The sequence below is a fragment of the Arvicanthis niloticus genome, chromosome 30, assembly GCF_011762505.2.
Source record: "Arvicanthis niloticus isolate mArvNil1 chromosome 30, mArvNil1.pat.X, whole genome shotgun sequence".
Classification (NCBI taxonomy): Eukaryota; Metazoa; Chordata; class Mammalia; order Rodentia; family Muridae; genus Arvicanthis; species Arvicanthis niloticus.
Window position 1 is genome coordinate 8873968 of NC_133438.1, and position 64747 is coordinate 8938714.

The following is a 64747-nucleotide window of genomic DNA, read 5'->3' on the forward strand; positions in this document are numbered from 1 at the left end:
TCATAATTCTAAGTAAAACATGTAAGTGATTCTTAGCAAGAGAACTCACATGATGCAATGGAACCCTTTTTTTACTCCCCTGGTGGGCCTTCAAAGAAAGAAGATTTTCTAACAATGAAGATTTTCCCAGGCCATCTAGTCCTGGGAGATGACCATTGTGCTTTCTGTTGTTTGGGCTTCTGAGGGGATCTGTCAGTGAAATAGAACACTATCATCTGCCTTCCCTACTGCACAAGTGAAGTTGTTGCTCTTACTTAAGTTCCTCACAGAAAGCTCGATGCATTCCATCTTTGAATCCACTCATCCATACCTAGAACCATTAATTGTAGCTCTTTATATTTTCTTGTCATGCCTAGGTCTCACTGAAAATCAAACATGAGTTTTTCACAAAAGCATCCAGTACAACATGCAAACTGCAGGGGACATAACTCAAGCCCTTCTTCCATTGTTATAAAAATAGAAATTTTATTGTTGAAGTAAAGAATAGCCTTGCTTTTGGAATCAAGAATTTCTTTTCAATTTGTAACATTCAACTGGTCTCCAATATTATTTTCTATAATATGACATAATTATGTCTGTGTTTAACCTTCAGAATCCATTTTACTCAGAAAATCGCTTTCTGAACCAGCAAGCTCATCCTTCATCTCTTTCTGACTTACTCTACTGCATGCTATGACACTTTTCTCATTGTAAAAAGAAGACATAGTTCACTTTTAATTACAAACTGTTGATTATCAAAAACATCTTAATTTTGTGTGAAGGTGTTATATATCATATGAGGATCTGTACACATCTGATTCAAAGTATCAAGTTGACAACTAGGGTTGGTTTGCATTTAAATATTGACTGTCAGTGGGACAGAGCACTCTGAAAGAGTCTGCTTTGGAACTTTGGAAAACCTATAACTTGATAGATTGACAGGGCTGGCTTCAAACTCACAAAAATCTACCTATGTCTGCCTTTTGATTGGTGAAGACACAGGCAAGTACCATCATGCTAGGTTGCATGTATCATTAAAAGAAATAACTAATTCAAAGTAAGACAAGGTATCATAAAGAGCCCTGGCATGAATTGAATCAAAAACACTCCTGTCTCAACATTTTCCTTTTATCATTATTTCATTTACTGCTTGCCTGGATAAGATGCTTCATTATAAATCATCATGACTTCATTGTTGGTGACATTATAAAACTACATTCATATTCACAACGTGACCCTTTCTAAATAGAACCACAAATGTTAGGAGATACTGAGTATCAAAGAAAGCAAATTTTATGCATTTCCTATAAGAAGGATACTGTGTTTAATCCTACCTGTACACAGAGCCATGTAAATTTCATTTTCCCAAATGAAATTCAGCCTATGTCATCCCTTCTGATCCTTGAATCTAAATCCTTGCAGTATGCTCATTTTGTGGACATTTTCACTTTATTTTATTTTTGTGTTCAGCATGGCATGGGCAGAAAATTTGAAAGCTGCCACATACAACAGATGGAACTGAAATTCTATCATATGCAAATAACACAAAGCAGACACAGCCTCTATGACAGTGTGATGACAGATACAGGAAGCACTGCAATCTACTTGAATGAGGTGGGAAAATGAGCATTAGCTGAGATCTCTGATTTTGATGAGAACAAAAGGAAAACCAGGGATTGCCCCACCTAGGGATCAATGCCATCTGCAGTCACCAAACTCCCACACTATTACTGAGGCCAAGAAGTGCTCGCTGATAGGAACCTGCTATAGCTTTTCCCTGAGAAGTTCTACCAGCACCTGAGCAATACACATCCATATACTCACATTCACCAATTGGACTGAGCCTGGAGACACCAATAGAAGAGCCAAGGGAAGAACAGAAGGAGATGAAGGGGTTGGAACCCCATAGGAAGAACAATATCAATTAACTGGATCCAGAGCTCCAAGGGATTACACCACCATCCAAATGGTATACATGGAGGAAGCCATGGCTCCGGATAAATTTATAGAAGAGAATCACCTCATCTGACATCAGTGGGATGGGAGGCCCTTGGTCTTGTGAAGACTTGATGCCACAGCATATGGGGATGCTAGAGCAGTGAGATGGGAGTGGTTGAATGGGTAGGAAAACACCCTTGTAGAGGCAAAATTGAGGGTCAGAGGAAGGATGGGACTGCGATTTGTGCAGTGGTAAGCAGGAAGGGGATATCTTTTAAAATGCAAATGAATAAAATGATTAATAAAAAGAGAAAAAAGAAAAGCCCACTGTAAGATCTATAAAAGCAAGGCATCTGAGGCAGTTTCTGGTATAGACCATTCATTTGTAATATCCTAAAACTAGTACAGGAATCCTGATTCAGAGTCTGTAACTCATGTAGAAAAGACAATATTCTGCATGTGTCCATGAAGTTTATATAGAGCAGTGTGCTGTCCTCAGCAGCCTTGTTGACCAATGTCATTTATTTCTTTTTCTGTTATTTCTAACTGCTTTGTTCATTCTGTGAATGTAGCAAATTTATTTGGCAAGGGATTTTGATAGCATTGTTTCTGTGTGCTGGGCCTTTATGTCACTTTGTTATCACTTCTTTAATGTCATCAGGGTCCACCTCATTTCCTGGATTCAAATGTAATATTTTCATCTTTACACACTGAAAGGTTACAATCAGGTCCAATGGTGCTGGGGTCTGCAATCAACCTTTCTTTTCAGGAGTTAGGTATGGACTTTTTGATTGTGAGAGGAGATCATATCTATCTGGCTGAAGAGAATAATCAACTGGTACACACTGTCTAGCATCATTGAGGTATCTCTGCACCTGCAAAAATTAATTCCTGGGGAGCATAAAAACCACAATTTTCTAACATGTCAAGGGCCCTAAGTCCCAGGCTTAGAAAGGATAAATAGGAAATTAGATGGTGATGGACTGGGTTAAAATGCCTTTCAGTCTGACAGATCATAGCATGGTGGTCAATACCAGCATATAATCATTGAAAAGCTGATGATTACTTTTTAGAAATAATTTATTTTATGTTTATGTATTATAACAAGTCATTTTTCTTTTATTTTCTCCCTCTATACATTTGCAAATGCCCAAACTTGCTCTCTGTCAAATGCATTAGTTATTTTTCATTAAGTACTATTACATATTTGATTTCTTTTTTTTTCATTAATTTTTGATTGGATATTTCATTTACATTTCAGATGTTATTCCCTTTCTCCATTTCCTCTCACCCAGAAACCTATTCCATCCCCCTAATCCTGCTTCTATAAGGATGTGCCCACACCCATTCACATACTGCTACCTCCCTGCCTTCAAATTCCCCCACACTGGAGAATCCAACATTCATGGGAACAAGGACTTCAACCTATTCTCCAACCTATTCTGGACAGGGCCATACTCCCCTACATAAACAGTTGGAGACATGGTTTCCTCTCTGTGTGCTCCCAGACTGGTGACTTAGACCCTCAGAGCTCTGGTTGGTTGGTATTGTTGCTTTCCCCATGGGGTTGCAAACCCCCTCAACTCTTTAAGTCTTCTCTCTAACTCTTCCATTGGGAACCCCATGATCAGTTCAGTGGTTAGCTGTGAGAATCCTCCTCTGTATATGTCAGGCTCTGGCATTTGATTTCTAATGAGTGACATAAAAAACTTGATATAGAGAGAAAGTGATGAACTCAGAGAAGCCAAGGGTGAGGACACCATAACCAAAATATATTATGTGAAAACATTTTTTTACCATTTTTATTGGGTATTTTATATGTTTACATTTCAAATGTTATTCCATTTCCTGGTTTCCCCCATGGAAACCCATCTCCCCACTCCCTGCTTCTATTACAGTGCTCCCCCCATCCACCCACTCACTCTCAGAACCCAGCCCTGGCATTCTCCTATGCCAGGGCTGTGGAAGGATATCCTGGTTCTTGAGTTAAGTGCTCAGCCACGCCCCCAGAACCCAGGCTTCTGACATGAGGTCTGATCTGAGCCCTTCAGTCACATAGTACACAGGTAGCAGGCGTAATTGACAGGTCTCCACCTCCAGAGATTAAAATATTAATGAGTAATCTAAAGGCTGGTGGCATAGCTAATTAAGTTATTTCCTCCCCCTTTTCCCCTCCCTATAAACATCAGGCTCCCCTGGCTTTTGGGTGGGAGCACGAACCATCTATACTTATCCACCATGCCATGAACAATAAAAGCTTTGGAAAACTCCTGGACTCCACGTGTCTCCTGGACTTGCACCTTCCAGAAACAGCCACTGGCCCACCCACAGTGGCTGCGTGAATGTGGGATCCTCCGCTAGTGGTGTGGAAAGCTGGAGCAGACCCTGCTGGCAGACCACTGTGGGACCCCGCTCTGGGTTCCCCCACCCCAAACCCCTCCCCCACATGAGGTTTTTTTCCCACACTCCTACACTGGAGAATCGAGCCTTCACAGGACCAAGACTCTCTCCTCCCACTGATATACCACAAGAACATCCTCTGCTATATATGTGACTTGAGCCATGGGTTGCTCCATGTGTACTCTTTGGTCATTTAGTCCCTGGGAGTTCTGGGATGTCTGGTTTTTGGATATTGTGGTTCTTCCTACAGGATTGCAATCAAACTACTTTCAATAAAATTAAAAATCATTAAGAATGTTTTCATGATATAATTACTCATTTTTATTCACTAGTTATTTGCAAAATGCTTTTGAAGAAACAACAAAAACAAAGAACATCATAGAGTTTCAGATTAACATATATTATTATGTGTATATATATTATATGTATATTATCAATATATTAACAGACTACCAAGAAGACACAATTTTATGGAACAAAATTTACAGCGGCTGTTATAAATTGTGCTCGCAGTAATTATGGACACTATAGGTCCATCAAGTGTAAAATTTCAATAAAATATTGAAATTTCTTTTCTTTTGTTCTATAGTAGTATGGTTCATGATATCAGACTTATTGTCCTATGGCAATAAAGGACTCATTAATACAAAGTGGGCTTTATGGTTTGGAGGTTTTATGGGAAAAACTTGGAAAACTTATTACCAACAAACCTACTTTGCTGTGTGATATTCATGTTACTGAAGTAATATATCATGCCAGTTATGACACAATACATGAAAAATTCTATGTGTATATTCATAACAGCTTTCATTTGTTGGTTTTTTTGTTTGTTTTTGTTTTTTGTTTTTTGAGACAGGGTTTCTCTGTGTAGCCCTGGCTGTCCTGGAACTCACTCTGTAGACCAGGCTGGCCTTGAACTCAGAAATCCTCCTGCGTCTGCCTCCCAAGTGCTGGGATTAAAGTCATGCACCGCCACGGCCCGGCTTCATAACTGCTTTCAATGCTTTGAATATATCTTGCCTCTCTGCTGTATCAAACTAAGTTTCAAGTGATTGAAGAAACAATAAACAACATCCAACTAATGAGAAACAAGGAGGGCAAGTTTTCCCTAATGAATGTTATCTAACATTTAATGAAAATATACCACCAATTCTTCTAATATTGTTCTTTGAACTACTAAGGGGACAGAAACTATCACATGTTCCACATAGCCCAATATTGTATCAGATTTCTGATAACAACAAGAAATAAAGATATAAGGAATCATAGGGAATCTCTAGAATAATATTTGCTAAATATAGAAGCAAATTTTTATTATAAATATTCTTCAAGTGTTACAGTGAGTGCCTTGAAATTGCCAGCCAACAGAATAACCTATGAAGAAAAAAACCCAAAGATTTTCTTTGCTACATCAGTAAGGACATTGTAGTGTGTGGTATGTATTAAATTCACTATGTCCAGTCAATAAGATGAGCTTTAGGCAAAAAGAGAAACAAAGTGCAAGTAAAACTACTAGTGTCTGAAGGAACATGATGTATGTCCCTGTAGAAAACAACGTGGAAGCTCACCTCTCAGTCTGGGCAAAAGCAAATTCACTATTATTGAAAGATGTGAATGTTTGACATATAGGCTTCTTGGATCCTAGTCCAACGTTTATGAACACCAAATGACATCCCAAAATACTGCCTTAGCTCAGGATGTTATTTTAATAGCTGCTATAAGGGATGATGCTGTCACAATGCTGTGAAGAGTCAGCTGTCTTGGAGAGGATGCACATTCCCAATTCATTCACAATGCATCACCTTCCAGAATACAAAAAGGATAGAAAATCACAAGCATCAAGACAATTAACTCATCTATCAGTAAATATACAAAAGTACTAAAAAAATTGAACTAACAAAGGCATAATTCAACCAATGTATAAAACAAAAATTTTTAGTTCTAAGAAAATTCAATGAACTCCATAGCAATATTCTACTATAATCCAATGAAGTACCAGCCATCCTAAAAATGTATCCAGTGATGATGGTAGATGGGGTTAAAGACTCCACTTGATTTCTAGTAGAACTATAACTCAGTGTGGCCATTATGCACATCAGTAGAATGTAGTTCAAAAATTACAAATCAAATTCAATGCCCCGTATGTGTCACACATTGTATTCTAACCTACTTACATAAATTAGTATATCAGACATACATTTGTAATGTTGCAAAGTTCTACGAGTCAGTACTATATTAAAACAAATAAGAACTAGTTTTGAATGAAAAATATAAGTATATATACTATCAGGAATAAAATACTCTCATTTCATTTGAGTACAATATATGAAATTATTCTCAGTCACCTTAGTGAGGTGTGAATAAACCTCAACCAAAGAAATGTTTTATCAAAAGGCAGTCATCAACAGGGACTGAAGATTGCGCAATAGAGCAGTATTATAACACAGACTGAGAGTGAATGTATACCACATACTGATAGTGGACAGGATGAGTGTTAGACCTGTATAATTCCAGGTGCTATTGAATTTTTACATAATGACAGGTTGTCCAGATAACAAGAATCTTAGTAAGTTTGAGGAGATTTGGCAAACATGACTAGCATACAATAGTATATGAACAACAAAATGCATTCTCAACTCCTGCCTCAATGTTGCATATGAGACTGCCCTTCCAGACACTACACAATGGAAGTCATAAAGTCCCATGATTCAAATCAAAGTCTGACTGACATGGAACCTTTATGACCTTCTCAACCCTTGTCTTACTACGAAAGTTCTGATGAAACTCATTATCATGATTGCCAATTGTGTTTATACTTACAGCGGTTCACACATGGTCTAGCCCAAGTGGCTGAGGAAAATATTGTCATTGGAACTTTTACCATAAATATGAATGAAGTCATGGCACCTGAGTACGGAAAACATGATCTTCACAACATGTTTTCAAAATATGTTGATCAAGATTTTCAGACCTCAGATGCAGAGCCTGAGGCCCTAATTTTCCAGATGTATCCAGGGAGCAAGTCATAGAATGAGTGGAAAGGAAATATACAGAGAATATAATGAAATGGATCTCCAGACTGTAACAGTATTAAAACAGATGCATAGGTGTATGTGTGTGTGTCATGTTTGTCTTCATGAGAGATACATTTAAAAACTGCTCCATCTAATATCCTAGCAGACATGAAGAAGCTGTTTGCTTTCACTATTTCCTTCTTGATCCTGAAGTTTTCTCTCGACTTTTGCAGTTTGACCGAACCTGGTTGCTTTTGGCGGATAAAGAATAATGAAGATGATGATGGAGATTTGCGAAATGACTGTGGATTTGTTCTTCTAGTAGATGACCTACCCACAGAAAAATCACATTATAATAACACCATTTTTGAGTAAGTCATCAACTTAATTACCATGTTCAATGTCATGAATTAGCAATATGTAGCTGTGCATGCAAACTGTGATTTTTCTGTCCTGTTCTTCCCACAGTAACATTTGTAACTACTGAAAATTAACTCTCATGTTACTTACAGTGTGCTACTTTCAAATGTGTCACAGTTTAGTTTGGATTTAGTACAGTGAGCTCCAATTCACAAAGCTGGACAGTGAGAAAATATAAATTCTATAATTTGCCTTCTTGTAGATTTCATATGTTGAAAGATGTCATTGCACAAGGTGTCTTTATCTGCCTTGAATTCACGATTGACACCACTATCATGAGCTCAATGTGAAGAGGCTGTATCACTGCCTATTTTCAATTGTCTGTGAAAGATTCCTATATCAGCATGCATTCTAAAGGCCTTCATAAAAAATATTGAATATTGGTCTCTATCATTTGGGCATACATTCATACATTGAAATATGTATGTGTGTAGTAAACATGATGAAATGTATAGTATTACAAATATAATTGTGAATATACATATGGAAAACCTGCCATGTTTGAGATTCTGTTACTAGAGTATTATTTTGGTCCACTTGTGCATATGTACAATCACAGACTAGTTTATGATCAGTGTTGGATAGCTGGTCAATATTGCTATTAATTAGTGAATAAATACAATACTAGAGAAGGTCTAGGAGGAGTATTGTACTTCCTGTGGATAACAATATGTTCTCAGATTCCAAGCATGAGATGATATCAGTGGTGGCTGCAGATCAGAGTTACGAAGGAAGAAGTGTTGAAATAGCTCACCTATTCACTGCGTCTAAGACTTCTTTCTTTTATGAACTGAAGCTTCCTGTGCTTTACTGTCTCTGATGCTCACTCCATCTCTTATTAATTTCCACATCTTTTGGATTTTAAGAATAGATTTTCCAATTGTTAGCCACAACACACTGTGCACACTTTAATACTGATGGTTGCATCATATTACGACTATTCTTGGATGTTATTTCAGTATGAATTGTATTTCTGTTTTATCCTATGTTATCCCACACCTCATTGGTCAAATAATAGAAATTCTCACTAATGACTTTTTATAAGCAGTAATAAGGATTATAATTGAAAAATATTAACTATGTCAATCCACCTTTGTGGTTTAACATGAAAACAGCTCTAAAGACTCAATTGAAATATGCAAATCTGAGCAAAAGAGCATGTTTAGTATCTTTACTTGTGATGAGAGGAAATTGCCAATAGTAATAGATGTACTAGGAGACTGTGATGGAACATATGAACACATTTCAAGTGGAGAAAAGATCTCAGTGCACAGACATCATGTAAAGGATGGCAGAATATTAGTAAAACTGAGGTGTTAAGAGAAATCTGATACATTTTATAGTACATTGACATAGTAACATTGACACTAAAAGACCACATTAAATTGATGTGTAAACAAGCCCCAAAGAATAATAACATTGTTATGTAGTATTTTTTTATCATTTTACATATTTCCAAATGGATATATAAATTTCAGTGACATGTATCATAAAGGAATTGATGAAATGAGCATTTTCTTAATATTAAACTTGAAAGAGTATTTCATATTTTCTTATTTGTAAACGTTTATTACTGATTAAACAAATTCATAGAAACATGAATTAATTGTTTAAGTAATCTGATTGTTAGACAATTTATGTAAATAGAAATGAATTTTGAATACTCTATGTGAGGTAGTAATGTATTATGGCTCTTGAATATATTTCTTAATGATTCACTGTTAAATACTTTATGTTCTTTTACTATGCTTCAATTCCAAAAAATATCTTGTATGCTTTGAAACATAATTTAGTACTCAGGTGTTAGAAATAGAATTCTGAGGACTACAGAGATGGCTCAGTGGTTAAGAGCACTAACTGTTCTTCCCATGGTCCTGAAGTCAATCCCCCACAACCACATAGTAGCACACAACCATATGTAATTGGATTTGATGCCTTTCTCTGGTATGTCAGAAAATAGTGACAGTATACACACATATACAAAATGAATAAATCTTTAAGAAATAAATGGGATTCTGAGTTGTTGATATTGTTAAATACATGTTAATGATATCTTAGAGTAGTAAAATATTTGAAAGTTGCATCAAATATCTTAAAGTATTATTTGATTCTTGAAATACTTGTTATGATTAAGATATGTGATACTTAAAATTTTTAAATTATAAAAAATTAAGGAGAATGTGTTATAAATTAGATATATGGTTCAAGTCATAAGGTTTTGTTTCTGTGGATATAGAACTCTAAGACTATTGTATAGTATGGAGTATTACTCTATAGGAGTGTAATCTAGCTCATGGGTGATGTTCAAAGATAAAGCAAGCTCTTTATGAATTTTCATAAATATAAAAATTATCATGTCAGACAGACCTATGTTAATGAATTCTTAAGTTGTTTTCAACGCCAATGATGTTTAATTTCCCAGGCATACTTCAGAAAAAGCAGAATTTAGACAGAAATTTTTATCATGTCTTGTAGTACATTTACTGCAATTGAACATAAAATTTCATGTTTTATACTCTTTCCTTAATCATTCCTGTGACTTCTTTTAGAATACCACCAAGAAAATATGAGTTTTTCTTGGTATTGCTTTTTGCTACCAATGAGATCAACAAAAATCCTCATCTTTTACCCAACCTGACTTTCAAATTTTCCATCATTATGGGCATGTGTGACCATACATTCAGACTACTGGATGAGAAATATTCACCCAAAAAAAAGACATTTATGTTTGTTAACTATGATTGTAAAAGAGTGTTAACATGTGATGTACAACTTACAGGACCATCATGGACGACAGCCTTAAAACTGGCAGTTAATAATAGGAAACCAAAGGTGAGAATGTGTGACACTGGATGAGTTAACACCTTGTTTATTCCATTCACAGGTATTTAGCGAGAAAACTTGTGTAGCATGCATTTGTGAGTGTGCTGTTATAAATATATTTCAAAGGATCAGATACTCAGATCATAGCTGTACTATGGTAAGAGGTAAAACTGTTTCCTAGAATATTTAGACTTTTCAGGAATATTATGGAATCTAATAGGAATGATAAATATTTATAAGAGATTCTTACTATGCTTAATAGAAATTCTGAAGGTATTCTGAAAGTAACATTACTCATATATAAGACCAAACTTCCTAACAATCATATTCCTCTTGTGAATGTTTCATTCTTTTTTCCATATCCTTTAGGTTTTTTTTGGACCATTTAATCCAAACTTGAATGACCATGATCAATTTCCCTATGTCTCTCAGATAGCAACCAAGGACACATGTTTGTCCCATGCCATGGTCTCCTTAATGTTTCATTTTAAATGGACTTGGATAGGAGTAGTCATCCCAAGTGATGACCAGGGTATACAGTTTCTCTCAGACTTGAGAGAAGAAATGCAAAGATATGGGATCTGTTTAGCCTTTGTGAATGTGATACCAGAAACCATGCAGCTATACTTGGCAAGGGCTACGATATATGATAAACAAATTATGACATCATCAGCAAAGGTTGTTGTCATTTATGGTCAAATGAACTCTACTCTAGAAGTCAGCTTTAGAAGATGGGAAGATTTAGGATTATGGAGAATCTGGATCACAACTTCACAATGGGATGTCATCACATATAAAAGAGATTTCAGCCTTGATTTCTTCCATGGGACTGTCACTTTTGCACACCACCATGGTGAGATGTCTAAATTTTGGAAATTTATACAAACAATGGACACCTCCATATACCCAATAGACCGTTTTAAAACTAAACTGGAGTGGAATTATTTTAATTGTTCAACTTCCAAAAACAACAATAGCACAATTGATCATTTTAAATTTAACAACACATGGGAATGGTTAGCACAGCAGAGATTTCATATGGACCTGAGTGAAGAAGGTTACAATTTGTATAATGCTGTGTATGCTGTGGCCCATACCTACCATGAACTCATTTTTCAACAAGTGGAGTCTCAGGAAAAGACAAAAATCATAGGATTATTCCTTGACTGTCCAAAGGTAAAGTTTCTTACATTTCATTATGCTTAGATTTATTAATGTGATATTTTAAATGGCTCCTGACAAATTCACATTCATTTTTTAGAGATTATTCTCTCAATAAAAATATTTCTATGCTACAAGTTCCTTAATGAATATTTCACAAGAATAACATCTAATATGACAGAATATTTATTGTATGAAAATCAGCGACTTTTGTGAAAATTTTTCTTAATATTTTAGCAAAAAAAAAACCCTCGTTTTAGCAAATTGGTTCAATACTTAAAATAGGAGCCAAGTGTCTTATCATAAAAACCTTAAATGATGACTAGACTAGAATAATTTTCTCAAGAATTGATATATGGACTGTGATTAATAGTTATCTATTTAAATATATATCTGTAAATAGTTATAACATTTAGAGAAACATAGTTGATGAGAACAGCACATTTTATTTTGTTTATGTTTATTTCACGTATGTATGCTATATGTACATTATTGATGAACCACCATTATTTTTCCACAACTTCCAGATTTATTCTCGCATACATGATTTCAGTTTGTTAATAATTTTTGCTACACATGTGCGTGTGTGCATGCGTGCATGCTCATGTGCACATGTACACAGGCACACACACACACCATGTTCATTCTTATTTGGTAAGCATTTGTTCTATCAGTTTTTACCTTGGAACATTAATATGAAGTATATTAATTTTCAATTACCAAGGAGATATATAACATTTTACTACATGGACTAACTTTAGTATGTCTATCCTTTCTGTAAGTTGTTAAAAATCAGGTGACATTCTCAATTTCACATTGCCTTAATTGATATGCATATGTAATCATGTAATGATGCATCTCATTTAGGTGGCTTCTGTTCTGAAGACCAGAGTATTTACGAACCCTCTTGGAGAACTGGTGAAGATGAATCATAGAGAAAGTCAGTGTGCCATATATGACATTTTTGACATTTGGAATTCTCCACAAGGTTTTGGATTAAAAGTGAAAATAGGAAGCTATTTTCCTTATTTCCCACAGAACCAAAAACTTCACATATCTGAAGATTTGGAGTGGGCCACAGGGATAACATCGGTGTGTATGTCACAATTTTCATTCTTTTCAGTATACCTAAAATTTAAATATGTGGCAATGTAGTATTAGCTCTGTGGTTAAGATCAATTGTTGCTCTTGCAGAAGGCCCATCCTCAATCACCAGCATCAAAATTTGGTAACACATAACTTTCTATAAATCAAGGTCACAGGGATTAAAGGCCTCTGGATTACATATTCTTATTCACTGCATACTATGTAAACACATTTATGAAATATATATATATATATATAATTTATATATATATATAAATTTTATAATATATACAAATAGCCATATATATATATATATATGGCTATTTGTATATATTATAAAATTTTGTGATTTGATGTACATATCTTGATAGCCTAATGAAGAACAGCATATACCATTTAACAGAAGTATTTCTCTACATTTAAGGCTTTCTTAAGCTTATAAAAACCTCTGTAAGAGTTGTTTGTTTGTTTGTTTGTTTTTGTTTTGTTTTTCGAGACACAGTTTTTCCATGTAGCCCTGGGTGTCTGTAGACCAGGCTAGCCTCGAACTCAAAAATCCAACTGCCTCTGCTTCCCAAGTGCTGGGATTAAAGGTGAGCACCACCACTGCCCGGCAGTGTAAGAGTCTTATACAACATACTTTGCTCATATTCATCAAATAAGTTTTTCCTGATCTACCCTGTTATCTCCCCCACCAAACTCAGTATCTTTATATTTTATTTATAAATCATGTGAAAGAAACTGGTGCCACATAAAAATTCTTTTGTATTTAATCGGCTTAGAAAGGAATTTTTAATCTCTACAAAACAAACATTGTACATATAATATCAGATAATGTAGTAAATATTTTGTAACATTCAGGACATGACACAAATTAATAAAGAACCTGAAATTGATGTGATGCTGGATGGCAGCAGAATATGTATAGCCATATCTGTTAGTGACCATGAATATATATATGCATATATATGTTTGTGTATATGTACTTGATGTATGTGCATATGTGTACATTATATGAGTATATGTGTATATGCATATGATGCATAGTATATATGATTTTTATATATATAAAGAATATATAATTATAGATACATGTATGTATGTATGTGTGTATATACGATATACATATATGTGTATGTGTATATGTATATCATATATATACATATATATGTATGTATATATGCATACATACATATATATGTATGTGTATATGTATATGTATATGTATATGTATATGTATATGTATATGTATATGTATATGTATATGTATATGTATATGTATATGTATATGTATATGTATATGTATATGTATATATACTGCCTCAGGTTCCAACCTCCACTTGTAGTGTGACGTGCACAGTTGGATTCAGAAAAATTCATCAGGAACAAACACCAGACTGCTGCTTCGAGTGTGCTCAGTGCCCAGAAAATGAAATTTCCAATGAGACAGGTAAATGTTTGCATGCAGGAAAAAAATTTCTGATTTTGAGTATCTTCTCTTTCCAAACTAGAAGTATGAAATGGCCTAGATGGAAACTTAAGGCCTGAAATCTCTGTTTCAGATTTAATCCTTTGAATGGTTTCAACAGTTTTGGACCATGTAAATAACCTGAAATATCTTCTACAAACAACTCATTTAGCTCACAGTATCATAGTTAATGATTTTATATTTTGCAGAAGACATTTAGGGGGACAAACATCTGTAACCATTTATAAAGAAAAAGTTAGGTACAGTCTATGCATATGTTCAGTCTTCCTTGACTCTATGTACAAAGCAACTTGACTACATGATTGATTCCACGGTCTTTCCATCCTATCAGCCAGTTTGGTTCCTGATATACACCAGATGATGAGGGCAACAGTTGTTATTTAAAGAAACATACTTTAGGAGATTAGATGGCTTAAAGGATGGAGCATTTCCTTTCAAAGAACTAGAAGAACAGTGAAGATATCAAGAATGCACACAGATGTGATAGTGCTTACCAGTAATCACAGCCTAGCTAAGGAAACAGAGATGAATGTGAATGTCCGTAAACTTCATTCCATCCAGCTTGGAAAGTGTGGTTGGGAAAAAAGAGACCTTACCACAACAAGGGGACATAGATAGGTCTATGAGCTCGATAGAGCTTCAATAAGGGAAGTACTGCTTTATGCAAACATCATTTGCATAAAGAATTGTATGCTCTGTGCATATGTGAATATATAAAGGGCACAACCCATAAAGCCAACAAAGTGCATAATGCATTTCATCAGTTGGCAGTGAGAACTATGTCAGCAAATCACACAGATCTGTGACCGGTAAGTTCAAGGTTAGTGAAGACTATGCACACAATCATTCATGATGCACTAAAAGAAACAAAGCGTTTTCTTTCTTGTTTAGAAAATAGGTATGTTTTTCTGCTCCATTCTCCATATTGGTCGAGTTTTCCATGACAAAACATAGGTTAATAATAGAGAGCAACCTTAAGTCAGTGTCTCTAAAGCAATAAGGAATGGAACAGATAGATGCTCAACAGCAAATTATTTATCCAGTTATCCTCTGAATAACACAAACACTACATTATCACGTACATAATTAGGATACCTCATGAAGGTCTGTTGTTGTTTACCAGCAGATATGGAACAATGTGTGAGATGTCCAGATGATAAGTATGCCAATTTTGAACAAACCCATTGTCTCCAAAGGACTGTGTCATTTCTGGCTTATGAAGATCCATTGGGGATGGCTCTAGGCTGCACAGCTCTGTCCTTCTCTGCCCTCACAGTTCTAGTACTAGTCACTTTTGTGAAGTACAAGACTACTCCTATTGTGAAAGCCAATAATTACATTCTCAGCTACATCCTGCTCCTCTCTCTCATTTTATGTTTTCTCTGCTCATTGCTCTTCATTGGACATCCCAACAAGGCCACCTGCATCCTGCAGCAGACCACATTTGGAGTATTTTTCACAGTGGCTGTTTCTACTGTGTTGGCCAAAACAATAACTGTGGTCATGGCTTTCAAGCTTACTACCCCAGGAATAAAGATGAGAGGGATGCTGTTATCAGGGATACCTAATTTGGTCATTCCCATTTGTACCCTAATTCAACTTGTTCTCTGTGGAGCCTGGCTTCTAACATCTCCTCCCTTTATTGACAGAGATACACAGTCTGAGCATGGGAAGACCATCATTGTTTGCAATAAAGGCTCAGCCATTGCATTCCACTTTGTCCTGGGCTACTTGGGCTCCTTGGCTCTGGCGAGCTTCACTGTGGCTTTCATGGCCAGGAACCTTCCTGACAAATTCAATGAAGCCAAGTTCCTAACATTCAGCATGCTGGTGTTCTGCAGTGTCTGGATTACATTTCTTCCTGTCTACCACAGCACCACGGGGAAGGTCATGGTGGCTGTGGAGGTCTTTTCCATCTTAGCTTCTAGTGCAGGGGTACTAGGGTGTATCTTTGTCCCAAAGTGTTATGTTATTTTAGTTAGACCAGATTAGAATTCTCTTTAAAAGTACAAAGGTAAATTATTGAAACTTTAACAATTTCAAGTGTTAGATGATACTCAATACATCTTGTTGATGATACTAAAGGAGTCCTAGTAACTCATACAACAACTTTAAATAATGTCCAAAGTCAGTACTTACAACACAGGACAATACTGCCTAATGTAATACCAACTACTAAGTGGGAGTTTCATTCTTGAGTACACAATCCAAAACATATTGAGATTAGAAATCCTCAACTGAGGAATGGCTTCCATTATTCTGACCCTTTTCTTCACTTGATGTCTTTCTGCTGGAAGTGGACTCTACTAGCTCCCTCTCCCTACTTGTGGACATTTCATCTAAGGTCCCTTCCTTTGAGTTCTGAGAGTCTCTTACATCCCAGGTCTCTGTTACTTTCTAGAAGGTACCTACAACTCCCAACCTCAAAGGTGGCATATTTTCATTTATTCTCCTGGCTCTCAGGGCTTCTCTCCTGCCTTCACTTCTATACCTGAACTTATCCCATTATCCCCTCTCCCTTCCCTCTTGAACCCAGTTCTCTTCCTCCCTCTGCCTCCCATGATTGTTTTTCTCCATCCTAATTAGGATTGAAGCATCCTTCCTCACTTGAGCACTTCTAATTGTTAACAGTCTTTAGTTCTGTGGATTGTATCCTAGGTTTTCTGTACTTTTTTGACTAATATTCTGTGGGTCAGTTGGCTGTGAGAGGCAGCTGTGTACCTGATCGAAAACAGGCTTTAAACATGGGTGACCCCCAGGGACTGTAGACATTTTGTTATGCTTCTGGGTCCCAGGCTCTCCTCACATATCTACAAACCCCCACAGCTTCCTGCAGAGAGGTCTGTGGCCATCAGTCACATAGTAGTAGCACCCTAAGCCTTTCCACATGTATATAAGGTTTCCCCAAGCTCTCGGGCCAAGCCAATAGAAAGTATCTGCTGCCATACCCTGACCCACCCCAAAACTGTATATAAGAATCCTATCCAGAAAAAATAAAGGTGTGCAAGAATTACTCTGCCATCTGAGAGCTTTTGTCATAAGAGCTATAACTCTAATACTTTGGAAGAGGTCTGTTCTCCCAACATTCCAGTAGGAGCTCCTACGCACTCCTTGCTTGCTAGTAGGCTTCTCGCTGGCTCAATTCAGCACAGAGTGATGTGTGCAGTGTCTTGGAACAACTGAGGTGCTGACAGTAGAGATGAAGATGGAGGTGGATGTAGCTGCAGCAGCAGAAGAAGCAGAGGTGCTTGACTCGCCCGGCTGGCACTCTCTCCCTTTGCCTGAACTTTTGCGTGGCAAGGCCAGAGATCTCTATGGAAAGCCTCCAGCACACCGGCCTACAATATCCACTTAGTGAGTACATGCTATGCATGTCCATTTGGATCTAAGTTACCTCACTCAGGATGATATTTTCTAGTTCCATGCATTTGCCTACAAAATTCAGGATGTCATTGGTCTTAATAGCTGAACAGTGTTCCACCGTTTAAATGAACCACATTTTCTGTATCCATTCTTCCCTTGTGGGACATCTGGGTTGTTTCCAGCTTTTGGCTATCACAGATAAGGTCACTAGCACAGAGTGGAACATGTGCTCCTGTGGCGTGTTGGGACATCTTTTGGGTATGTGCACAAGACTGGTATAGCTGGGTCTTCAACTGGAGCTCTTTCCCATTTCCTGAGGAACCTCCAGAATGATTTACAGAAAGGTTTTTACCAGTTTGCAATCCCACCAACAATGGAGGAGCATTTCTCTTTCTCCACATCATCACCAACATGTGCTGTCACCTGAAGTTTCAATCTTATCCATTCTGATTGGTGTAAGGTGGAATCTCAGAGTGGTTTTTCATTTGCATTTCCTAGATGACTACAAATTTTCAACCTTTCTGTAAGTGGTTCTTGGCTATTCAAGATTCCTATGTTGTGAATTCTGTCTAGCTTTATGCCCCATTTTTTGATTGGGTTGTTTTGGTTTTTGAAGGTGATCTTCTTGAGTTCTTTATATATATTGTATATTAGCCCTCTATCAGAAGTGGGGTTAGTGAAGATTACTTCCCAGTCTGTAGGTTGCCAATTTCTTCTATTGACTATGTCCTTTGCCTTACAGAATCTTTTCAGTTTCATGAAGTCCTATTTATTAATTCTTTGATCTTAGAGCCTGAGCCATTGGTGTTCTATTTAGAAAATTTCCACCCCCAAGCTCCACCCTGTGCCAATGAGTTCAAGGCTCTATCCCACTTTCTCTTCTATTAGATTCAGTGTATCTGGTTTTATATTAAGGTCCTTGATTTATTTGGACTTAAGCTTTGTGCAAGGTGGCAAATATGGATCTATTTTCATTTTTCTACAAACTGACTGCCGGTTAGGCCAGCATAATTTATTGAAGATTTTTTTCCGTTGTAAATTTTTGGCTTCTTTGTCAAAAAACAAGAGTCCTTAAGTGTGAGGCTTTATTTCTTGGGCTTCACTTCTATTACATTGATCAACCTGTCTGTGTGTGTATCAATACCATTCTGTTTTTATCACTATTACTTGGTAGTACATCTTGAAGTCAGGGATGATAATTACCCCAGATGTTATTTTAGTATAAAGAGTTATTTTCAATATCCTGTTTGGTTTTTTTATGAATTTGAAAATTGCTCATTCTGTGTCTGTGAAGAATTGTGTGTGAATTTTGATGGTATTGCATTGAATCTCTAGTTTGTTTTTGGTAGAATCGCCATTTTTACTATGTTATTCTTACCAATCCATGAGCATGGGAGATCTCTGAATTTTCTGAGGTCTTCTTTCTTTACTTTCTTGAAATACTTGAGGTTTTTGTCATATAGATCTTTCACTTCTTCATTAAACTTACCTCAAGATACTTTACTTGTGGCTATTGTAAAGAATATTGATTCCCCAATGTCTTCTCAGCCTCTTTATGATTTGTATAAAGGAAGGCTATAGATTTATTTGAGTGAATTTTAAATGTCTGGCCACGTTGCTCAAGTTCTTATCAGCTGTAGAATTTTCCGGTATAATTTTTAGGGTCACTTTTGTATAGTATCATATCATCTGCAAATAGTGATACCATGATTTCTTCTTTGTCAATTTGTACCTCCTTGATCTCCTTTTGTTGTCTTATGCTTTAGCAAGAAGTTTGTGTATTATATTGAATACATATGGAGAGAGTGGGCAGCCTTTTCCTATCCCTGAGTTTCATGGGAATGTTTCAAGTATCTCTTCATTTAATTTGACAATGGCTGTTGGTTTGCTGTATATTGCTTTTATTATATTTAGGTATGTACCTTGAATTCCTGATACCAACTGATGGTGGAGCAGTTTCTGATTGACTGGCTGAGGCCAGAAGTTTTCTCCAGTAATTGACTCGACTGGAATTTTCCAGGTCTGGGAAATAGAAACTTAGGCCATGTTTCCTGACCTGCCAGTTTGAAGCCTGTCATAGAGTCTGCCTGTCTCAGTCATTTTGAGCTGTGTCAAGTAGAAAGCTAGCGGTCTCAACCACAAAGTTTTCAAAATAGCAAGAGAAAGCTGTCTAGGGCAGAGCAGAACACACAGAGAAAGAAGAGTCTGGAAAGGTATCACAGCAAAACCTAGGCCACAAGCTTGGACCCAAAATTTGACAGGCTCCCAAATACCCCTATCTCAGGAACTCCTCTCCAAGCTGAGTCTGGTCCTTGGCACACACCAAACGTCTTGCCCAAATGGGAAAGGTCAGAACTTCAAAGATGAAAAGCATGCATGATAATCCATAGGAACAATAGTGGCATGATTATTATGGGAGCAAGAACACTCTGATTACATTGAAAGCACACTATTCAGGAGGAAAAACATTCCTGGTACTGCAAATGTGTATGGAAACCATAAGTGGGGAGCTGAGTGGATTCAAGGGTGAACCTATTACTATTCTGGAAAAATGAATACATTGTGACATTATCTTTTATATACATATCTCTCTACCCATAGGTTTGGGCAGCTCACAGACATTAGAAAAGGACTCTGTGCAGACATTCCATGACAATTAATGCAGAAAATCACAAGAGACAAAGTAGAGGGAATACTAGATTAAGGAATGATCAGCCACAAGTGGAGCATCTCCATTACATCCTCCCCAGTGCGTGGGTGTCATCACTGAAAAGGGGATGGATGGAGAGACTACAAAAGTCAGAGGTCAGTGAAAACAATTCAAGAGACAGAACCAAAGAGAAAGAGCGTCTTCTGAATATGAGAGGACCATTCTCCACATGCCCTAAGAGCGACTCTCACTGTGTACACAATGTCCAGCCAAACAACATGCTAACGTGATGTGGGAAAGGCTATATGAGCCCTCACTGTATCTGAAGAACTGTGAAGACCTGATTGTTTCTGGGGAAGAGAGTTTGTTTTCTTTAAAGGTGTGGAACCTAGGCGGCTCACCATGTTCCAGCATAAGGACAAATAGTCAGAAGTATGTGGATAACCCAGACTGAACTTGAAGTGAATTGAAGTTTTAAAATGGGAAAGAAACAGATTTGGGAGGGTGCTAGGAAGGTATGGCTACACCTGGGCAGAGCTCAATGTCAATAGTTTAAAAATGTTTTGAGTAAAATTCTAAATAAGTTATTATTTTAAATGACATACAAGTTAGAGGCTATAATGCTATTTTAAAAATGTGTATCATCCATGCTGGTTGGGCAAGCCTTAAATTCCAGAACTCTAAAAACAGAGACAGCTGTTCCTTTGTGCATTTAAAGCCAGCCTGGAATACCTAAAATGCTCCAGGCTAGAAGGGCAAAGAGTCACACTCTATCTGGAAAACAAAGAAAGCACACAGTATCTACTGATGTGATTTTGGGTGAGTAACATATCAAGTATTACAGAGTTCTATTTATTGTTACATACACATGAGAACATACACATGCCTTGATATTAACACTTGACATTGTCATCTATATGACTAATACACAAATGCTACTATCTGCTGGCCCATAACTGTGTATGCAATGGCACCTAAGCTTTCTAATTCTTGCTTCTTCCTGACTCAAGGTACATAGCATTTTCTTTTGTATCTGACTCATGCAGTTAAATAAAACCCTACGTCTCGTGGTTTTCCCAAGAGTTCCCATGCCCATGCTGTCTTAGCTTAAATCAAAAAACACAGTTTATTTTAAGACTGAGCACAGTCCTGTGTCATGTGATTATATATCCTGTTAGATGGTGCTCCATTAACCTATTTCATTTTCTTCAGTGTCAATATACATATCAGGTGCATTGTACTTACATGACCCAGAGTTTGTCAACAGTCACAAACACACAGTTTTCATCAGTAACAGGATAAAATGCTGCCATGGATTTACAATACTTAGAGTTACAAGCAGAGGAGAGTCATGGTCAGCATCAGAGGTTTAAAAAATGGCCACAACTATGCCCCCTCTTTTTTTTTAACGTTTTAATGACTCTGTGAGTTTCCCAGCATGCAACACAACCCCACTCATCTCCCCATCCCTCCACACTAAGGCCTCGGAATTCCCCACAAGAGGAAACAAAAACAAAACAAAAACCTATCTTGTCTTGAAAACTGTCACAGTGTGTCACAGTGTAAACCATTTTGTCCACACAATTTTACTTGCAAATGTTCATTGCAATGAGCCATTGGTGTGGTTTGAGGCCTCTGGCTTCTGCTACTCTATCAATAGTAGATCCTCACTGAGACTGTTCTTACATATTCTGTTGTTGCCTTATGTCATAAAGACCCTGCAGCTTTTGCTCTCCAGGAGCAGGTCCTTCACATGGTCCAGAAGTTCATAGATGAGGTAGATGTTGTGGTGGGCCAACTCAGAGGCCTGAATCTGGGCCTGGGTTTTAGTTGTGTTGGTCAGCTCACCTGCTCTCTCACACCCACACAACCAGCAATGCCCCTGCTAGCTCACTCAATGCTGCAGAAAGAAAGGGGGAAACCCAGGAAGGTATAAGGAGAAAAGGAGGCCAGACAAGTGCCTGGATGAGGTTGCAATCTCTCCAAAGCTCTTGCCCTCAGGGTGGTCTCACCAGAGAGGAGGTGGGGAGAACCATCATTGTCAGTGCTACTGTGCTGCCCAGTATGCCTGAATTTAAAAAAAAGAAAACCAGGGCACTTTCACCTGGCACATAAATTCATGGTCCTTGCCTGTGACTATATTTAGGTGAAGTACAATTATTACCACTATCTGTAACATACAAACCTCCCGCTCTAGTGATAGACATTGTAGTTCAACTTTACCAACACTAAATTTCTGAACAGAATGTATCCTGTGACCTACGATGGTCCATGTCTTCAACTTAAAAGAGGCCAGCAAAAGATGATATTCATGTGATGAATAATACGTGTTTACCTGCTTCTACCTTCTACCTTTTACACAAAGTTCCCTGAATCTCCAGCACATTGGATTCAATGCCTGTCATTGTTCTTGGCAGTTACCACATGATCAGATACTGGAGTTTCTACTACAATTGGGGCTGCATATTTGTCAATGCCTGCTCCTCAGGGAACATCTGACTCTGCCACACAATGCCAAGCCTCAGCTGCTCTCCATGAACTCTTCAAAACCAGTACCATTTGAGAGAACCAATTAAACAAGTTCTGCTACAAGATGGACATGCAGACATCATCCTCCCTAGAACAGAATTTATAGAATAAATCTCTGTAAACTGTGGTCCAGCTACTCCAACAATGGCTGCCACTATACAGAAGGTCCAAGAATTCAGTATGTGTTCAGTCCCAAAGCTGAATGTTTCAGGTCAATTTCAGAAGAAGTAGGCTCTAATGAGAGCAAAGGAATGACTTGCTAGAGATGTGAGAGGAAGCAGGAAAAGGGCAAAACTTCCTGCTTTCACATCTTTATACATTCTGATAGCAAAACATGTCACCCATATTAAATAATGTGTCTTTCCACCTCCAGTGATTTGAACTAAGGCTGTGTCTTTCCACCTGAAAGATCCAGATGAAGGGTGTGTCTTTCTAGTGAAAGATATGGATTAGAAGTAGATCTTTCCACTTTAAAATTAAGCAAATATTATTCACAGGTATGCCCCTCCATGTTTAGTGTTCCGCGTGCCTCCCGTGTCCCCTCCGCCCGCGAAGAGAGACACTTGAGACAGTATTTGGGTGGTTTCCACAGACGAGGCTTTACTTGAAACAGCAGAAGCAGAAAGGCAGAAAAGACAGGAAGAAGCTTTGCTTAAGTACACCCTAGAGTGACATATTCATTTCTGATTGGCTGTTCACTCATTACCCATAATATGCCCCGGGATGGGCAGTGACTTTTGGCATGCTTTTGCCTTTTTGCACCTGCGCAGTCCATTGTTTACTAGTGGTAGGACAAGATGCCCGCGCCATCTTGGAATGGCGAATGCTGACATGCTCACTGCGGCTCCCAACATCTCCCCCTGTTTAAATTATTAATATGAAACAGCCTTTTGCCTATTAAGTGCAGCACCAATCAAGATTCAAACTCAAGCCCGATCAAGCAAACTCCATCTTGGGGGAATAAGCGATCAAGAGCTTGCAGCCCGAAGATTCTCCCTTACCCTACCAGGTGCAATGGAAACAAATCCTCTGGGTGCAAGGGCTAAGGTGATGTAAAGAGGAATTGACACCCGTCCCTGTGCAATGGAGTATAGCTTTCAGAAGTGCAAGGGCTGTCAACCTACTATTCGGGTACCACAGCTATTTAGGAGAGGGCTGGCTGGACTTAGATCTCTCATCGACCCAGTGCAATGGGCTGAACCCTTGGGGTGCATCGACTGAGGGTCTCAGTCATCAGCTACTTTCTTAGCCTAGATACCCAAATTTCAGGGGGAGATCCTTGCTCCAAGGCTGCGAGTGCTTGGGCAATAGCGGCCTTGTCACGTTTTTGTTGGGCTCTGAGCTTACAATCCAACCATCATGAACACTAATCCACAACATAGGGCTGTACCAAACAGGCCTATCCCCACCATTTAAGAAAGAAGGAAAGGGCAGAAGAAATTCAAGAAGTAAAATAGCCAAGGGAAACAGGGTCCATCTGCGCTCCATCAAGGCTCAAGATCCGGATCTGAAATTGCTGTTGTACCTGGTCCAACTCCCCAGTCCAATTCCCTTTTAAATAAGCAGAAAGATTATGGCTTTGAATAAATGTATCATTCACAAATCTCAGAGGTGTAATACCTAAATGTGGGGTTGCTGACCCACAGCTCATTTGAACCACATCCGTGAGCTGCTCCACATGGGCTTGGAGCAAATCAACTCTCTGATTGACCAACAGGATGTCTGATGCTAATTATGCATCCACTTTCTGTGAAATGGTCAAAGCCTTAGAGGTCTTTTCTGAAATTTGATTAGCAACCGTAGCTGCTGTAACTTGATTAACCATGTCTGTGTCGGCTGTCACAGCTGCAGAGATGGCAATAGTAGCGACAATGGCTGTAGTAATGCCAAAGTCTCTTTTATGTCTCAATAATGATGTAGTAGGGAAAGTTTCAGGATCAGCTTCTACTGGGATGGGCACAAAGGTAGGCACGTGCACAACCAAGGCTAGGTCTAGTGATCCATTCCAGCATTGTGCCAAAAGGCATGTAACATTCTTACAATCCAAGATATCAGAATTATTCTGAAAGTTGGATAACATAAAGAAAAATGGAGGGTCCACACACACCAACATCGGTTGTGCAGATGCATTCCTAAAACACCTTATTAATTTTAATGTTATTCAAATGGCTAGAGATATCAAATCTTGTAGCTGAAACATTTTGTACTTCATGAAATATACCATTCAACAAGACAAAGGCAGATACACCCCTTTTTTAACATTCTAAACAGTGGCTACAACACATAATTTAATTGTGTTGAAGCAGGGTAAACTCAAGAAGATACACATATGATTTAATTTAGGACTTGCATCCCTTTGAAAACATCAAACAGAGGTTTAAATCCTCCTATGGTAAGCTTAAGATGAGGTTTTAGCCAATTAATATCTCTTAACAACTTTTAAAAATCACTAAGAGCAAATCAAGATTGTAAACCATTTTCTTTTGCATGTACACCCACAAGCCAGAAGACGGCATTAGATCCCCACCACAAATGGTTGTGAGCCACCATGTGGTTGCTAGGAGTTCAGCTTTTATATTTTAAAAGTCTAGCCTTTAACGGCTGAGTCATCTCTCTAGCCCCAACTTGTCTCAAATATTGAAAGACACTGTCTTTGAATCCTTTTTTGGAGCAACAAGTAGTCCAAGAAACTTTTAAAGCTCGTTATATTGGAGCAATGGCTTGCAGAAAAAATTTCTTTAGAGAAATCGACTAATAAAGTATCACACAATGAATAATATACACTAAAAGATTTAACCTCTTAATTTTTTGTATTAAAGCAACAACAATATTTATATATATAAAATGTAAAACGATTAACCATTTTCTGAAGCAATTATTTTTAACAAATATCGCTTCATGGGTCTTAAAAATTATGAATAAATTTACTAACTGTAAATCTCTCACCTTTACCAGAAAGGTAAAGGGATGGTATAAAACATCTTTTATATAAGCATTTACTGAAATGGCAGCTGGAGTAGGCAAGTTAGGCTGTATAAATCTTAAATTTGAACTTTATTTTGGATTAATTTAATAACCAATCTTTTTTAGTCCAATGAATATATCAGATAAAAGCCAACCTTATTCTCTAATAATTGTTACATATATTAGAGGAATCTAAAGCATCTCATTTTTAACAACTTTGAATATAAAGGAATTAGAACAATTTAAACCATATTTTATCAGCAGGTACAGTTATACTCATGGAGGGAAGTAGGCATAATTTTAATGCCTCCAGCATAATCATAACTTTTAGCCCACAGACTGTTGTAAAGTCTTTGGGTCTTAGATTTATCCCTCTTCTCACAAGAAACAATGAAGACAAGAGACAAATTCTGGTAAGCACATTTCTAGGGCCTGGTCTAAAGACCCAGAACCAAAGGAATGCTTAGCCCCTGGGCTTCTGTAGCTCAGTCTGCATTGTCTTAATTCAAATGTAAATGCACTTAACCTCCCTCTGCCTGCTCTCTGAGGCTTGGCTAGGCCAAGCCATTGTTTACTAGTGGGAGGACAAGATGCCCGCGCCATCTTGGAATGGCGAATGCTGACATGCTCACTGCGGCTCCCAACAGTTTAGGTTTTAATTACAGATGTAGTCAAAGAATAACCATCTCAAGTATCAATATTTTAATACAGTACTTTGGCAATGTACAGAATACTTCACTTTCTTTTTTCAGTACTTATCTTCCAGGACACCATTGTGTCTATTTATTATCACATATTGTCTTGTTCACAAAGTATATTTTTAAAGCTTCATAGTTTCCTGATATTTGTACAAATGGACTCAAATATTCATTTAAATTGAATATGTCTTTCTTAATACATTTTCCAGACACCTAGCTGATCTGCTCCTGTGAAGACACCAGATCCTGACACATCCTAGAGGAGACACTGCACTCTGAGCAGCTGGAGCTCAGTATCACAGGATCACAGAGACATTTAAACAATTTTTCCTCAATGTAAACTCTTGATGTTTTCTAAGATTTGAACATTACTTAGAGGATTTCAGAAATTTCTCATATTCATAATGATTTTCTAGTATGGACCGTTCAATGGTTTTTTAAGGACAGAACTTGGATAAAGCACATGCTACATTCTTTACTAATGGAAACTTTCCTTCAGTACTATGAATTTTCTGATACTTTCTAAGACTAGAGAGGTACGTAAAGACCTAACACATTTCCTGCATTTGTCAGGTTCCTCTATGAATTTGTCTTAATCAGAGTCTGTATTCCTATACAAACATCATGACCAAGAAGCAAGTTGAGGACAGGGTTTATTCAACTCACACTTTCACATAGCTGTTCATCACCAAAGCAAGTCAGGACTGGAACTCAACCAGGTCAGGAAGCAGGAGCTAATGCAGAGGCCATGGAGGGATGTTACTTACTGGCTTGCTTACTCTGGGTGGCTCAGCTTGGTTTCTTATAGAACTCAAGACTACCAAGGATGGCAACACCCACATGGGGACCTGACCCCCTTGATCACTAATTGAGAAAATGCCTTACAGCTGGATCTCATGGAGGCGTGTTCTCAACTGAAGCTCCTTTCTCTGTGATAACTACAGCTTCTGTCAAGTTAACACAAAACTAGCCAGTACAGAATTCTATGATGTTATCTAAGTTGGACTTTCTGAATAAAGCATTTGTCACATTCACTGCATTTGTAAGGTTTCTCTCCAGTATGATTTTCTTATGTCTTCTAAGATATGAGCCACTGGTAAAGATTTGTTACATTTGCTATATTTGTAATTTTTTTCTTTTTTTTTTTTTTTTTTCTGAGACAGGGTTTCTCTGTGTAGCCCTGGCTGTCCTGGAACTCACTCTGTAGACCAGGCTGGCCTCGAACTCAGAAATCCGCCTGCCTCTGCCTCCCAAGTGCTGGGATTAAAGGCGTGCGCCACCACCTCCCAGCTAAATTCTTTCTACTGTATGTATTCTGTGATGTTTTTAAGTCCTGAGCAACATGTAAAGGATTTCTCACTTTCACTACATTTGTAAGATTTTTCTCCTGTGTGAATCCTCTCATGTATTGTAAGTTGGGCTTTCTGAATGAAGTGTTTGTCACATTCACTATATTTTTAAGGTTTTTCACCTGTACAAATTCTCTTAATGGGTTCTTAAGTATGTCATTTGGGTAAAGATTTTGCCACATTCATTACATTTGTAATGTTTCTCCTCTGTATCAATTGTCTGATGGCTTCTCAGGTGTGTGAATTGGCTAAAACATGTGACATTGACTACATTTATAAGGTCTCTCTCCAATATGGGTTTTGTAATGGTACAACTGATAAAAGCACTTGCCACAAGACTTGCATTTTGGGGGTTTCTCTCCAGAATGATTTCTCTGGTTTACACTGACACATGAATAGATTCTTTGATTTTGACTGATGATGGGAAACAAATTTAAACAGTATACACAGTCTTTAGAATTCACACTTATATGTGTTTATGGTTAATGACTCAAGAGAAGCATCCTTGTGTTTATCATATCTGTAATTACTGCAATTTTCTGCAGTATCTTGTGTGTCATACTGTGTACATTGGGAGGATTCATGAATCATTTTTCCAAACTTTTTACATTTATAATATTGTGTGGGGAAAAAAAAACTTGCGGAGGAGTCTGGTGGTGGGGTTCCACAGTGGTCGGGCAGCGGGATCCCGGGTGGGCTCTCCACACCGCTGGTGGAGGGTCCCATATTCACAAGTCGCTGTGGGCAGGCTGGCAGCTGCATCAGAAAGGTTTAGGGTTCCAAAGGCTGGGAACCTGGTGGCGGGCACAGGAGACACATGGAGTCCAGTTTTCCAAAGCTTTTATTGTTTATGGCGTGGTGAATGGGTGTAGATGGTTTGAGCTCCCCCCCTCAAAGCCAGAAGAACCTGGCTTCTATAGGGAGGGGGAAAAGGGGAGAAAATAACATAATTAGTTATGCCCCCCTGGCCTTTAGATAACCCATTAATATTTTAATTTCTGGAGGTGGAGACTTGTTAATCACTCTCCACTCCCTCTACCTGTGTACTACATGACTGAAAGGCGCAGGTTGAATGGAGATCAGACCTCATGTCAGGAGCCTGGGTTCTGGGGGCATGGCCAAACTCTCAACCCAAGAACCAGGATACCCTTCCACAGCCTGACATTATTTCTCTTGGATATTCACAGGCTGTAATTCTCCAACATCACATCCATATGCAAAGTCCTCTGAGCAGGGTCCAGGCATTCCCACTCCTCCTGAGCGAAGTCCACAGACACATCCCTGAATGTCAACAGACTCTATAATGGAAAATTACCCATTTACCCTGTGCTGCTTTGGGAAAATTTTTCTTAGGTAAAGGGAAATTACCTAATGAGCTAAACCTAATAAATTAGAGACAATTAGGTGATATGAACCAGGACAATTATTTAATGACAAAAGTTCTCTAGAGGTGCTACAGAGATGGTTCAGAAGGAAAGAGCACTAGATGACCTTCCATAGGACTGACACTTGGTTCCCAAGACCTACATCAGCACCTACATCAGAGATCAGATTTAGAGACAAGACCTAAGGGCATGACTTAAAGGCATAACTTAAAGGCGTGGCTTAGAAGTGAGACATATAAAAGGTGAGAGGCAGACAGAAGAAATTATTAAGTATTAGGTACTTGGAGTAGGCACTTGAGACTCAAGACAGGCATTAGTTATTAGGCAGTTAGCACTTGGAGAAAGAACTTGGAACTGGGAAAGAGACTAGCAACTGGAACTAGGATTAGGTGCTAGGAACTAGGGACTTGGAGAGAAGAAAGACTGAAGAATAAACAGGATTGAATCACACTCTGTCTGGTCTCCATTCCTCGCATCCATCCTCACTATCTCTTTTGCTGAACCCTGACCCTCAGACCAGAGCAGACTGGGGCATTGCAGGCTCTAACAATTTAGCCCCCAAGGCTTTTGGCAGTGCCCATTCCAACATTGACAGAGCAGTCCAGAACATTTTTGGCTCCCAAATGTGGGTCCTCAACATTTTGGCCATCAAGCGTGGGACAGCTCAGGCCTCAACAATTTGGCAGGCTGGAGTTGCTTGCGGGGAGGGGTGATGGGTTCTGAGTCCACAGAGCTCCCTGTGCCTATGGACCTTTGGGAGAGCCCCTTACCAGTTGCCATATGTTCAGTAGAACTCATGGGATGTCTTCAGGCTGTGTGTCCTCAGGACAGCAGATCTGCAGGGTAGAACATGCCTGCTAGAAGAGCTCTACATCATTTTCATATAATTCAAAGTACTTGTTATGAAGGCAGAGTCACGACGAGACAAAATAATGGTATCTCTGTCCCAAGACCACTGAAAATATGTGTTTTCTTATGGTTTTAAGTAACACCTGTGATATTAGAGCAATGTTTTTCAACAAGTTTGCAGAAAATATTAATGGGTTTGGTGTGTGTGTATGTGACATTTTTCTGGGAAGATGTAACATATATTCATCTACCCATCTCAAGTGGGAATTGAAAACAATCAAGTCCAACTTGTTGAACCAATGATCTTTATTGGTGTTCCATACAGGACACAGGGGAAAGTTAGTAAATGAGAGCCTGAGGGACTCAATGACAATTGCTATCCTGAAAATTAAAACCATCATATGATACAGATTATGAATACTGGACTCTGCAAGCAAACTGCATATTTCTAGGAATATCTACAGGATAAAGAACATCCTATGTTTGTGGCTTGGTTTGTCAAATTCTCTTTTTAAAAGTATAGTTTTTTTGAGTATCTTAATTTGAGTTAAGCAAACAGAATACTGTCAGTTTCATTCACTAGTTTGAGGCAGGTATTTCCCAGCTGCTTTTTGAAATAGATCATTTTGGTCTCTGGGAAACTTTACACAATTCCATATTCTTCTAGCTTCTCAATCTTGTCTTCATTATGACAAAGTTGAAAGTGAACAAGTAAAAACTTTCAATGAAATTATTTCCTTCATTGTAACATTTTCAGTTTCTCCCAGCATAAACCCTGGATAGATCTAAAATTTGAGCATTAATTAAGCACGTCCACAAATTTCTTATATACACAATAAATAATTCTTTAGTGTGGAGCCTCAAGAGTTGGAAATGATACAGCTTGAATAAAGCACATGCCCCATTTTTTTTTCCAGTGGACACTTTTTTTGACTATAAATTCCCAAGTATTTTCTTTGATCTGATATTTGGATAAAGATCTTTCCACATACATTACATGTCTAAAGTTTCTGTCCTGTATTCATTCCTTAACAAACCAACAGTAAATGCTTTGTACATTTACTACATTTATAAGGACTCTCTTATACATATCCTCTGATAAATTCAAAGATGATATACCTCAGGAATGGTTTTTCTCATTCACTTCATTTGTTAGGTTTCTCTACTGTATGTATTCTTTGATGAGTGCTAAGATTGTTTCTGGCTAAAGAATTCATCACATTCACTATATTTTTAAGGTTTTTCTCCTGCATGAATTCTCTGATGAATTCTAAGACTACTTTTGCAGGTAAAGTATTTGTCACATTCACTACATTTGAATGTTTTCTCTCCTGTATGAAATCTCTGGTGAATAAGAAGACTGAATTTTGGGGGAAATCATATGTCACATTCATATTGTAACGTTTATTCTCCTGTATGAATTATCCGATGTTTTCTAAGATTGCCTTTGTGAGAAAAGCATTTGTCACATTCACTACATTTGTAAGGCTTCTCTCCTGTATGAACTCTCTGATGAACATTAAGATGGCTTTTGCGGGTAAAGCATTTGCCACATTCACTACATTTGTAAGGCTTCTCTCCTGTATGAATTCTTTGATGAATAATAAGACTGCCTTTTTGGGTAAAGTATCTGGCACATTCGTTACATTTGTAAGGTTTCTTATCTGTATGAATTTTCTGATGACTGCTGAGCCTGGCTTTCAGGGTAAAACATTTGTCACATTCACTACATTTATACGGTTGATTTCCGGAATGTATTCTCTGATGACTTCTAAGACAATATTTGTCAGTAAAGCATTTGTCACATTCACAGCATTTGTAAAGTTTCTCTCCTAGATGAATGCTCTGATGAATACGAAGACTGCTTTTGCGGGTAAAGCATTTGTCACATTCATTACATTTGTAGGGTTTTTCTCCTGCATGAATTCTCTGATGAATAATAAGACTGCATTTTTGAGTAAAGAATTTGTCACACTCACTACATTTATAAGGTTTCTCTCCTGTATGAATTCGCTCATGAATTCTAAGATTGCCTTTCAGGGTAAAGGATTTGTCACATTCACTACATTTGTAAGGTTTCTCTCCTGAATGTATTCTCTGATGAATTCCAAGATGATACTTCTTGGTAAAGTATTTGTCACATTCAATACATCTGTAAAGTTTTTCTCCTGTGTGAATTCTCTGATGAATAATAAGATCACTTTTGAGGGTAAAGCATTTGTCACATTCACTACATCTGTAACCTTTATCTCCTGTATGAATTATCTGATGAATGATAAGACTGCATTTTTGGGTAAAGCCTTTGTTACATTCACTACATTTGTAAGGTTTTTCTCCTGTATGAATACTCTGATGTCTTCTAAGATCGCCTTTGTGGGTAAAGCATTTGTTACATTGACTACATTTGTAAGGTTTCTCTCCCGTATGAATTTGCTGATGAATTGTAAGATTGCCTTTCAGAGTAAAACATTTGTCACATTCACTACATTTGTAAGGTTTTTCTCCCGTATGAATACTCTGATGTCTTTTAAGATCACCTTTGTGGGTAAAGCATTTGTCACATTCACTACATTTGTAAGGTTTCTCTCCTGTGTGGATAATCTGATGACTTGTAAGGCCACTTTTGTAGCTAAAGCATTTGTCACATTCACTGCATTTATAAGGTTTTTCTCCTGTATGAATTCTCAGATGTTTTCTAAGATCACCAATCTGGGTAAAGCATTTGTCACATTCACTACATCTGTAAGGTTTCTCTCCTGTATGACTTCTCTGATGAATAATAAGACTGTATTTTTGGGTAAAGCACTTGTCACATTCACTACATTTGTAAGGTTTCTCTCCAGTATGAACCGTCTGATGTTGTCTAAGTTTGCATTTCTTGGTGAAACATTTGGCACATTCACTACATTGGTAAGGTTTCTTTTTGTTACTGGTTTGTTCCAGCATGAGCTTTTGTTTAGAGTCAAAATCTTTATCAAGCAATGTACCATTGTATTCTTGCTTTCCGCTGTGGATTCCCTGAGTTAAACTAATGGTAGAGCAGAAATATAAACAGTTTACAGGGTTTTTATATTTGCAAGATTCTCTGTTGTTTCCAGTTTCAAGCCTGGTTAGGTTCGATGATTCAACAGATGTATGCCTGAGGTTAGTTTTATAAGGCGTACTCTGGGTGGATTCATGAATGATTTTGACAAGCTCTTGACAGTTATAAGACTTCACTTGGTTATTCACATGCTCATGGACAATATGTTGCAGGTCTTGATCTAAGATGTTCTCATATTTATGGCACATGACATGATTCTCTGAAAAAAAATATTAGAGATGACAGGGATTAGTGGATGAGTAAGACAATATACAACCATATTCCCTGAAATTTTCTAATGTAAATTAGTGATCTCAAAGATAGAGCTCTCAAAAACTGCCTTTCCTGTTTCACATCATGACATGGATGGTTAGAACAACCTCAAATCTCATCTATATGAAATGACAGAAAATGACTCCTGATCTTTTTCCTAGATTTTCTATCTCCAGGTTAGTCTCCCTTTGTGATTTTTTTTTTATTGTTTCTACTTCCATTTTTAGATCTTGGATGGTTTTGTTTAATTCCTTCACTTGTTTGGTTGTGTTTTCTTACAATTCATTAAAGGATTTTTGTGTTTCCTCTTTAAGGACTTCAATCTGTCTACCTGTGTTCTCCTTAAATTCTTTGAGTATTATTTATGTTTTTCTTAAAGTCCTCTATCATCATCATGAGAAGTGATTTTAATTCTGAATCCTCCTTTTCCTGTGTGATGGGGTGTTCAGGACTTGCTAGTTGAGGGTGGCCTTGCCAGGCATCATTGGAAGTGGACAGCCTAGGTACCTGAAAGTTTGGATTCCCTAGTGTTGGGGAATTTCAAGAGCAGGGAGGTGGAAATGAGAGAATGGTGGGAGCACACCCTCATAGTAAGTGGAAAAGGGGGGATGGGGTAAAGGATTAGGAATCAGTGAAAGTAGAAGGCCTCGGTGCCTGAAAGTTTGGATTCCCTAGTGTTGGGGAATTTAAGAGCAGGGAGGTAAAAATGGGAGGATGGTGGTAGTGCACCCTCATAGAAACTCCCAGAATTATATGAATTAGACATGACAGAGGCAGGCCACCAGAAGACTAGATTCCAGAATTCAAACAAACAAATATCTTGATACTAAAATTTGTTTTGAGAATTGTATATTGCAGAATACACAGCCTTGGTGTATCTACTCATCAAGTGAGCTGAGCAGACCTGCTTGAACCTCTGATGTCCTGGAATTGCAGCTCGATGCACTGAACACACAGATGTCAAAGAGTTATCAATTTACTCTTCTCCCTGTCCCTCTTCTAATATCTCAATGCCCATAATCAGCTTGAAGAAGTTAATGAAGAGTCAGTGCCCGTATTCCCTAGGCTTGGGGACTGAGGTGGTTAATATTGGGCTGTCTTTTTGGAAAAAGTAGTGGTTTTGTTGGAATAGGGAGGATTAGCTAGGATTTACTGAATAGCCATAACCTATTGGTAGAAATATGTATAATTGTTATCAAGATGAAGTTATAATTTCTTAAATGGTACAAAATTTACTTTGATTTCAAATTTAAGGTTTTCATTGCTATCAGCTTCTTATTGATATAAAAGTGAGATTAATATTGCTACTCTCATAGGCATTGTGCCTATATAACACATTTAAGAATACAAGGCTTAGACCCAGTCCTTCTCTAACTTTTTTAACAGATTTGAGATTGTTAGTTTGTGAGTTAAGGGCCTATAGCAAATTCATGGCTCTATGTTTATTATTAGGGTGCTTTCTATATTTTATTTAGCTGAGAGGAGTTAACAGACAACAGTCCAGATTTCTTACATGGATAGTTGGTTTTCAAAACATCAGAAGTCCACAGAATTGACATTAGAAATATTTCTGTATTAATGTCCGTTTTGATTAGAGACCTGTCTGCTCCTGACAGCTTCCTGTCTTGGATTCTAAGAAGAAATTGAGCATCTTTGGAGTTACTCCAGTTGTGGTGAGACAGCCACTGGGCAAGAATTGCCTCTTTTCATCTACAGATAAATTACTGTCCAGAAAAGGACACATTTGCAGAATAGTCGACTGATTATATCTGCCTAGACAGAGTAATCAGCCCTTAATAATTCTGCATCATTAAGGTCTGTCAGATGATCCTGGGCCAGAAGGCTGAAGAACGAATACTCCAACGTTTTGTAGTATAGAGTGTCCAGGTGTTCAGTGGTCTCTATAATTTGGCTAAGTTTTAGAAGCTATGCTTTGTGCTACACATAATTTCAGTTAACTCAGTCATTCTGGATTTCTGACAGGTTGAAGACTTATAGTCTCATAGCCAATCCTGGCTATTTACTTTGAGAGAAAAGATTTGAGCGGATGGTTTTCAGCTGACATTCATTCTAAAGCCAAGAAAAAAAGCCAGGTTCAGAATTAATTCTTTTAGTTAGGAAGGACAATGGAGGTTCTGTTTAAGTCAACAAAATGATGGACTGGGTATTAGGTCTATCTTGTATCTTACTGACAAATTGGTATAATTATGCTCTACTTGTATTCTAAGAGAAAAGTTTTAATTTAACAGGAAGGGTGATATGTAGGAGGATCTAAGGTAGGAGGAGTAAGGAGAGGAGGAGAAGGAGAGGAGGAGGTAGGTGACAAGGGGGGCAGGACATGGAGGTAGATGTTTGCCTGTCCTTGCCAGTCAAAGATAGTTGATATATGTAAGTTGGGTATTGGGTTACACTTCTGATTGATATTGAGCAGTACCAAACTAATGAAGCCTTTAATAAAGATTTTCACATAAAAAAAAGAATAGGTGATGGAACAGTAAAGGACTCTGAGAAAGGTGCTCTCTGAAGGATTATGTAAAAAAAGGTTCTCTATTTTCTTGTTTATGTTTTGTGACAGAGTAATACAGTTTAGCTTTTGTCAGCTAGGAATTCATTATGTAATCCACATTGGCATGGAACTCATGAGATAAAAGCCATGATGTACCAGAATTAAACATAGAAACCACAGGACAAAAGCTAAATAAATAAAGAACAACAATATTCTCACAATCAACAACTCGTTTTCTATTTAGAAACTTCTGCATTTTTAAAATTCATAAACAATTAAAGACTTAAATGCAACATTATAATTAGAATATTCCAATTATTATAGGTGTGGCAATACATTCTCTTGCTCTAAATACTCAGGTTTCTTTGAATGTTGAACTTTTGATTAAAAGCAGATACAATGTTTTTGAGAGCTTATACAGAAGACAATACTAGATCCTCTTCTAAAAAGTGGAGCAAAATGTAAAGGAAACACAATAAAGAACTTATGTTGGTATCAGGAATTTTTCTTATTCTGGGAGTCTCTAGACATGTCAGAGAGTTTATATACACATACTAGATAAAATCAAAAAATGAATCAGGAATTTTACAAGAAGGTCATTCTTACCCACAAAAACCAGATTGTTGTAATTCTCCAACATCACATCCATGTACAATGCCCTCTGAGCACGGTCAAGACTTTCCCATTCCTCCTGTGAGAAGTCCACAGCCACATCCTTGAATGTTAACTGACCCTGTAATAGAAAATTACCTGTTTATCATGTGCTATTGGACAAAAGTGTTTTCCAAGAATAAGGACTAAGACTACGATAGGTAACATTCTTTATTAAAATTAAATTTCACTTCCTTTTATGTATGTTATTTTATGTATGTTAGTACATACATTTTATGTATGTTAGTACATTGTTGTGATAAATATGAGTCATGGGAAATATTCAAGGAAAAAAACACTCAGTAGAAGTGGTATAGAAATGTGTCAGAAGTTAAGCATTGCTGCTCTTATGAGACAATGCAGAGAATGACATACTATATTGAGTACATTCCTAAGGTCTCTCTCCTCCATGAATTTTCTGGTGTTTTCTAAGACTTTAGCAACAGATGAATATGCCACCATCACTTCATTTGAAAATTTCTGTGCAGTTTGAATTCTATAATCCTAAATTGTTTCCCAGCACCCACATGAACTGCAGAACACATTTTTATTTCTAATCCTTTAAAATCTAGTGCTCTCTTCTGAACTGTATAGACTCGAAGAATATAGAGCACATATGCATACATTCAGGTAAATGTACTAACATACATAAAAGGAAAGTGAAATTTAAATTTAATAAAGAATGTTACCTATCATAGTCTTAGTCCTTATTGTATTTTTGTTGTCTTTGAAACTGGATTACATAGTGGAATCATAAATAAAAAAACTTTTAGGGAATATAGTATGTAAGATCTATGCTGGAATAATAATGCTGGAATTTACCATTATGAATTATAGGGTTGTTATCAACCAGAATAAAATATCACACATGGTCAAGTTACAATGAGTAAAACTGTGCTTCTAAATTCTACAGCTAATAGCCTTGCTCACCCATGGACATTATATCAATCCTGTCTGCAGCTGGGTCTCACCTGACTGTATTCTATCTTAGTCGACATCCTGAGGACTAGGTACAATGCTGTACCCTTTGTAGAGCAAAGAGGTAAAAAGTGAAATGTAGAATTGTTGGGTGAATTAAGAACCACACTTTTTTCATTAAACAGAAAAAGAGTATAATGTCAGTGAACACATTCAATATTCCAAAGGACACACAGAATAAAGTACTTTAAAAGATGTTTTATGAGACTATATTCACAACTTTACTATATATAAAAACATAGTAGAAAAAAGATTAAAATTATTTACAGTATTTTCAAAGTTGACATATACAATACAGATAATAACAATTTCATAAACTCCAATTGGTCTTTTACTACAGAATTAAACATGTATGTATAAATAAATGGTATATATGACAATGCACTCAGATGAAGTAGAATAATTTTCTTGGATCAAATTGTGTTTTTAAATTGAGAGAATTATACTAACTCTTTTAAAGATATTATTGGTAGTGAGACTGACTTAAGTGAAAACTTGAATCTTTTCATTTTAACTTGCTTTTCTTTACTTTCTACACACACGGAAGTTAACTACCATGCCTGACTTTAGTCCCAAGAGCCTGATGATGAACTCAGGTATTCACAGGCATAATGTGCCACTCAATACACATAAAACATGCAGATAAACACTTAAAATCTCAAGCATGTGAAAAGAATACTATTGTAAAGAAATAGCACCACAGCCCTTCAGAGATATTCCCCTATGTAATACATAGCTTGGAAAAGAGAAAAAACATGTGAAGGAATGAACGTTTTCCATCTGTGCCTCTACGGAGCTGATGTTAGGTATTAGGATTCAAGACAGTGAGTGTATTCTAATTCTACTTTTCCATAAACTCTACTCTTCCATATATTTGCCTATCCAGATCCACAAGCTTGTTTCTAGAAACCTAAACATTCCTGAAACAGCACCTGAGACCTTCGTTCCCCAGTAATATAAAAGGGCACAAGTTCATCCAATGTAGAAATTAGCTATCAATATATTCATTGAAAATCATTTGCAGTAAATTCACTATCAGACCCGAAGGTCTTCACTTTTTGGAAATTTATGTCCTCACAGTATAAAATTCAGTGAAAATACAAAAGGCACAAGGCAGTGCTTGTCCCATTTGAAGTAAAAAATCTAAAGGCTCAATTTTGATCATTGGAGAAGAACAAAGATAAATTACAGAAACGAAACACTTTAGATAACATTACCAGAGGTAGAGAACTAAAGTCTCAGATGGTTTAAAGACTAATAGGGATTTCAAAGAAATGTGGAAAGGGCACTAACCTGAGGAGCATTTATGAGAGAAGCATTCATTCTTCTTGTCACTCTTCTCAAAAAATTAAAAGCTAAAATAAATACAACTCTGTTATGAACAATGCTAAACCATATAAAAACACATAAAAAGGAAAATTATACCAGTAAACTTGACAACATTCCTACAGACAGGAGAGCATGGAATGGTATGTTTAATGTGGCAAGGAAATTACTACGGTCTGTGGCCTTTTTCAAACCTTAGCAGGTACCAGGAACAGATATAGAGTGTATGTATACCACCTGCAAAAAAAACTCAGGGTTATTACTGGGATCTTCTTATTCAAGAACTAGAATCAGAGGCAAATGGCTAGTGGGGCCCTAATGGATGCCTAGCATTAAATAAAGTTCATTAGCTATCACACTAGAACACAATATCTGACCCTTTGGTCATGTTTCATTTCATTCCTCCTGGCAGATACAGTACATCTCTTTTCCATGTGTGTCCTGTTGTCTTGTACAGACACAGATGCTACCTGTCAAATAGCTTATTTTACTCAAATTGATAAATCATCATCAGGTCGAGTTACAGCCATTTCCATCATCATCTAAGAAGGCTTTACATTGTTTCTGAGGTAAAATGTATCTTTCCAATTCCTCATCCTTTCAATGAGAAATTCTTTTCTAAGTTGCATAGATACCTTTGTGTGAGAATATTAACCACTGAAATCCACGTGAACCAATTTATAAGGAGCATATTACAAGTCAGGACACACCTGTCTTTAACTGGAATGTCCATGTGAGAAATGTTCTAAGCCAGTGGTTCTAGGCCTTTCTAATGCTGAGATCTTTTAATCCAGTACAAGGAACTCATGAATCAATGTATGTACATGGGGCAAGCCCACCTATAGATTGACAGGATGTGGCATATCAGTTCATAAAACTATCAGAAATATATGATTTATGGTAGAATTGAGTGACCCCTGTGAAAGGGTCAATTGACACCTCCCACAGGGTCAAGACCCTCAGGTTGAGAATTGTTCTAGGCAATGCTAAGGCAGAATCATTAAGAGGCAGGCATGGCAGAAACTCTCTGATGACTGCTACTCATAAGAGGATATGCATAGAGAGAAATCTTAGAAATGTAGAGAATGTGAGAAATCTTTTACTACTGCCTCATGTCTTAGATTCCATGAGAAAATTCATAGAGGTGAGAAACCATACAAATGTAAAGCATATGACAAAGTGTTTACCTAACATTCATGCCTCTGAAAACATCAGAAAATTCATACCATAAAGAAAATCGTCCATAGTAAATAAAGTGGCACGGGCTTTAGCAAGCTACATCCTTATCGACCACCATAGGCTCCACACTAGAGATTCACTGTGAACATAAGAAACTTGTGAGACCTTTATGTGATGATCAGGTCGTAGGAAACATCAAAAGTTCACACTGTGAAAAGTTCTGAAAATGGTGGGTGACACGCAGGAGGAGCTGCAGTGGGCAAGTGAGCTTCTTGGGAGATAGCCCACTCTATTGGACAACTTTCCCATAGATCAAGAGGATGATGACTTTTCATAAAATAATATTGTTTGGATCAATTAATGATTTTACAAAATTCCTAATTTGACTTAAAATGTTGTGAAAGTTGGGGTAACTGATAAAGTTTAAGGAGATGGCTTAGATATAATAAAAGTAGAATTAAGAACAGACTGAGCCCACTCCCTTGTAGTAAGAGCTACATAAGTTGGAATAGGAGTACAGTGAGCTTCATGAGTTACAAGCATGGAATTATACTTGGATTATTAAAATAGGCTTGGGACCAATAAATGATCAAACCATTGAATCTGAGTCCGGCTTAATGCATCATGTAATCTACAGATATGGCCCTAAGTTTCAGTGTGTACCATGAAATGACACCGTTATGAATTAAAAAGCAATAAATTCTGAGACTAAGAGTAGAAAATAGAGGATTAGCCATTCTATCTGAAGAAGACTTCAAAACTAAGTTATAACATAGATGATGATCTACTCGTTGGTAAATAAATTCCAATTGTCTGGTAAGCATAAGAAAAATACTTGCTATTATTAACTGGCTTGCTTAAACATTCTCAGTCAATGACAAAAGAATCACTGCTTTGTGGTTATGATGAACTTCTGGAAAGAAAGATAGATGGAAAATGTTTAGTTAGCTATGAGCTTAAATGAAGAATAGATAGTAATTCTGTTGTAATGATTTTAATTTGCTTTTGAAGAATATGTTTGTGGTGGTTGTTTTTACACAGCATGTAACTTGTGGCAATAAGAAAATCATTTTCCTAGAGATCACTGCCTTAGGTGGTTAAAAAGAATAAAAGAAAATACTAAGTTGTTATAGTCAGCTCTTTAGAGTTTGCTCCATACCCCAAATGCATGCATATGCATATATGTATATGTGTAAAATAGGTTGAGGCAGCTGTTTGGTGCTATGATCTATCCATCCAATATGTTTGTCTGTCTGTCTGTCTATCTGTGCATGTATGTATGTGTAAAGTTACTGGAGCTTGTCTTGCCTCATTCACTCAATGTGCATGTGTGTGTGTGTGTGTGTGTGTGTGTGTGTGTGTGTGTGTCTGTGTGTCTGTGTGCATGTGTGTGCATGTGTCCATGCATCTATGCCTGTGTGCATGCGCATGTATAATTTTTAGTGTTTTTCTCTTTTCATTCTCTTCAGCCCCCAAAGATTTGCCAGTTAAAAGGGATGCCGGTGTCAGTGGTCAATCTTTATTCCCTCAGAGAAAAGTCAGCAGAGTGATCAATTGTTTACTCCACAGTCAGCACTCCTCAGTTTACCCTGTGTTGTTGAAGCTGGCTTTGGCACAAAAGTATGACAATGTCGATCAAATTTAACTTACTTTTTCAATGTCAAATAGGTCATGATGATGAACAGAAAATGGAGAATCTGAGAAATGCCCTGTTGTGTAGCAATATCCAGGAGACTGAAATATTCCATCCTGATAGGAAGCTGATTAAGATAGGTAATAAACCACTAAACATAGCTTCAACAAAATCCCTCAATCTGATAGGATTCACTATGTTTAACTCACATGAAGAAACTCACACCAATCAAGCTGCATAATTGTGGCTTTAAGGAACTGAGCCAGGAAGATGGGATACCCTTTAAACTATGGGTATGATTGCAGGTGAGCAATGTACTCCAGGATTCCACTATATATAACCTATATCCCATGCTACCTTAGAGTGTCATGATGGAAATTATCTTTGAGTTACTTTTGTTCTTGAAAATGGCTTCTTCCTCATAATATTAAGAGTTTAAACTCAATAAAGCTCATAGGTTTAACAAGCTGGACTCAGTAGCATGCATATTTGGTTCTGTTAACAGTTCCAATTTTGGATGAGTAGATGCATATTCATTTTACATCTCCCCAGAAAGTGACCCTCAAGCACCATGTGATGACCCCATTTGATTTTGCTCCAAATTTCATATACACCAGAAAATTGGTGTTAGAGAAAATATACATGCGTGTCAATTAAATTAGGATAGATTGTTTATGCTCACTGTTCCAGGCTTACTCTAATATAAGTACTTGGTCCTCTTAAAGGCCAAACACATAGAATGTACCCTTAGGAAACCTTAGAGGGGAAGCTGGTATCTTTGTTGCATTCAGGGAAAAGAGAGAGAGAGAGAGGGGGGGGGGGGAGGGAGGGAGATCACCGAGAGTGGCTGACTCCTAGTGATTGGAATATGTTAGTGAGAGCAGTTCTTAGTGGTGGAGACTATGTGATTTGGAAATCAGAGTATGATCAGAATTGTAAAGAGACAGCTAGTAGAAACATTCAGGCAGGCAAAGGTTGGTCCTTTGATGCCTTAGTAGAAGGGTAAATTGCTTCTAGTGATAAACCAGATGCAGGTTTATATGCTCAAATTCAAAATGCAGCCATGAAGGCTTGGCATAAACTCCTGGTAAAGGGAGACCCTGGTGCATCTTTAACAACAGTCAGGCAAGGGCCTGATGAACGATTTTCTGACTTTGTTCATCAATTAATGACAACAGCAGGGAGGATTTTTGGTAATCCAGAGGCAGGTGTAGATTATGTGAAACAACTTGCATGTGAAAATGCCAATTCTGCCTGCCAAGCGGCCATTAGACCCTACAGGAAAAAGACAGACCTTACAGGGTATATCAGACGCTGTTCTGACATAGGTCCCTCCTACCAACAGGGCTTAGCTATGGCGGCTGCCATGCAAGGACAATCAGTAAGAAAATTTTTGGCAAGTAGAGACAGAAAGGCATGTTTTAAATGTGGCAAGCCTAGACACTGTGCAAGAGATTGCAAGGCAGAAAATGAGTTAACCCAGAGACAGCCCAGCAAACAGCCTGGGCTCTGCCCAAGTTCCAAACGTAGAAGGCATTGGGCTAGTGAATGCAGGTCCAAAAGAGATGCACAAGGAAACACCCTTTCCCATAATCAGGGAAACGGAAACAGGGGCCAACTAGAGGCCCCGAACCAAAGCAAGCCAAAATAGGCTTATGGAGCAGTCAGTGTCATACCAGCAAACACCAATCCCTTTCTGAACTTAATCGAGCAACAACAAGAAGCGCAGGACTGGACCTCAGTTCTGCCACCCACACAGTATTAACCCCAGAAATGGGACCACAGGCCTTACCCAGGGGAGTGTTTGGACCGCTCTATCCAAATGTGTTTGGCCTGATAGTGGGAAGAAGCAGTGCTACTATGCAGGGACAAAACATTTTTCCTGGAGTTATAGACAATGATTATCAAGGTGAGATTAAGGTAAGGCACAGGCAATTCAGAAGATAGTCACTATTCCTACAGGAAGGAGGATAGCTCATCTATTGTTACTTCCATTGTACCCTACTGATCACAAATATAAAAATCCTAAAAGAGGATTCTGGCATCCTGATACCAAAAAGAATTTTGCAACAGTCCTCTGGAAAGACCCATTAACTGGAACCTGGAATGGCCAGATCCAGTGCTTATCTGAGGAAGAGGTTCTGTTTGCATATATTCCCAAACTGCAGATGCTGCACATTTGCTGCCAGAGAGACTGATTAAACAAATAGACAACAATAACAAATCCAGGGAGGAGAAACTCCCTGAGAAGCGAATTTTTTTCTTTGCAGGAAATATGAAGGAAACATGAAGATGCTTCACAATTGCCTTCAAACTGGAACAGATCAATGAGGAAACTGACTTGGGAAGTTCTCAATGCTGAAGGAGACATCACCACCTGAATCTCCAGAGTTGCTCTATTGGACTCTTGATTCTCTGACTTATGATTTGCTGGGGTACATTGTTTAAACCCACTACCACAGTTGTTATAGTTGTTTTGGGGGTTTGAGATTGACTGAGCAGGGACAGGGAATTTCCTTACTTGTTTTGTTAAGATCAAAGCTATGATCAGTTCTGTATTTCTGTGTGTTGCCCTTTAAAAAGAGTGCTGCTGTTATACTGACTATTTAGGCATTAAGTCTCTTGTCTCTCAGGTTTATGCTGTTCAACAGACTGATGGCTTTTGTACGGCAACAGATAGATGCTATTCAAATGAAACCCATACAGGTCCATTATTACAGGTTGGAAGTATGGGACTCTGAAACCTCTGTCATCAAGACTGACGAGGATTAACCCCTAACTTACAAGCTAAGCTGGATGGTCAATGACAGGTAAGAGAACATATCGAGACCCTTGCCCCTAAAAGAAGGGAGGCCTCACCATCCTAAGATAGGAGCTCAACCAATGGCTGTTGAGTATCCAAGGACAGGAAAGGGAGGCTGGGGTCCTTTGTTCTAACCTACAACAGGCAGGATTTCTGTTGGGAGCCGACTTTTAGCAGAAAGCAGCTAGAAAGCAGCTATCCACATGCTAGCCAGGCCTCCAAGGCTTATGTCACATCCACGTGCCTACAAGGGGCAAGGCAAAATGTACAAATACCCTAGATTTCCCTTCAAATAAAGAGACTTAATCGGAGACTTGATCAGAACCTCTGTCTTGTCCCTATTCTTTGCATCTTTTCTTCTTATCCTCACTCTCTCTCCCTGTAGACCCTGACCCAAAAACCAGAGTCGCAGTTTGAAACCAGGCAGAGGAGAGCGGGCAACAACATAGTAACTATTCAGGCTTGTTAAGTCTTTTGTCTCAAGACAGGTAGAGCTGAGCTGGTTGCAACATCATACCTAAACATAGTGAAAGCAATATACAGCAAGCCAGTAGCCAACATCAAACTAAATGGAGAGAACCTTGAAGCAATCCCAGTAAGATCAGGGACTAGACAAGGCTGCCCACTCTCACCCTACCTATTCTATATAGTAGTGGAAGTCCTAGCTAGAGTGATTAGACAACAAAAGGAAGTCAAAGGGATACAAATAGGAAAGGAAGAAGTCAAAATTTCACTATTTGGAGATGATATGATAGTATACTTAAGAGAAACTAAAACTTCCACCAGAGAACTCCTAAACCTGATAAACAACTTCAGTAAAGTGGCTGGATATAAAATCAACTCAAACAAATCAGTAGCCTTCCTATACTCAAAAGATAAACAGGCTGAGAAAGAAATTAGGGAAATGGCACCCTTCACAATAGCCACAAATAATGTAAAATATCTTGGAGTGAATCTAACCAAGCAGGTGAAAGATCTGTATGACAAGAACTTCAAGTCTCTGAAGAAAGAAATAGAAGAAGATCTCAGAAGATGGAAAGATCTCCCATGCTCCTGGATAGGGAGGATTAATATAGTAAAAGTGTCCATTTTGCCAAAGGCAATCTATAGATTCAATGCAATCCCCATCAAAATTACAAATCAATTCTTCATAGAGATAGAAAGAGCAATTTGCAAATTTATTTGAAACAACAAAAAACCCAGGATAGCAAGAACTATTCTCAACAACAAAAGAACTTCTGGGGGAATCACCATCCCTGGCCTCAAACTATACTACAGGGAAATAGTAATAAAAACTACATGGTATTGGTAGAGAGACAGGCAAGAAGATCAATGGAATAGAATTGAAGATCCAGAAATGAGCCCACATAGCTATGGTCACTTGATCTTTGACAAAGGAGCTAAAACCATCCAGTGGTGGGGGAAAAAAAACAGCATTTTCAGCAAATGATGTTGGTTCAAATGGAGGTCAACATGTAGAAGGATGCAAATCAATCCATCATATCTCCTTGTACAAAGCTCAAATTCAAGTGGATAAAAGACCTTCACTTAAAACCAGATACACTGAAACTAATAGAAGAGAAGGTGGGGAAGACCCTCGAATACCTAGGCACGAGGGAAAAGTTCCTGAACAGAACACCAATGGCTTAAGCTCTAAGATCAAGAATTGATAAATGAGACCTCATAAAATTACATAGCTTCTGTAAGGCAAAGGACATTTTCAATAGGACAAAAGTGCAACCAACAGATTGGGAAAAGATCTTAACCAATCCTACATCCAAAAGAGGGCTAATATCTAAGATATACAAAGAACACAAGAAACTATACTCTAGACAATCATATAACCCTATTAAAAAATGGGGTACAGAGCTAAACAAAGAATTCTTAGCAGAGGAAACTTGAATGGCTGAGAAGCACCTTAAGAAATGCTCAACATCCTTATTCATCAGGGAAATGCAAATCAAAACAACCCTGAGATACCACCTCACACCAGTCAGAATGGCTAAGATCAAAAACTCAGGTGATAGTAGATGCTGTTGAGGATGTGAAGAAAGAGGAACACTCCTCCATTGTTGGTGGGATTGCAAGCTGGTACAACCACTCTGGAAATCAGTCTGGTGGTTCCTCAGAAAACTGGACATAGCATTACCTGAGGATCCAGCTATAGCACTCCTGGGCATATACCCAGAGGATGCTCCAACATATAATAAGGACATATGCTCCACTATGTTCATAGCAGCCTTATTTATAATAGCCAGAAGTTAGAAAGAACCAAGATGTCCCTCAACAGAGGAATGGATACAAAAAATGTGGTACATCTACACAATGAAGTATTACTCAGCTATTAAAAATAATGAATTCGAGAAATTTTTAGGTAAATGGATGGATCTAGAAATTATCATCTTGAGTGAGTTAACCCAATCACAAAAGAACACACAGGGTATTTACGCACTGTTAAGCGGATGTTAGCCCAAAAGCTTGGATTATCGAAGACTCAACCCACAGACCACATGAAGCTCATGAAGAAGGAAGACGAAGAGGAGATGACTCAGTTCTACTTAGAACGAGTAATAAAAATGCTCAAGGGAGCAAATATGGAAACAAAACATGGGACAGAAACTGAATGAGGGGCCATCAGGAGACCATTCCACCTGGGTATTCATCCCATGTACAGCCACCTAAGCTAAACACTGTTGCGGATGGCTGGAAGTGCATAATCTGAGGAACATGATATAGCTGTCTCCTTAGAGGTCTGCCAAAGACTAACACACTCAGAGGACGATGCTCACAGTTAACCACTGATATGATCAGGGGTTTCCCAATGGAGAACTTAGAGAGAGGACTGAAGGAGCAGAAAGGGTTTGTGACCCCAGGAGGAAAGCAACAATACCAAACAACCAGAGCCCCCCCCCCCCCCCATGGTCTAAACCACCAGCCTGGGAACACATAGGGAGGGACCCAAGACTCCAGTGGTATATGTAGGGAAGAATGGCCTTGTCGGGCATAGGTGGGAGAGGAATTTCTTGGTCCCATAAAAAAATAAACACAGAGTGGGGGGGAATGTGAGGGTGGGAAGGGGATAGTGGGGGGATAGGTGCGGTCACTACCTCATAAAAGCATGAGGAGGGGAATGGGATGGGGGGTTTCTGGGTGGTGGGAGGAAGTGGGGTAAGGGGACAAAATCTGAAATGTAAATATTACAACCAATTTTAAAAAGGGAAAAAAAAAGAAAAGTTGTTAGAACCAACATATTTAAAAAATGTCAGCCCCCTAGGGGGAAAACATTTTTTTTTCTTAATGCTAAAACTTGTTCTGAGAATTGTATATTGCAGAATACACAGCCTTGGTGTATCTACTCATCAAGCATACTGAGCAGACCTGCTCAAATCTCCAATGTTCTGGAATTCCATCTGGATTCAGTGAAGACACATCGTCAGAGGCTTATCAACTTACTCTTCCCCCCACCCCTCTTCTAATATCTCAACACCCGTAATCAGCTTGAAGAAGTTAAAGAAGAGTCAGCGCCCCTATTCCCTGGGCTTGGGGACTAATGTGGTTAATACTGGGCTGTCTTTCTAGGGAAAAGTAGTGGTTTTGTTGGAAAAGGGAGGATTAGCTAGGACTTATTGCATAGCCATAACCTACTGGTAGAAATCTGTATAATTATTATCAAGATGAAGTTATAATTTCTTAAATGTTACAAAATTTACTTTGATTTCAAATTTAAGGTTTTCATTGGTACGAGCTTCTTATTAATATAAAAGTGAGATGAATATTGATACTCTCATGGGCATTGTGCCTGTATAACACATTTAGGAATACAAAGCCTAAACCCAGTCCTTCTTTAACCTTTTTAACTGATTTGGGACGGTTAACCTATGAGTTAAGAGACTACAGCAAATTTATGGCTTTGAGTTTATTGTTAGGAGGTTTCCCATATTTTATTTAGAAATAGCTGAGAGGAGTGAACAGACAACAGTCCAGGTTACCTTACATGGATAGTTGGTTTTCAAAACATCAGAAGTCCATAGAATTGACGCTACAAATATTTATATATTAATGTCCATTCTGATTAGAGACCTGTCTGCTCCTCACAGCTTCCTGTTGTGGATTCTAAGAAGAAATTGAGCATCCTTGGAGTTACTCCAGTTGTGTGGTGACAGCCACTAGGCAAGAATTGCCTCTTTCCATCTACAGACAAATTACTGTCCAGAAAAGGACACACATGCAGAATAGTCGACTGATTATATCTCCCTAGACAGAGTAATCAGCCCTTAATAATCCTGCATCACTAAGATCTGTCAGATGACTCTGGGCCAGAAGGCTGAAGATTTGATGCTCCAACGTTCGGTAGTATAGGGGCTTTTCAGGTGTTCAGCGGTCTCTATGAATTGGCTAAGTTTTAGAAGCTATGTTTAGTGCTTCACATAACTTCAGTTAACTCAGTCATTCTGGATTTCTGACGGGGTTGAAGACCTATAATCTCATAGACAGTCCTGGCTATTTACTTTGAGAGAAAAGATCTGAGTAGATGGTTTTCAGCTGACATTCATTCTAAAGCCAAAAATAAAATAAAATAAAATAAAATAAAATAAAATAAAATAAAAGCCAGGATCAAAAGTAAGTGTTTTAGTTAGAAGAGATGACAGAGGTTCTGGTTAGTCAACAAAATGATGAACTGGGTATTAGGACTATCTTGTACCTCACTGGTACAATTAGGAATAAGTATGCTCTAATTGTATTTTGAGAGAAAAGTTTTACTTTAACAGGAAGAGTGATAGGTAGGAGGAGCTAAGTGGGAAAGAGTACTGAGAGGAAGAGATGGAGTAAGGAAAGAAGATGAAGGAGAGGAGAAGCTAGGTGATGAGAGAGAGAAAGAGAGAGGGGGCATGGAGGCAGATGTTCACATGTCTCCACCAGTCAAAGATAGTTTTTATATCTAGGTTGGGTATTGGGTTACGCTTCTGATTGAACATTACCAAACGAATAAATCCTTTGATTAACATTTAAAAAATTGTATAAAAGCAAAAAGGAAAGGGGGGGGCATGGGACAGGGGTTATCTAGGGAGGGGAAATGGGGAAAGGGGATGGCATCTTAAATGTAAATAAAATATAAAATAAAATTAAATTAAAAATTAAAAATTAAAAAAAAAAAAGAATCTGGAGACTGTAACCCACTGGACAGACTCCTGGGATGCCAATTTCAGGTGTTCCATGAATCAAGGATCCTGTGCTTGATGACCTTTATATGACTTTCCTAATTATTCATAAACATCCACAAAGTTGTTGACATGCACAATGAAAAGACACCTCACACCGTACCCTTTATACACGGTTATCATATACAATCCTGGTCTATGATGGCAACGGGCATAAGAAGTCTGCAGAGCAAGTCCATGTCAGCCTGACAGCTGGAGCTGTGGAAAGCAGCCTGTGAATGTGAGACTGATGAGTATCAGTGGGACAGGGACAAGCACTTTATCAGAATAAGGATGGAGAAATGAAGCAGAGCCTATGCAGGCTTAGAAAATTCAGCAGCATGTCCAGACATGGTGACTCAAAGATAACTTCCATCATGAAACTGTAAGCTAGCATTAGATATAGGTTATGCATAGTGGAATCCTGGAGCACATTGATCACCTGATATCATACCCACAGGATAAAGGGTTATCCTATCTCCATGGCTCAGTTCCTTAAAGCCACATCTAAGCAGGAGCCAGGGTACCTGAACTAAGTGTAGTGGTTTGAATATGCTTGGTCCAGAAAGAAGATAAGAGCGCTGAAGAGAACAAGCAGAATGTAACACTGGTCCCACTTCCAGACAACTCCAAGACAATAGAAAAAAAGCATTCTGGTAGGACTGTGTTGATAACCAGGAATTCCCTCATTTCTGGGAAGCTTTAGACATTACAAAGAGTATGTATAAGTATATGTATATGTACATGTATATGTATATACACACAAAGCAGGTAAATGCAAAGGATGTATCAGGAATTCTATAAGAATATCCTTACATACAAAAAAATCATTACTGTATTTCTCCAACATCACATCTGTGTACAATGTCCTCTGAGCACAGCCTAAACCTTCCTATTCTCCCTGTGAACATTCCACAACCCCATTCCTGAATATTAAAAAAACTACAATTGACAACTATCCCTTTATTATATGCTATGCGACAAAATGCTTTCTGAGGTAAAAGTGATCTAAGATATTAGAGATAGTTTTGTGGTATAGGTGAGGTATGACATTATTTCAAAGATCAAAGTTCTCTAGAAGTGCTACAAAGAATTCTCAGCAGTTAAGCTCTGCTGTCTGCGATAAACAATGTATAGAATTACTACACTGTGTACACTCAGAGGGTCTTTCTTCACAATGAGTTTTCTCAGCAGCAGAAAAAGGATTTGCCACCATCACTACAGTTTTAGTTGTCTCTTTAGTTCAGAGTCTGTAATGTGTTTTAAAATGCAGTTGAGTCTGAAGCGATGGTTCAGTGGTTAAAAGCACTGTCTGGTTTTCCAGAGATCATGAGTTCAATTACAAACAACTACACAGTACATCATAACCATGCACAATGTGATCTGAAATCCTCATCTGGCAGGCACATATGCAGGTGTACATTCAGAAAGAGTAGTCATAAAATAAATAAATCTACATAAAATAAATAAATCTATTGTGAAAAAGTAAAAGTACAAATAGAATTTTAACAGATATTTTGAGGGTTATACAGCAATTAATGAAATTGACTTAAGGTAATACAATGGCTCAATATAACAGACTTGTCTCTCAGCAGAGATTAAAGTACTGACAAAGGAATGTTCACCTCCTCGAAACTAAAGCAGAGACTCTCTGTATTAGAACTAGACCGAAAGGGGGACACTGCACGTATGACAAGGACATCACTGTCATCTTATTCAGTGCTAAACAAAGTCATACAGAAGTGCATCAGAATTGAAGAGTTCCCATAAATAAAGCAATAAATCAACCTCATAAAATATAAAATGACAACAGGCATCAAGCGAATGTACAGACTGAACCAGGAAGCTTTACCTCTAACAGTGTCTGAGGACTGCACAGAGTAGCAGGGAACTCTCCTTTCCTTAGACAAAGCCTATACTGCAGGCAAACGTAGAATATTCTCATGAACACAAAGAAGAGGAACATTAGAAAGTCATCATACAAAACTGGTGTCACCTGGACACACAGAAGATGAGCCCAAATGAACATATGGAGAGAAAAATCACAAACCAGTTGCCATGATTTTACAGACACAGAGACTGTTCTAAATTACACAGAAAAAGAAGGAAAGCTGAGTTCACACCAAAAATGCAAGACTGGTTCAATACTTACAAACTAATCAATGTCAGACAACAAGTAAGTAGACTCAGTGAGAAAAAAAAAAACTATGATGTCAATAAATAAATGAAAGCCCTGAGCTAAATTATAGCATTTGCACAGTACAAAAGCTCTCAAGAATGTGAGGACAGAAGAAACATACCTCAGAATAACAAAGAGATACAAAGGTAAAGCAAACAGTACAAAACAAGGAAACTAATTAATCCACTCTAACCAGGACTCACTCAACACAGTGCATCAGTTAGTTAGTACACATATCAAGGACAGAGAAAACTTATTCAAACAGCAAGTGACACTTCTTGAGAAAAATAAAATAACAACTCAGTCCAGACAACTCACCCTGACTACAAACACCTAGGACACCCTGTCTGTAGCATTCAGTTTCAAAAAACTGCTATGCAGACCTGAAGCAGGGGGTAGAGGTATCAATGGCCATACCCAGATTTGGATCCTGTGTGCTACAATCACAATATGGAAGGCCTACTCCTTGTTGTAATAGTGGTGTCACAGATTATTCGGTGTAAAACAGAAGGGTTTTTGGTGCAATCTGAGGGCAGTTGCACAGAAAAAAGACAAAGACTATGGCCTATACTGGAAACCAGGCCAAAAACCAACAATAAGGAGTACCATAGACCTTACAAGGGAATCCACTACTGACATTTGGTGGTACATGTTCAAATGTCTCCGTTGACAACCACAGCCTGGTGCTGCTTTCAGTCTGCGTCAAAGAAACTGTTTAATGGGCAACAGTCATTCCCAAGCCTCAAAACTAACCAAATACTGAGAATACCTGACTGCTTACTATACAACCTATAACCAGAAATCCATATTACCACACATAATATTGTTATTCTTAGTGAAAATTTCTAGAATCATTAATTAAAGAGAAACTGGAAAAATCCAATTTCAAATCCACTTTCTATTGCCACTTCTGCCTCCCCTCTTGCTGTATTCCTCTAACATACCTGGCTCCTTGGCTAGAGTCTCCTCTGTCTTCACCATCCAGGGCTCTTAGTTCTGATTCACAGGTGAGCAGATCTGGCTGAGTGGGAAACCCTCATATGGGAAAAGGATTCTGCAGAAAGCACCTGGAGCTTTTCATGAAACAAACATGAAAGAAGCTCACATCTGCCAAAAGAATAAACACAAAGGAAAGAGAAAAATACCATGATAAATTGTTCTGCAAGCAAGTGAAAGACTTGAATAACAAAATTTTCAATGCTTTGAAGAAACAATTCAAGGAGAGAAAGATTCATGCTCATGGAGCAAGAGGATTAAGATCTTAAAAAATAGCCATCATGCCAAGAGCATTCAGATTCAAGGCATTCTTCATGCAAATTCCAACATAAGTCTTAATAAATTTTAAATGAGCAATTGCACTTTCTTGCATAAACAAAAGGTATACCATAGCTATAACAATCCTGAACAATAAAACAACTTCTAGAGTTCTCTCAACATTCCCAATTTCAAGTTTTCTACAAAACTACAGGATTAAAAACCTCAAAAATATTAGCAGAAAAAGACACACTGAACAATAAATATGAATTGAAGACCAAGACATAAATATATTTGGCCATCTGATTTTTGATAAATAAAACAGAAATACAAACTAAAAAAAGATAACATCTTCAAAAATGGTGCTGGTCTAACTGCATGTAGAAGAATGCAAATGGATCCATACTTACTGTTATGCCCAGATCTTGAGGTCCTCACAGAACACCAGAGACCACCAGGAATCCAATTCCTATCCAAAACCAAAGCGCCTTTATTTAAGCTGGAGCTTGGACCCTCCAACCTCTCCAGTGCAGTAGATGGGTGGTAAAGCCTTGCCTTATTGTCACCCCTACAGCAGTATTTCCAACCTGACAGGTACATGATTGATTGACATTTGAAAATTGCAGCTTGACACATTTCTATTGGCTAGTAATGATTTCACTTGGTATAAACAGTGGTTGGTTGCTTAAGTAATCTCTTTTGAGACATCTGGACCTCTTGGTACTTTTCTCCTAAGAGCTAATTGGCTATCACTGGGGAAGGAGTGGGGGATGCTATGGATGTCTCAGTTCCTGGAAAAGTTGAGGGTTTTTCAGTAACTAAGTTCAATCTAAGGGCAGGTTAAACATGACATGGAGACAAAAAGTAGCATGGGGTTTGTGCAGCTAAGCAGAGCCATTCACTTATAACCCAGCACAAACCTGGAGTGCAAGCGGGTCAAAGGCCTCAGTATAAAACCAAACAGATTGACTCTTCCTGTAAGCCTCCAGAGGTGACCTGTGAAGATGGTTCGATAGTCTCTTGAACCAGAAAGACCCCCCAAAATCATGCAAAACAAGAAGTTCAAACCTTCCTGTTCACTTTAAGAACACCTGTGAAATTGACCAAGCCATCAAGGGTATGCATATCCACAAAGTGTATCTGAAGGATGTCACTTTAAAGAAGCAATGGGCACCATTCCATCAGTATAATGGTAGTCAGTAGGTGTGACCAGACCATTATCGGGTCTGGACACAAGGACGGGGGCCAAAAAAGAGTGCTGAATTATTGTTGCACATGCTTAAAAACACAGAGAGTAATTCTGAACTTAAGGGTTTAGACTTAGATCCCCCAGTCATTGAACACATCCAGTGAACAAGGCACCTGAGATGTGCAGGTGAACCTCCAGAGCTCAACACAAGATTAACACATACTTGAGCTCCCCCTGCCACATTGAGATGATCCTCACTGAGAAGGAACAGACTGTTCCAAAGCCAGAAGAGAAGGTTGCACAGAAGGAAAGGATATCCCAGAAGAAACTGAAGAAACAAAAACTCATGGCACAAAAGTAAACTCAGCATAAAATAAACACAGATAAAGTAAAAGAAAAAAACAAAACCAAAAAAAAAAAAAAACAGATTGAATCTGACAAAAGACAGAGTGGGGAAGAAAAGTGAACATATTGTCAGAGAAGACATTCTTTAAAAAACAAAACAAACAAACAAAAAGCCCAGAAAATGAATAGCATACACACTGAGATTAACAATTAATATATGGGACAACAGGAAACAGAAAAGCTTCTATAAGCCCAATGATACCATCACTTAGACAAAGCAGGAGCCTACAGAATAGGAAAAGATTCTACTTATTCTACATCCAATAGTGAGCTAATATCCAAAATACAGCAAGAATTCAAGAAACTAGATGTGGATAAAAATAATCCAAATTAAAAATGGGTTACAAATCAAAACAGAGGATTCTAAATGGAGAAAACTCAAGTGCCAAGAAACATGTAAAATATACTCACCACTCTAAGTCTTCAGGGAAATGCAAATCAAAACTACTTTGAGATTCCATCTCATAATTGTCAGAATAGCTAAAATCAATAACGCAAGTGACAGCTCATGCTGGAGAGGATGTGGAGCAACAGAAACACTCCTGCACTGCTGGGGGGAGTGCAATCTTGTACAGCCACTATGGAAATCAGTGTGACAGTTCCTCAAATTGATGAGAATCGCATTACCTCAAGATCAACATGTTCAAACATGTTCATTGCATTTTTATCCAAAATAGCCAGAAACTGAAATAAACCTACATGACCCTCCACAGAAGAATAAAGAACATGAGGTACACTTACACAAAGAATTACTCTTCTATTTAAAAAAAAAAAAAAAAAAAGATCTGACATAATGGTTCATGCATAAAGAGCGACCAATGCCTCTGAGGTATCTCCATGGTCCATTAGAAAGCCACCAACTTTATTAAAAACATAAAGAAGGATACTAATTGGTAAGACCTGTTGTAAGTTTTTAAGCATTTGCTGTCAAGACTGTGGGAAACAATTATATGTAAGAGGAAAGGCAAAATTTATCAACTTACAAAACAAAGAATACTAACAAATGATCAAATGATGTATTTGCAGAAACTGTATGATCAACATGAATGCATTTTCCAAAAGTTTCCAAATGTATTAACCAGTCAATGACATGACTGTCTATAGGAAACAGATAGATGGTGATACAGGTAAGTTTCAATATCTGCCATTTAGAAAGACAACCATGAACAGCACTGAAAACCAATAATGAGCAGCAGGCCTCCAGAAAACCATCCACACAACAGCAGAAGACACACAATCTTCTCAAACTAATGCAGAATTCTCAAGTGTGGACATGTCAGAACAAGTCAGCATGCCAGGTGGTGCAAGCCTTTTACCCCAGCACTGGAGAGGCTGGGGCAGAGGATCTCTCAGTTGAAGGGTAGCCTTATCTACAGAGTTCCAGAGCTGTCAAGACTTCCTAGACAAAGTGTCTCAAAAAATAAAGATACCAACAAAGAAAAAAATTCTTCAAACCCAGTAAGGATTACAAATTTAAAAATGTCTTCTCCACACCTAACACTTGAGAGACTTGAGGCCTCAGGGAAAGGTGAGGTGTGGTGGGGTGGTATGGGGATGGGGATGGAGATGTCCTCTTGGAGATGGAGAAGGAGGAGTGGGATGGGGACCTGTGAGAGGGCAGAACAGTGGGTGATGGCCACTGGACTGTGAAAAAACATTAAATGATATTAATAAAAATTTTAAGAATTGAAAATTTTTTATCTAAGAACATGGAATGCTAACATCAGTAGAAGACATGAGAACACATAAAAGACAGTTCTCATTCAAACATGTGAAGAAACATAAAAAATATTGAAAAAAAGATTGGAAATATCAAAATCATACAGATATTTTTAAATATAAGGAAATCATTTCAAAAATTTATAAAATGAGATATTACAAAAAAATTGTAAAATATATGAGAGAAGGATTAAATCCAAGGGTGATTTCACAATATATTAAAATTATAGCAGTGCAAATCTGGCACAGTTGACAGGACGACAGACAAGAGCAGGTATCAGTGGGAAGGTAATATAGACAGAGTTTAATACTGCACAAAGTGACTAAACAAATCTTATCAAAATCCTCCTGGCATTATTTTAGAAAACTGAGAATATTCAGATGCTATTCTCACAATATCAATATCTAAAAGTATTTAGAATGAAACTGAATGTGGTCAAAGTAATCTCATGTCCTCTATCTTTTGGAGCCCCTCCCCATCCCTTCCTGCATCCCTCTAACATACCTGGATCCTTTGCTACATTCTCCTCTCTTCACCATCCAGGGATCTTAGTTCAGACTCACAGGTGAGCAGGACTGACTGAGGAGTGTGACACCTGCATAATGGAAAGAGTCATCAGAAAGCACCAGGAACTTTTCATGGGACAAAAATAAATGACGCCTCCAAAAGGATAAACATGAGGGAGGGAGAAAATATCACAAATAAAAATATCTCTTTCCTCTAACCATGTATGCTCAGACACATGCAGTCATTCTCCCTTGAACCATGAGGAGGAGCTAGAGAGATTTCAAGAAAACCACTGTCACCCACAGAAACCAGACTGCTGCACTTGTCCAAAGGAAGGTGTCTGAAAAAAGCTCTGTCTGCAGGGTCAAGGCATGGCCACTCCTCCTACAAGAAGTCCACAATCACATCCCTGAATAACAAACACTAAAATAAAAACAACAATTTGGCCACATGTGTAAGGGCAGAGTGCTTTCCTTCAACCAAAAAGACAATTTTCTGACACAGGGAAGTGATCATAATTATTCAAATATGCTTTCTAAAACTTTAGTTTAATTTATAGTGGGTTTTCTAATTATACAAAGAGTGCGGTCTGATACACTCACACTGAAATACCGGGCTTGCCTGGACCTAAGAAGTAACATAAAAAACTCAGCATATGAAGGCATATTTGTGAATGAATGTTTTACTTACATTCTAAACTATTACACAACTCTAATGAAAATTTTCTTGGCCACTAAAAAGTATACTTGGGAACTATTAGTGTTTACACCCATAACTGTAGCGCTCGATAAAGTATATTTTGGGTTCGACAAACCTGCACTGGTTCCTCCTAAAATATTACATACAAAGCTCTCTGGGGGTGCCTATTAAGCAGGGCCAAAGGCATTCTCTTGAATAAGCAATTAGTAAAACAAGGCAGTGAGAAAGCAAAAAGGAATTTACTTTCCACTCTCTTTGTAATTGCCACATTAGGGAATAGAAGATACTGCAACTGCTCCTTTATGAGGTTATTTTATGATTGAATATTCTGGTAACTGTAGGATAAATGAAAAAAAAAAGCACGATAAACCCAAGTTCATAGGATCTCAACTTTCCAACAACGGTAAGAAATCCACAACAGAACTGTGAGAGCCGCATCCTTAAGAGCAGCTGCGGAAAACAGCCCCCTGCTCCGCTCCCGCCCGTTTCCCAGCCCCTCAGCTCCTCTGACCTGGGAGGTTCCAGGGTACCCAGGCAGCGGTTCCCGCCGCTGCTCTGCTGACTGCTGACTCTCCCAAGCCCGCGATCAGGAAACTGCATCTGAAGAGACTTTTCCGGGGTCCAAAGAGAACTGGGAGGCGGAAACCGGAAGATAGCAAGATGATTGGGGAAAGTTCCTGTCACTCTGGCCTAGATCATTCAAGATGCTCTCCTAGACCCGCCCACTAAAACATGGATGCAGTCGCTTAGTTCACCTGAGCCTTTTACCCACAAGAGCTTTCTCTTTCTTTATTACTATTGTAGACTCCTCCCTTCTTTTTTCCTGTTGCTGTCAATGTCCTGCTCCTGCCAGTAGCCCTGCCCCAGGGATTCCGTTCCCTCCCTCTCAGTCTTAGGCAGCCTGCCACACAGCTCCAGCTGTTAGGCTTTCCTGGACCTGCTCTGCACAGCCTCCCTACATGCTTGCTGACAGCCTAGACAAGAACTGGTTCTGGTAGGACGCTGCACCGAGTATCTGACTGTGAGTTCTGAAACCCTCAGATGATAGATAGGCAGCCTAACTTCTTAGATTGGATAAAAGCCTCCTGGGCTACAAATGCACAACAAAATATAACCAACAGCCTGAATTCTGATTTCTTATGTTGCATTCACAAACACAATACTAAAAATGAGTCACAAAGTTTGTCTCCCCTTCCAAACATGTGTTAAAACATACATGAAGTACAAGAAGGACCACTGAGATGGAAATGTGCATAAAGACAAATGGGACTGAGAATGATGAGAGGGTGCTCTGTGAGCTCTCTGGGGAGCCCCAGGGACAGGGGTCACTCTGTAGGACAACAAACAGTACAACAGGGTAGTTGGAAAGCATGGATAAAGTTAACCTCCGAGAGAGATTTGTCCTGGCCACAATAGCGAGGAAAATAGATAATGTAAATACTTTGCATGAATATTTTCCTGTAAATAGTCTGACAACCATAACATGAATGAAAAATCACCATAAGCCCCAGTGCATGTAAGTGAAAATATAATGATAGCAAAACAGAATTTTGATAGCCAGAAAAAGTAAAATACTGTCGTGAGTTTATAGAACTTAAAATTCCATGCACGCAAGAATTATGGAGAAGATCAGATGGCAAGAAAAATGGATCTAGCAATATTTGAATTTTCAAGGGAAAGGCCATTTGTGCCTGGCACATCACTTTATCACTCTGGTCTGTAACATACAAGCTGGAATTTGGATAAGGAATGCATTGAAGATGAATATTTCTTTTGGTAGGATGGCCAGTTTTACTATGTTGTTCCTTCTCATCCATGAACATGGCAGTTCTTTCCATGTTCTAGTATCGTCTTCAATTTCTTCCTACAAAACTTGAATTTTTTTTTACCATGCAAGTCTTTCACTTCCTTGCAATGTGTTGAGGTGAATATTTCATTCCAACTGTTGTTTCTACACAGCTTTTGATTATTCATTTCCAAGGTAACACACACACAATCTTTATAATACGCCTTTATCAGTGCTAAACCTGGGAAGCTACCTATCATCTATGCTATTATCATGTCTGTTTCCCAGCTATTAATCCCATAATATTTGCCACATTTTATCTGGGCTGCTTTTAACTCCAAATAGCCAGCCAACATGGCCATTATTCTAAGACTCAGACCATGGTGGCTTTCTCTGCCTCCACCTTCTTCATTCTCCCCATGATTCTTCTCTTACACGCTCCCCCCACCCTATTTCTTTTCTGCACATCTATTAGCTGTAGGCATCTCTATTCACCAGTAAGTGATACTTGGAGAGCAAGGTTACATCACCTGGGTACCTGCAGAATCTCTGATACCTAGCAGGCAACCAGGCCTTGAGGACACTATTTAGCACTACAGTGTAAGCAAAAGACAAAACATCAACACCATTATAGAGTTAGCACCAACATACTTTATATTTTTTGAGGCTGTTGTAAAAGGTGTTGTTTTCCTGATTTTTTCCTTATTTGGTTTGTCATTTGTATATTGGAAGGCTGTTGATTTTTTGTGCATTAATATTGTATTCAGCTATTTGGGGGAAAGTGTTTATGAGTTATAGAAGTTCCCTGGTGGAAATTCTTGTTTCACTTATGTATGCTATCATATCATTTGCACATAGGATATGTTTACTTCTTTACTTGCCAGGCAAATTGTACCTTCTGGATCTTCAGCTGTCACAGTACTCTAGCTCAGACTTCAAGTACTATATTGAAGAGAGAGAGAGAGAGAGAGAGAGAGAGAGAGAGAGAGAGAGAGAGAGAGAGAGAGAGAGGATATCCTCGGCTTGCTCATGACTTTACTGCAGTTGTTTGAGTTTCTTTTCTTCTAATTTGACCCTGGTTCAAGGCTTGCTGTAAGCTGATTTTATTATGTTCAGTTATGTCCCTCAAATCTTCTGTCCTTACAGGACGTTTATGATGAAATGGTGTTTGATTTTGTCAAAGGCCATTTCTGCATGTGATGAAATCATCGTGTCTTTTTTTTTTCAGGACTTCTTTTAGTTTGATGGATTACATTTATTGATTTTGTATATTGAACTATCCCTTCCTCTCTGAGACAAAGCCTGCTTGATCGTCTTCAGTAATATTTTTATTTGTTCTTGGAAGTATTTTATGAGTATTTTTGCATGTATATTCATAAGGTTCTCTAATTCTCTTTGTGCTTTTGTATCTGGGTAACTGGACCCTCATAAAGTGAATTTGGAGATATTCCTTCTGTTTATGTTTTGTGGGATAATTTGAGGAATATTAATTTTAACTATTCTATGAAAGTTATAGAATTCTGTGCTGAAATTATTCGGCCCTGGGTTTCTGTGGTTTGGAGACTTTTAATGACTGCTTTTATTTCACTGTGGGTTAGTTAAATAGGTCTCTTTGTTTATCTGATGTTGGTTTCACTTTGGAACTGGGTACCTAAGAATAAAATCATCTGTCTCCTTTTCTTCCATGTGAATGCCCTGATGTCTTCTAAGACTGCCTTTGTGGGTAAAGCATCTGTCACATTCACTACATCTGTAAGGTTTCTCTTCTGTATGATTTCTCTGATGAATAATAAGACTGTGTTTTGGGGTAAAGTATTTGTCATATTTACTACATTTGTAACGTTTTTCTCCCAAATGAATGCGCTGATGAATTCTAAGATCGCCTTTCTGGGTAAAGCATTTGTCACATTCACTACATTTGTAAAGCTTTTTTCTGTTATTGGTTTGTTTCCGCATGAGATTTTCTTTAGAGTCAAAATCCTTATCAAGTTCTGTACTATTGTATTTGTTCTTTCCTTTGTGGATTCCCTGAGTTAAACTAATGGTAGAGCAGAAATTTAAACAGTTTATAGGTTTTTATATTTGCAAGGTTATCTGTTGTTTCCAGTTTCAAGCCTGCTTATGTTTGATGATTCAACCGATGTATCCCTGATGTTAGTTTTATAAGGTGTACTTTGAGTAGATTCATGATTGATTTTAGCAAGCTTATGACATTTATAAGACTTCACTTGGATATTCACATGCTCATGGACAATATGTTGTAGGTCTTTGTCTAAGATGTTCTCATATTTAAGACACATGCCATGAGTCTCTGAAAAAAGAAATACAATTAGAGATGACAAGAATTAGTGGATGAGTAAGACAATATACCACCACATTCCCTGAAATTTTGTAATGTAAATTAGTGATCTCAAAAATAGAGCTCTCAAAAAACGGGCTGTCTTTCCTGTTTCACAATCATAACTTGGATGGTTAGAACAACCTCAAATCTCATCTATATGAAATGACAGGAAACAATAGCCTTCCATATCTTATTTAAAGACTGTGCTTTGCAGAAGATAAAAAGAATAGGTGATGGAACAGTAAAGGACCTTGAGAAAGGAGCTCTCTGAAGGATCATGTTTATAAAAACGTTTCTCTATTTTGCATGTTGTTTTGTGACAGAGTAATACAGTGTAGCTTTGGTCAGCTAGGAATTCATTATGTAATCCACACTGGCATGGAACTCATGAGATAAAAGCCATGCTGTACCAGAATTAAACATAAAACCACAGGACAAAAGCTAAATAAATAAGGAACAACAAAATTCTCATGACCAACACCTCTTTTTCTATTTAGAAACTTCTGCATTTTTAAAATTCATAAACAATTGAAGACTTAAATGCAACATTAAAAGTAGAATATTCCAATAATTACATGTGTGGCAATATATTCTCTTCCTCTGAATATTCAGGTTTCTGGGAATGTTGAACTTTTGATTAAAAGCAGATACAATGTTTTGAGAGATTACACAGAATACTATACTGAATCCTCTTCTAAAGAGTGGAGCAAAATGTAAAGGAAACAATGAAGAACTTATGTTGGTATCAGGAATTCTTCTTATTCTGGGAGTCTCTAGACATGTCAGAGAGTTTATATACACACAAGAGGTAAAATCAAAGAATGAATCAGGAATTCTACAAGAAGAGTATTCTTGCCCACAAAAACCAGATTGTTGTAATTCTCCAACATCACATCCATGTACAATGCCCTCTGAGCACGGTCAAGACTTTCCCATTCCTCCTGTGAGAAGTCCACAGCCACATCCTTGAATGTCAACTGACCCTGTAATAGAAAATTACCTGTTTATCTTGTGCTGCTGGACAAAAGTGTTTTCCAAGATGAAACGGACCTAAAGAATAAGAGTCATGTTGTGATAAATATGAGTCATGGGAAATATTCAAGGACAAATAGCATCTTCTAGAAGTTCTGTTGAAATGTGTCAGAAATTTAACATGCTGCTCTTATGAGACAATGCAGACAATGATATACTATATTGAGTACATTCCTAAGGTCTCTCTGTTACATGAATTTTCAAAAGATGGAGATGCCACCATCAGTGCATTTGAAAATTTGTGTGCAGTTTGAATTCTGTAATCCTAAATTGTTTCCCAGCACCCACATGAACCACACAGCAGATATTTATTTCTAATCCTTTAAAATCTAATGCTGTCTTCTGAACCCTAATGGCTGGAGAAATATACAGCACATATGCATACATTGAGGCAAATGTACCAACATACAAAAAAAGAAAACTGAAATTTAACTTTAATAAAGGATGTTACCTACCATAGTCTTAATCTTATTGTATTTTACTTTTCTCTAAAACAGGATTACATAATGGAATCATAAATAGAAAACTAATAGAGAATACAATATGTGAGATCTAGATGTTGGAATTTACTATTATGAATTATAGGGTTGTTATCAACCACAATCCCAGTGACACATCACAGATGGTTAAATTACAATTAGTAAAACTGTGCTTCTAAATTCTACAGCTGTCAGCCTTGCTCAACCATGGACATTATATTAATCCTGTCTGCAGCTGGGTCTCACATGACTCTATTCTAAAATTCTTAGTCGACATCCTGAGACCGAGGTACAATGCTGTACCCTTTCTAGAGCAAAGAGGTAGAAACTGAAACGCAATGTTGTTGGATGATTTAAGAACCACTTTTTTTTAAAGAAAAAAAAAGTGTAATATCAGTGAACACAATCAATATTCCAAAGGACACACAGAATAAGGTACTTTAAAAAGGTGTTTTATGAGACTATATTCACAACATTAAAAAATATAGAAGAAAAACAGTATTAGAGAACATTAAAATTATTTAAAGTTTTCTCAAACTTTTTTCAAACTGGAAACAACAGAGAACCTTGTAAATATAAAAACCCTATAAACTGTTTAAATTCCTGCTCCACCATTATTTTAACTCAGGGAATCTAAGGAGAAAAGAAGGAATACAATGGTACAAAACTTGATAAGGATTTTGACTCTAAACAAAATCTCATGTGGAAACAAACCAATAATAGAAAAAAGCCTTACAAATGTAGTGAATGTGACAAAAGTTTTACCCATATAGCAAATCTTAGAATTCATCAGCAAATTCATACAGGAGAGAACCCATACAAATGTAGTGAATGTGACAAGTGCTTTACCAAGAAATATCTTCTTAGAATGCATCAGAGAATACATTCAGGAGAGAAACCTTACAAATGCAGTCAATGTGACAAATGTTTTACCCTGAAAGGCAATCTTAAAATTCATCAGCGAATTCATACAGGAGAGAAACGTTACAAATGTAGTGAATGTGACAAAGTCTTTACTCAAAAATGCAGTCTTATTATTCATCAGAGAATTCATACAGGAGAGAAACCTTACAAATGTAGTAAATGTGACAGATGATTTACCCACAGTCGGTCTTAATGTTCGTCGGAGAGTTCATATAGTAAAGAAGCCTTTCAAATTAGTGAATGTGACAAATGTTTTTCCTACAAAAGCGAGCTTAGAAAACAGCAGATAATTCATTCAGGAGAAAAGACGTTACAAGTGTGAATGTGACATAATTTCCCCCAAAATTCAGTCTTCTTATTCATCAGAGAATTCAAACTGCAAAGAAGCCTTTCAAATGTAGTGAATGTTACAAATACTTTACCCGCAAAAGCAGTCTTAGAATTCATCAAGAATCCATGCAGGAGAAAAACCTTAAAAATATAGCGAATGTGATGAATGCTTTAGC

At 37.8% G+C, this 64747-nt stretch overlaps 2 protein-coding genes across 3 annotated transcripts; one reads left to right on the top strand and one right to left on the bottom strand.

The window, feature by feature from the left end:
- Positions 1 to 7499: 7499 nt before the first annotated feature.
- Positions 7500 to 16302, top strand: LOC143440918 (vomeronasal type-2 receptor 116-like). Of its 2 annotated transcripts, none has more exons than XM_076927841.1 (6): positions 7500 to 7702; positions 10301 to 10583; positions 10944 to 11750; positions 12603 to 12827; positions 14148 to 14271; positions 15434 to 16302. In XM_076927841.1, exons 1-6 carry the CDS (start codon positions 7500 to 7502, stop codon positions 16300 to 16302), a joined length of 2511 nt encoding a protein of 836 aa, XP_076783956.1. The 2 variants fall into 2 exon arrangements, with proteins under 2 accessions (XP_076783956.1, XP_076783957.1); XM_076927842.1 differs by having other exon boundaries at positions 15437 to 16302.
- A 14083-nt stretch (positions 16303 to 30385) lies between these two features.
- LOC143440921 (uncharacterized) lies at positions 30386 to 58435 on the bottom strand. Its single transcript, XM_076927846.1, has 7 exons — positions 58191 to 58435; positions 56978 to 57068; positions 53570 to 53628; positions 52850 to 53012; positions 38881 to 38942; positions 36565 to 36691; positions 30386 to 33399 (listed from the first exon to the last, which is right to left on the bottom strand). Exons 4-7 carry the CDS (start codon positions 52884 to 52886, stop codon positions 31502 to 31504), a joined length of 2124 nt encoding a protein of 707 aa, XP_076783961.1. The 5' UTR covers positions 52887 to 53012; positions 53570 to 53628; positions 56978 to 57068; positions 58191 to 58435; the 3' UTR covers positions 30386 to 31501.
- Between the last annotated feature and the right edge of the window lie 6312 nt (positions 58436 to 64747).

Bases quoted from the DNA above. Each gene is read 5' to 3' on its own strand.
- LOC143440918 (XM_076927841.1), top strand. From the start codon at position 7,500: ATGAAGAAGCTGTTTGCTTTCACTATTTCCTTCTTGATCCTGAAGTTT. The intron at 7,703-10,300 runs GTAAGTCATCAA...GACTTCTTTTAG, and splicing joins TATAATAACACCATTTTTGA to AATACCACCAAGAAAATATG. The intron at 14,272-15,433 runs GTAAATGTTTGC...GTTGTTTACCAG, and splicing joins TGAAATTTCCAATGAGACAG to CAGATATGGAACAATGTGTG.
- LOC143440921 (XM_076927846.1), bottom strand. From the start codon at position 52,886: ATGGTGAAGACAGAGGAGACTCTAGCCAAGGAGCCAG. The intron at 36,692-38,880 runs GTTAGTGCCCTT...TTTCTATTACAG, and splicing joins CTCTCATAAATGCTCCTCAG to GGTCAGTTAACATTCAAGGA. The intron at 33,400-36,564 runs GTAAGAATGACC...ATTTTTTTTCAG, and splicing joins CAACAATCTGGTTTTTGTGG to AGAATCATGTCATGTGCCAT.